The 72,089-nt window shown below is 35.7% G+C and overlaps 2 long non-coding RNA genes and 1 other non-coding gene across 3 annotated transcripts; 2 read left to right on the top strand and 1 right to left on the bottom strand.

The window, feature by feature from the left end:
• Positions 1 to 13,741: 13,741 nt before the first annotated feature.
• TRNAC-GCA (transfer RNA cysteine (anticodon GCA)) lies at positions 13,742 to 13,813 on the top strand. The gene has a single exon. It is a non-coding gene; the product is annotated as a tRNA-Cys (tRNA).
• Positions 13,814 to 39,560: 25,747 nt separating this feature from the next.
• On the bottom strand, positions 39,561 to 47,840 carry LOC132342588 (uncharacterized). Its single transcript, XR_009491011.1, has 3 exons — positions 47,540 to 47,840; positions 44,326 to 44,422; positions 39,561 to 39,735 (listed from the first exon to the last, which is right to left on the bottom strand). It is a non-coding gene; the product is annotated as an uncharacterized lncRNA (long non-coding RNA).
• LOC112441994 (uncharacterized) lies at positions 41,894 to 56,659 on the top strand. Its single transcript, XR_003029950.2, has 3 exons — positions 41,894 to 42,180; positions 49,568 to 49,697; positions 52,235 to 56,659. It is a non-coding gene; the product is annotated as an uncharacterized lncRNA (long non-coding RNA).
• Positions 56,660 to 72,089: the final 15,430 nt, after the last annotated feature.

Genomic DNA, 72,089 nt, shown 5'->3' with positions numbered 1-72,089 from the left:
ATTCAGAAAAAGAAGATCATGGCATCCGGTCCCATCACTTCATGGGAAATAGATGGGGAAACAGTGGAAACAGTGTCAGACTTTATTTTTCTGGGCTCCAAAATCACTGCAGATGGTGACTGCAGCCATGAAATTAAAAGACGCTTACTCCTTGGAAGGAAAGTTATGACCAACCTAGACAGCATATTCAAAAGCAGAGACATTACTTTGCCAACAAACGTCCGTCTAGTCAAGGCTATGGTTTTTCCTGTGGTCATGTATGGATGTGAGAGTTGGACTGTGAAGAAGGCTGAGTGCCGAAGAATTGATGCTTTTGAACTGTGGTGTTGGAGAAGACTCTTGAGAGTCCCTTGGACTGTAAGGAGATCCAACCAGTCCATTCTGAAGGAGATCAGCCTTGAAATTTCTTTGGAGGGAATGATGCTAAAGCTGAAACTGCAGTCTTTGGCCACGTCATGAGAAGAGTTGACTCACTGGAAAAGACTCTGACGCTGGGAGGGATTGGGGGCAGGAGGAGAAGGGGACGACAGAGGATGAGATGGCTGGATGACATCACTGACTCGATGGACGTGAGTCTCAGTGAACTCTGGGAGATGGTGATGGACAGGGAGGCCTGGCGTGCTGTGATTCATGGGGTCACAAAGAGTCGGACATGACTGAGCAACTGAGCTGATCTGATCTGATAAACACACACACATATATATAGTCTTTTCAGATTCTTTTCCAATATAGGTTATTTTCAGATATTGAATACTGTTCAATACTGTTCTCTGTGACATACAGTATCATGACATACAGTCCCTTTTTTATCTTATTTTATGTATAATAGTGCATATATGTTAATTTCAAACTCCTAATTTATTCCTTTCCTCCTTTCCCCTTTTGTAATCATAAATTAGTTTTCTATGTCTCCAAGTCTATTTCTATTTTATATAATAAGTAAGCTCAATGGTATTATTTTTTTAGATTCCACATGTAAGTGATATTATATCATATTTATTTTTCTCTGTCTCTGACTTATTTCCCCTAATATAATACATTGTAGGTACATCCACATTAAAAAAAATTTTTTTTGGCAGAAGGCATCTTCTACTGTTAGAAGGGCATAAAACTTGGTGACTTCAACATATCACTTCTGGATTAAGATAAATCAAATGGTTCAACTACATGTAAGAACTTATAATCTTAAAACACATAAACACATAATAATGTATATTCTATGAATATATAATGAACTGTGCATCTAAATAAACTGAACTACTTCTTTTCGAATGCATATGGAGAATTCAAAAAGGTAATGGAATAGAGGGAGAGTAATAATTATTTTATATCTATTAATTAAAATATACTTTTTATTAAGTATTTTATTTAAATACATATTAAAATTTTCATTAAATTTATTAAATTTTAAGACTATATGTGTGTATATATATATTTATAACTGAATCACTTTGATATACACTTAAACTAAAGCAACATTGTGAATCAACTCTACAATAAAAAAATGAAAATTAAAAATTTTTATTAAATTTTATTAATTTTTTATTTATTAAAATAAAATACTTAAGAACCAATTTATAACTTAATTTTATAGCAAATATTAATAAACCACCTTCTTCCTGTCAGACACTGCTGTGGATACATAGTCAAGTTTATTTTTCTCTTTTATATATTAACTCTCTGTTCTAACTCTTCATAGCCATTAAGATAATAGTTGCATAAAGTTTTAATTTGGTTGCTAGATTCAAGGTATGCATTTAAGTAAAAACACGTATATACAGAAAAACAACCACATTAAAGGCTATTTTAATGAATTATTTTCTTCCTTTATACAGTTCAAACATAAACAATAAGATTGCTGAAGGACTGCTTTTTACACTTTCATAATTACAAATAACTTCAGAAAAATTGAGAATCTGAAGTATTAATAAAAGGTAAATAAAAGTACTAAGGTGAGATTTTGGTTAAAACTGGCATAAATGGCAGAATAAACAAAAGAAACAGAAAGCAATGTTAATTGTGCATAAAGAGAAAAGTGAGAAGGTAATGAAAGTTGATTGTCGATTCCCCTGCTTCCTGTATGATGCCTCCTCTAATGCATTTGCGTGTCTTTCTCTGCTTTTATGAGTTTAATTTCATTTCTATGCAGTATTGCTGAAGCATAGGCTATATTAATATCAATGACTGTTAGTATGCCTCTTTTGAATTATATTTCTTTTAGCAAACCTTTTCTGAATAGGAACAAGATGAGTCTTTTGAATATTCAAAAAGAAATCTTAAGCAGTTACCAGGAAGCTGTACTTGTGAAGACTTTCAAAATAAAGAACAAAGCACATTTTAATTTAATCAAATGAGAGTCTCTTCAATAAGGATAATTTATAGGATAAGGAAGTAGTATGGTTAAAAACAATTAAAAGATATTTGAACACCAGATGCTATTCATAAGGATTTTATGTATTTGTGAGAGAAGAAGATATGTTGCCTGCTAATTTATATGCATTTCTAAATTATTAGAAAAGTACATAACCAATAAAACATTATAAATATCTAATTAGTTCCAATACAGTACTGAAATGGGTACGAATCAATATAACAAAATATCAATATTTTGTGCTATAAAATTAACAGTATTAAATGACTTATATTCTTAGAACACATGGAGTGTCTTTTCTTACCAGATCAGTGCCTTTTTATTTTTGTACTTGTATTTTGTACAAGATATTAACTTGAGAGCATATAGGAATGAAGTATACGTTACCTCTTTCTCACTAGAATTTCAACTTTCTAACAAACAAGAAACTATTTTCCAGAACAGAACCTAACCAACCTAGAGTAAGGGAAACATCCAACCAACCACAACTAGGCTTTTTTTCTTTTTAAAAGGCAAAAAAAAAAAAACACAAAAAACCCTGAGAAGCACTTATGAAGGTCACAGCCCAAGGTTACAGACCCATTTAAATACAGAGACCCACTCATAAAATTATAGAATGTGCCCCTCTCTTCCCCACAGTTCATTGATAAGACGTTTACCTCATTCCTCTTACCTGATAAAGCATGTCCAGCTTTCAAAAAAAGTTTCAATACATGCTAAAATTAAAAAGCACAGCATAAAGAGACAAAGCAAGTAACAGAACCATAATAGAATATGGCAAACATTTTGGGATTATCACGCCAGAAATTTGAAATAACTATGGTTAATATTCTAAGGACTCCAATGTAAAAAGTGGATAGCATGTAAGAAACGAAAGGCAGTGTAAGCAGCTGTAAAGAAGAATGAAAAAGAAATGGCAAAAATAAAAAACACTGTAAAAGAAATGAAGAATGGCTTGGAAGGAAAATCAGGAGTCTGGAAATAGTGTAAAAAGAAATGAGTGAGCCTGAAGTTATGTCAATAGAAACACTCCAAACTAAATGCAAAGCAAAGAAAATAAGAGAACAGAAAATCCAGGAAGGGTTGAACAGTTTTAAAAAATGTAACATATGCATAATAGGAATACCAGAAAGAGAAAAAATAGACAAAATATTTGAGGTAACATGGCTTACAATTTGCCAAATTCAGTAACAGAAATCAAACCTGAGATATAGGAAGCTTAGAGATCATGAGATAAATACAAAGATCTATCATATCCTACAAATGCATATGATATTCAAACTGCAGAAAAATTATACAAAGAGAAAATCTTCAAATAAGCCAAATAGATAATTTGAACTATATTGAATTTAAAATTACATAAACAGGAGGCCGTCCTAAGATGGCAGAGGAATAGGACAGGGAGACCACTTTCTCCCCCACAAATTCATCAAAAGAACATTTGAACACTGAGAAAATTCCACGAAACAACTTCTGAATGCTGGCAGAGGACATCAGGCACCCAGAAAACAGCCCATTGTCTTTGAAAGGAGGTAGGAAAAATATAAAAGATAAAAAGAGAGGCAAAAGAGGTAGGGACAGAGCTCTGTCCTGGGTAGGGAGTCTTAAAAAAGAGAGAAATTTCCAAACACCAGGAAACAGTCTCACTGCCAAGTCTGTGGCAAGCCTTAGAACCACAGAGGGCAATATAACTGGGAGGAAAAATAAATAAATAATTAAAACCCACGGATTACATGCCCGACGGTAACTCCCCCAGCGGAGAAGCAGCACAGACACCTGCACCTGAAACTAGCAAGCGGGGGCTGGGCAGGGAGGTGCGGGCTGCATTGCTTAGAGTAAGGACAGGCCTGAATGCCTCGAGGGCAATCTGAGGGAACTAACTTGGGATAGCAAACCAGACTGTGGGATAACTACCAGGCGAAAAGCCCTAACCTAAGACACTTCCAGGCCTGCTCACAGAACAAAGGACTGAGCAGAGCTAGCCGGCTGCAGACTGGCCCATCCCCCTCCAGTGACAGGCAGAAGAGGGCAGCCAAAGCCGGAAGAGGGCAATCATGGCCGTAAAGAGGCAGTATTTATCAAACTGCAAGCAGGCTTCATTGCTAACCAAGAATTCTTGGAATTCTGGACGGTCAACATCTGCCTGAGAAGGTGCACCCAGAAAACCGAGTGACAGTGGTGGGTGAGGCGATAAGTTGCAGCGACCATGCTAACCAAACACCTGGTCACCTGGGCTGCTTGGACCTGCTGCTGCTACTGTTGCTGCTAAGTCGCTTCAGTTGTGTCCGACTCTGTGCGACCCCATAGACGGCAGCCCACCAGGCTCTACCGCCCCTGGGATTCTCCAGACAAGAACACTGGAGTGGGTTGCCATTTCCTTCTCCAAGCATGAAAGTGAAAAGTGAAAGTGAAGTCGCTCAGTTTTGTCTGACTCTTAGTGACCCCATAGACTGCAGCCCACCAGGCTCCTCTGTCCATGGGATTTTCCAGGCAAGAGTACTGGAGTGGGTTGCCATTGCCTTCTCCAAAGGGGCCTATAGATCTTGAGAAATATAAGCCAGATCAAGGAACTATCCAAAAATGAACTGACCCCACACTGTCCACAACAACACCAGAGAAAGTTCTAGATATATTTTTACTATCATTCTTTAATTTTTTTAATTTTTAAGTCCTCTATTACTCCTTTAATTTTCATTTTTATAATCTACTATTACTTTGCAAAAAAAAAAAAAATAGAGAGACCCTATTTTTTAAAGCAAACTTCATATAGATATATATTTTATAATTCTTGTGACTTTTTTTTCCTTTTTCTTTAATACTGTATTTTTGAAAATTCAACCTCTATTCTAGATTTTTAATGTTTGCTTTTTGGTATTTATTATCAATTTTGTACCTTTAAGAACCCAATCTTCAGTACCCATTTTTACTTGGGAGTGAGATTACTGGCTTGACTACACTCTCCCTCTTTGGACTCTCTTTTTTCTCCACCAGGTCGCCTCTATCTCCTCCCTCCCCCTTCTCTTCTCTACCCAACTCTGTGAATCTCTTTGTGTGTTCCAGAAGGTGGAGAACACTTAGGGAACTGATTACTGACTGGATCTGTCTCTCTCTTTTTGATTCCCCTTTTATCCTCCTGGCCACCTCTGTCTCCTTCCTCCCTCTTCTCTTCTCTGTATAACTCTATGAACATCTCTGAGTGGTCCAGACTGTGGAGAGCACATAAGGAAGTGATTACTGGCTAGCTTGCTCTCTCCTCTTTTGATTTCACTTCATCTCATCCTGGTCACCTCTATCTCCCTCCTCCCTCTTCTCTTCTCCATGTAACTCTGTGAGCCTCTGTAGGTGTCCCTCACTGTGGAGAAACTTTTCACCATTTTATCAACAGTGCTGTATAGATGGAGAAGTCTTGAGGCTCCTGTAAAAATAAGACTGAAAACCAGAAGCAGGAGGCTTAAGAGCAAATCCTGAGAACACCAGAGAACTCTGGACTCCAGGGAACATTAATTGACAGGAGCTCATCAAATGCCTCGATACCTACAATGAAACCAAGTACCACCTAAGGGCCAACAAGTTCCAGAGCAAGACATACCATGCAAATTCTCCAGCAACACAGGAACATAGCCCTGAGCTTCAATATACATGCTGCCCAAAGTCACTCCAAACCCACTGACATCTCATAACTCACTATTGGACACTTCATTGCACTCCAGAGAGAAGAAATCCAGCTCCACCCCCCAGAACACCAAACAAGCTTCCTTAAACAGGAAACCTTGATAAGCCACCCATACAACCCCACCCACAGTGAGGTAACTCCACAATAAAGAGATCTCCACAAACTGCCAGAATACAGAAAGGCCACTCCAAACACAGCAATATAAACAAGATGAAGAGAGAGAGAAATACTCAGCAGGTAAAGGAACAGAATAAATGGTCACCACGCCAAACAAAAGAGGAAAAAATAGGGAATCTACCTGATAAAGAATTCCAAATAATGATAGTGAAAATGATCCAAAATCTTGAAAACAAAATGGAATCACAGATAAATAGCCTGGAGACAAGGATTGAGAAGATGCAAGAAAGATTCAACAAGGACCTAGAAGAAATAAAAAAGAGTCAATATACAATGAATAGTGCAATAAATGAGATCAAAAACACTCTGGAGGGAACAAATAGAATAACAGAGGCAGAAGATAGGATTAGTGAGTAGAAGATAAAATGGTAGAAATAAATCAGTGAGAGAGGAAAAAAGAAAAATGAATTAAAAGAAATGAGGACAATCTCAGAGACCACCAGGACAATATTAAATGCCCCAACATTCCAATCATAGGAGTCCCAGAAGAAGAAGACAAAAAGAAAGACCATGAGAAAATACTTGAGATAATAGTCGAAAACTTCCTTAAAATGGGGAAGGAAATAATCGCCCAAGTCTAAGAAATCCAGACAGTCCCAAATAAGATAAACCCAAGGCGAAACACCCCAAGACACATATTAATCAAACTAACAAAGATCAAACACAAAGAACAAATATTAAAAGCAGCAAGGGAAAAACACCAAATAACACACAAGGGGATTCCGATAAGGAAAACAGCTGATCTTTCAACAGAAACCCTTTAGGCCAGGAGGGAATGGCAAGACATACTTAAAGTGATGAAAGAAAATAACCTACAGCCCAGATTACTGTACCCAGCAAGGATCTCATTCAAATATGAAAGAGAAATCAAAAGCTTTTACAGACAAGCAAAAGCTGAGAGAATTTAACACCTCCAAACCAGCTCTCCAACAAATGCTAAAGGATCTTCTCTAAACAGGAAACACAAAAAGGGTGTATAAACTTGAATGGAAAACAATAAAGTAAAAGGCAACAGGATCATCAGTTCAGTTCAGTTCAGTTCAGTCTCTCAGTCGTGTCCAACTCTTTGCGACCCCATGAATTGCAGCACGCCAGGCCTCCCTGTCCATAACCAACTCCCGGAGTTCACTGAGACTCACGTCCATCGAGTCAGTGATGCCATCCAGCCATCTCATCCTCTGTCGTCCCCTTCTCCTCCTGCCCCCAATCCCTCGCAGCATCAGAGTCTTTTCCAATGAGTCAACTCTTCTCATGACGTGGCCAAAGTACTGGAGTTTCAGCTTTAGCATCATTCCCTCCAAAGAAATTTCAAGGCTGATCTCCTTCAGAATGCACTGGTTGGATCTCCTTACAGTCCAGGGGACTCTCAAGAGTCTTCTCCAACACCACAGTTCAAAAGCATCAATTCTTCAGCCCTCAGCCTTCTTCACAGTCCAACTCTCACATCCATACATGACCACTGGAAAAACCATAGCCTTGACTAGACGGACGTTTGTTGGCAAAGTAATGTCTCTGCTTTTGAATATGCTATCTAGGTTGGTCATAACTTTCCTTCCAAGGAGTAAGCGTCTTTTAATTTCATGGCTGCAGTCACCATCTGTAGTGATTTTGGAGCCCCCAAAAATAAAGTCTGACACTGTTTCCACTGTTTCCCCATCTATTTCCCATGAAGTGATGGGACCAGATGCCATGATCTTTGTTTTCTGCATGCTGAGCTTTAAGCCAACTTTTTCACTCTCCACTTACTTATCAATAATTACCTTAAATGTAAATGGGTTGAATGTCCCAACCAAAAGACAAAGACTAGCTGAATGGATACAAAAACAAGAGCCCTATATATGTTGTCTATAAGAGACCCACCTCAAAACAAGGGACACATATAGACTCAAAGTGAAGGGCTGGAAAAAGATATTCCACACAAACAGAAACCAAAAGAAAGCAGGAGTAGCAATACTCATATCAGATAAAATAGACTTTAGAACAAAGGCTGTGAAAAGACACAAAGAAGGACACTACATAATGATCAAAGGATTGATCCAAGAAGAAGATATAACAATTATAAATATATATGCACCCAACATAGGAGCACCACAATATGTAACACAAATGCTAACAAGTATGAAAGGGGAAATTAACAATAACACAATAATAGTGGGAGACTTTACTACCCCACTCACACCTATGGATAGATCAACTAAACAGAAAATTGACAAGGAAACACAAACTTTAAATGATACAATAGATGAGTTAGACCTAATTGATATCTATAGGACATTTCACCACAAAACAATGAATTTCACCTTTTTCTCAAGCACACATGGAACCTTCTCCAGGATAGATCACATCCTGGGCCATAAATCTAGCCTTGGTAAATTCAAAAAAATTGAAATCATTCCAAGCATCTTTTCTGATCACAATGCAGTAAGATTAGATCTCAATTACAGGAGAAAACTATTAAAAATTTCAACATATGAAGGCTGAACAACACGCTGCTGAATAACCAACAAATCACAGAAGAAATAAAAAAAGAAATCAAAATGTGCATAGAAACGAATGAAAATGAAAACACAACAACCCCAAACCTGTGGGACACTGTAAAAGCAGTGCTAAGGGGAAGGTTCATAGCAATAGAGGCATACCTCAAGAAACAAGAAAAAAAGTCAAATAAATAACCTAACTCTACACCTAAAGCAACTAGAAAAGGAAGAAATGAAGAACCCCAGGGTTAGTAGAAGGAAAGAAATCTTAAAAATTAGGGCAGAAATAAATGCAAAAGAAACAAAAGAGACCATATCAAAAATCAACAAAGCCAAAAGCTGGTTTTTGAGGGGATAAATAAAATCGACAAACCATTAGCCAGACTCATCAAGAAACAAAGGGATAAAAATCAAATCAATAAAATTAGAAATGAAAATGGAGAGATCACAACAGACAACACAGAAATACAAAGGATCATAAGAGACTACTATCAGCAATTATATGCCAATAAAATTGACAACTTGGAAGAAAAGGACAAATTCTTAGAAAAGTACAACTTTCCAAAACTGAACCAGGAAGAAATAGAAAATCTTAACAGACCCACCACAAGAACAGAAATAGAAACTGTAATCAGAAATCTTCCAGCAAACAAAAGCCCAGGTCCAGACAGCTTCACAGCTGAATTCTACCAAAAATTTAGAGAAGAGCTAACACCTATCCTACTCAAACTCTTCCAGAAAATTGCAGAGGAAGGTAAACTTCCAAGCTCATTCTATGAGGCCACCATTGCCTTAATACCAAAACCTAACAATGATGTCACACAAAAAAAGAAAATTATAGGCCAATATCACTGATGAATATAGATGCAAAAACCCTTAACAAAATTCTAGCAATCAGAATCCAACAATACATTAAAAAGATCATACACCATGACCAAGTGGGCTTTATCCCAGGGATGCAAGGATTCTTCAATATCCACAAATCAATCAATGTAATACACCACATTAACAAATTGAAAAATAAAAGCCATATGATTATCTCAATAGATGCAGAGAAAGCCTTTGACAAAATTCAACATCCATTTATGATAAAAGCTCTCCAGAAAGCAGGAATAAAAGGAACATACCTCAACATAAAAAAGCTATATACAACAAACCCACAGCAAACATTATCCTCAATGGTGAAAAATTGAAAGCGTTTCCTCTAAAGTCAGGAACAAGACAAGGGTGCCCACTCTCACCACTACTATTCAACATAGTTTTGGAAGTTTTGGCCACAGCAATCAGAGCAGAAAAAGAAATAAAAGGAATCCAAATTGGAAAAGAAGATGTAAAACTCTCACTGTTTGAAGATGACATGATCTTCTACATAGAAAACCCTAAAAACTCCACTAGAAAGTTGCTAGAGCTAATCAGTGAATATAGTAAAGTTTCAGGATATAAAATCAACACACAGAAATCCCTTGCACTCCTATACACTAATAATGAGAAAATAGAAAGAGAAATTAAGGAAACAATTCCATTCACCATTGCAATGAAAAGAATAAAATACTTAGGAATATATCTACCTAAAGACCTATATATAGGAAACTATAAAACAATGGTGAAAGAAATCAAAGAGGACACTAATAGATGGAGAGATATACCATGTTCATGGATTGGAAGAATCAATATAGTGAAAATGAGTATACTACCCAAAGCAACTTATAGATTCAATGTAATCCCTATCAAGCTACCAATGGTATTCTTCACAGAGCTAGAACAAATAATTTCACAATTTGTATGGAAATACAAAAAATCTCGAATAGCCAAAGCAATCTTGAGAAAGAAGAATGGAACTGGAGGAATCAACCTGCCTGACTTCAGGCTCTACTACAAAGCCACAGTCATCAAGACAGTATGGTACTGGCACAAAGACTGAAATATAGGTCAATGGAACAAAATAGAAAGCCCAGAGATAAATCCATGCACCTATGGACATCTTATCTTTGACAAGGAGGCAAGAATATACAATGGATTAAAGACAATCTCTTTAACAAGTGGTGCTGGGAAAACTGGTCAACCTCTTGTAAAAGAATGAAACTAGAACACTTTCTAACACCATACATAAAAATAAACTCAAAATGAATTAAAGATCTAAATGTAAGACCGAAGTATTCTAGACTGCAGAATCCCACGGGCAGAGGAGCCTGGTGGGTATAGTCCATGGGGTCACAAAGAGTTGGATATGACTGTGTGACTAACCCTTTCACCTTAATAGCTGAGATAAGAGTGTGGGAGGGAATTGCTAATAGCCACGGGGTTTTGGAGGCTGGTAAAATATTCTAAACTTAAATGGTGTGGTTACACAACACTGTGAATATAATAAAATCCTTGAACTGTATACTTTTTATTTGTGAATTTTTATTGTATGAGATTTACAGACATTTAAAGATGTTGAAAATAAGTTATAATATATCATATTACTTTGGAGATTTGTGACAAAAGAAAATTACTTCAGAGAAAGTATTTTTCTTTAGCATTTGTCTTTAAGTGAACTTTTTCAGCTAGGAAGGGGCTTGAAAATCATTTACTGTAATTCCTTCCTTCTATAATAAGGAAGCAAAGGTCCAGAGGAATTAAATAACTTTAGAGCAAACTATCGGAGAAGGCAATGGCACCCCACTCCAGTACTCTTGCCTGGAAAATCCAATGGGCGGAGGAGCCTGGTAGGCTACAGTCCATGGGGTCGCTAAGACTCGGACAAGACTGAGCGACTTCACTTTCATTTTTCACTTTCATGCATTGGAGAAGGAAATGGCAACCCACTCCAGTATTCTTGCCTGGAGAATCCCAGGGACTGGGGAGCCTGTTGGGCTGCCATCTATGTGGTCGCACAGAGTTGGACATGACTGACACGACTTAGTAGCAGCAGAAGCAGCAGAGCAAACTATTAAAGGCAGTTTAATAGCAAAGCCTTCTGACATCATTTTTGTGTAGATTAAATTTTTTAAGGACATTTGCAATCTATAAAGTGTTATGTGAGTGTATTATAAATAGTAATATAATGTTACAAATGATGTTATATATAATACATAATGTACCAAAATGACAATATTTTACTATTATTAATGTGAAGTCTAACTTTAATATTCAGCATTTTGGAATGATAAGAGAATCAATTATGACATGCAAATTGATATAATTCCAATTTATATTCCTCTTATCTCTTACTGTTGGTCTTTACCTGTACTCACAACTTTTTGCAAGTGTTTGCAGAGCTTCTTGATAGCAACTTTGGTGACATTGTATTGTTTGATTATTTTAAACTATATTTTTAGAAGGAAATACATCCTTTCTGGTTTAAGATAATACAAAAATCAAAATCAACAGGGTATATATCAGTCTAAGATTGGTTTTGAAAGTTCTCATATGGATCAGGCAGAAAGAGTAGTGAATTGAGTCTCCTCTCCTTAATGGGTTTTCTCTTATAATATTTAATGTATTCAAAAAGAATTAATCCTTGTTGTGAAGAACATTAAAGGAATGGATCAATTTTTCCCTCCAAGGAGTTTTCAAAGACCCATATGACCTTTGCTTTTTTGATTGTTCAAAATCCTAATATATCTTGGTGTACCTCTTGAGGTTTCATTTTCTTTTTTCCTCTTCAATATTTTTGTTAGGCATTGGTTTTTGCCTGGGGCAAGAACCTACTACAGGAGGAATAGTAGTGTTTTAAAAGCATAGGAATCTAATATGCATTTCTTAATCTAACATTTAAAGGACTATCCTTTTTTCTTAAAGGTAAATTTAGGCAGGAAATTTGGAGGACTAAAATTTGCAAAAATTAAACTTTTATAAATGTTTTAGACATATTTCTCTACACTCAAATCTCTGTTTGGCCATAATAATCACTTTCATTGTTCCCTGAAGAAATTTTTCCTCAATTTAGCTCTATGTAACTAAGGAAATATATGAACTTTCTTAAAGATATTGACATCCTCTAGTCCATATCACTTTTCTAGCACACATGAAGAGTTGTCTTTCTTCATTAAATCATCTGCCTAGATGACTTTTATACATTAAGGAAAAAACTTGTCTGGTTGTTAGAAACTTGGCCAAACCTATCTACCCTACTTTTAGAAAGATCACTAAAGAATATTTTCAGATTTTATTTCCAAACATAATTGGAAGAGGTGGTCTTAGTTGGATGGATGTTTCCAATATTATGCGTTGTTTGCTTGCTTTTTGCTTTTTTACATACCTGGTGCCAGAGTAGAGAGTTTCGAGATAATCAAGTGCAATTTGAAACATTATCAATTATATAGGGTTAATAGATAATTATTTACCACGTTATTGAGTGATTCCTATTTTCATTAGAAGAGGTAAAGTTATTATGATAATATAGCTCTTTTTCCAAAAATCATTTTTGACATAGAATATTGTCACACTTTGTACTTTAAAAAAACAAATCATTTCAAATCTGGTTGTGTGGAAACAGAAAAGTTTTGTTATTTTCACTTAAGATCCAATTATTTAGTCCCTTGGTCTTCAGAATTATTACTGTACATAGGCCATAGCACTGTAGGACTGCCTGACTCAAAAGTCAGATCAGATTTTTAAAAAGTTTTAAATTTCCCTCTTTCTTGAAAAAATACATATAATATTCCATTATTATCCTTTTGAAGTCTTTAAGATCTGTGACCATGTCCACTCTCATTCTTGATATTTGTTTTTTGTGCCTTGTATTTTCTTCAACAGTTTGGCCAGAGACTGATCAATTATACCGATTGTATCAATTTGGTTACTTCTAAAAACAAATGTCAAGATGGGAATTGTTGTGTAAAAAAGGTACTGTGGAAATGGCCATGAAGGATAAAAGATGAGGAGAGAGCAGAAATCAGTTATGAAAATCTCCAGACAACAATAAGTTCTGATACGTGTGAAAAGAAAAAGGAAAGGAAGGACCAGGTGGGAAGATCTTCTGACAAAGCACAGGTAGAGAAAGTTTTGACCATAACGGTGGTTTTCTGAATTAGAGCGGTCCTGTGTTAAGTAACGGCTTCCCTGGTGGCTCAGACGGTAAAGCGTCTGTCTGCAATGCAGGAGACCCAGGTTCGATCCCTGGGTTGGGAAGATCCCCTAGAGAAGGAAATGGCAGCCCACTCCAGTATTCTTGCCTGGAAAATCCCATGGATGGCGGAGCCTGGTAGGCTACTGTCCATGGGGTCACAAAGAGTTGGACACGACTCTTAACGGGCCAGGACTGGTACCTGGGCTTGCCTTGTCTTTAACTGAGAGTGATTCCTGAGTCAGTGCTGATAGAGATAAGGCCACCAGTCAGTTACACTCTGCACATTTGTTTCACTCGAAGGGGATTTGAGCAGAACACTTCCATGGATGCCACAGTCTACATCTTACACAAAAGAGATACACTTGTCCAGGCAGATTCTGGAAGCAGCTTTCCCATGGATCCTGTGAGTCTCCTTCCTAAGGATAAACTGACCAGAGTGAACTTGGTAGGATGCATTGTGGCCCCTGCAATAGTTGGTTTTGGAGCATAACTGGTATACTGGTATTTCATTTTCTTCTTCCCATTATATTGTATCTCTCCTCATCCTCATCTATCACAGTGGCAGATCTTTGTGACTTCCATGATGGCATGACCTGATCCCCACTCGTAAGTGACCTAAGCCCTTGGTCATCATACTGCCTTCTCAGACCACATGTCCATTCACCATTATAAACAGGAGAGGGAAAACCAAGAGAAACCCACACAGATAACTCATGTTTTGTATTTCTCCTAGTTCTCACTGGTTTGTGCAAAACCAGTGCAGCCAACCTGTTGATAAGGGCCAATTACTCCTTCCAAAAAGATGACTCTTTCCTTACCTGCTTTTCCCTGAAAATGAGAAATCCAAATGTTTCTGCAGCAGGGATTATTTTCAGTGTGATAAAATCTTGTAGGTTCTTTGGAAAGAGTGTGCCCCTTTGCTGACTAAAATTTCCATGCCCCTAAATTTTGGGTCAAGAAGTGAAAAATATCTAAAACTAAGCTAAAAATCTAAATCTTAAAATTATAGAATATAGAAAGTTTAATATTGGTTTGGATCTATACTTCTATATGAAAAAATCATCTTTCTTGTTAATGTATTACAAACTGTCATTTCTTAAAAGAGTGCCTTATTTAAAATTATTTAAAGAATACACACATATTCTCATGGAAAGGAATTGGAATGATAATTACCTCTAACAGGCACTATCAGGAAGAAACTAAGAATAATTTTAAGAGAAAGATAAGGATTGAATTCATAACTTCTTTGATATACCAACAAATATTTTAGTTTACATCCCATTATCAAAGCAGTAAAACACTGACATTATTTTCAAGGAGGAGGCATTTCCTGTCTAGAGCACACTGTGTGATGTCTGATATCGTTCCTGTGAACTATCAGATTCACTCTTGTAACACTTATGAATTTTATTTTTTTGACCTTGTAAGCCAGTCTAAACTTTGTCTAGGAGTCTATAGAATAAATGTAAAGTGTGGATTTATGCAGATATATACATTAGTTGGTAAATTAAATGTTAAAATGATGCTTTGAGGGCAGAATAAAGACAAAATTAGGAAAAATATTATAAAAATTAATCAAATTTATAAATTTGAACATATTTACTTTAGTTCTGCTATTTTTTTCAGGGTTAACCTGTGAATTATTACCACATGAATAAATATAGATAACTGATTAATATCAGTAAATATTAACTCTTCAGAATACTTGATTTTATTTAATGTGTGCTCAGATTTTAAATGAGGGAAGTCTATCTTTCAGTAACCACATTAACTTCTGTTTTGTGAAATAAAACAATAAGGTAATATTTCAGAATATTCACTTTCTTGAAGTAAGTCAGTACATCAGGCAGATATTAAAGCTAATATTCTACATTGCAATTTGGCAGAGGAGCACTGTTCAGAAAATTATGTGTGCTTTCTCATCACCAGTTTCACAGAAAGAAAAAGATTAATATTAAAATAATTGAAGAAATAAATATCAAAGAAAGAAATAAAATCTTTGCTATTTTTTGTATTCCTAAACATATTTTGATGTTATAAGTATAAACAATTTTCTAATGATACAAATAAAAGTAATTAAAACTTCAAATTTTTGGTGCCAAAAAGAAGAGTTGCATTTATTCCCTTTAAATGTTTATCTGAGTTTTTCCATCTGAAAACTCATAGATATTTGGGTATTTTATTACAGCACAATTCCAAATAGGAGATAAAGGACAAATGATATTTGACTATATTGGAGATATATTTTAGATAAGCTGAAATGAAATTCCTCATGTGGCATTTCCCCTACTTCCCTCTGAAACACTTAAATTCCAGTTTGTTAAAAAAAGCATTATGACTGTTACTTGAAATATCATTGTATTATAATCAAAGCTAAGGCCCACAATATCACCAATAGTAGTATAGGAAACATTATTATATCTTAATATATGAACATCAGTATTTTTCTCATCGGAAATGTACTAGAGCAGCATGCATGCTTCATTCGGAATAAAGGTGAAGTATCAAGATGAAGAGAATGATTCATTCTATGAATTAAGTGGTTGAGACTTCTATCTGAGCTCAAAATAATCTTAAATTCTTGGCAGATAATCTGGTGGGAAAATAATTTTGCTTAAAAATATATAATTTGCTCAATTCATGATTTTTCTATGTATAAGAGTAGTAGATGTTTCTAATATGCTAATAGTATATATGTATCTGCTAATAGTTTATTTCCTTCATAACCAAATTGAGCAACAGAACATTCTACATTGTAAGAAATAGAATTATTGTTCTTCTGGTTAGTAGTATAAAGATACTAAAGTTGAAATAATTTTAGAAATTATTAGACTATTAAAATTATTAATTTTAGAAATAAATTTAACTTCCAGTACTGGAAACTTTGGAAAAGTTACTTTGTGTAAAAAAAAAAAAAAAAAAAAACTTAATCCTAAATTAGTTTTATTTTGTCAACTATGGTCTATAGCTAATTTTTCCAACTTTGAGAAAAACTAGCTACTGTTTGAATTAAAGATGCTGATGAATAATCTCAATTGCAGTGTCAGTTAATAAGTCATTTCTCACTAAAGTTGACCATGTAAGGCTTAAATGCTTGTCTTTTGCATGATACATTATCATAAGGTTATATTCAACCTTTTAAAAGATTGATGACTCTACTCTGAAAGACACTAGTGGAGTTAGGTTTAGTTTTATGGCCAAACACTATGATAGGATGCAATCAAACACGGACATGTAGAGAAATGACTTAGAAATGGTATAATAGAAAGACATTTCAAATTTGTGACCTGAAACAGTCACTGAAATGCTTCTCAGATCATATTTCATGTAAAGGAGTTATATGTAAAATCAGTTGGCTCTACAAAAATTGTAAATGTATTAAGGATATAATATTCTGATCTATGTTGTTCAGTTAAGTTTAGTAAAGATTACCTTCCCATTCTCATGACAAAATAAATCAAATAAATTGTTTGTAGGAGTGCCTGCTTGCTTAGTGTCCTGGTACAAGTTTATTTGAATCTTTGTTAGTTTTAGAGAGCTTCTTTAGTTGAAAACGTATCTTTCATAATCATGAACTAATCAGCACCCTTCTTATTTCTTTAATTTTAACTTTTGAAAAAGGCTGTCTAGAAAAAAATAAATATCACTTTTAATAATCATGATAGAAATTCTATCATGCAGAGGCATTAAAAAGTGAAAAGGCTGAGATAGCATTTTACTATTAAAATAGCTCACCCTTTCTGCAACTTTAATATATTCCTTTTTCCTTGCCATGATTGAAGTTGGCAGTATTAAGACCAATTGTGCATTAGGCCAGTTGAATTAGTGACAGAAGGCAATTAGATTTGACCAGATCAACTGAGAATTCTCATAGATTTTTGTCAGTTTATAATAATGAATAAACCTATGTGAGCATTCAAAGAAAAATGTTGACATAAGAACAATATTTACATTTTAATGATGCTGGAAATTTCCAGTGAAATTACTCAAGCCTGGTTCCATCTTTTATGTTTTTTTTCACACAGGAGACTGAAAAATTTCACAAACTAAAAAATGCCTGTTTATGTATCACAAAAACGGGAACTAGTGATTTCAGACTCTGCCTTGGCATTGACATGCTACTGGCTGACTTTATCCTAGTGTTTTCTTTCAGGCAAAGTGATTTCTCTGTGTACCCTCCCAAATTCCACAGTTTTTTATATGAAGGGAACAATAGGGTATTTTTAATATAAATATTTTGAATGAGCAGACTGTAAAAAATCCTCATGCCTTTTTTTCTCTCAAACTATTTATGGCTGATCCATCAGCTAATTCTGTTTTACTTTTCAAATATATCTTAGACAAAATTTTAGTGCCACTTTTACCGTTAGCAAAAAGTCAAAGTCCCCATCAGCTCTTGCCAGGACAGCCACCTCAGTGCTCACCAACTGGTCTGGTTTTCTGTTTCCAACCTCACCCTTTAAATGGAAACAGAATTATGTCCTCCTACAAGGGCACTTTTAAAAAGGATTTTATTTATTTATTTATTTTTTTGGTGGTGCTAGGTCTTCGTTGCTGCTTGGGCTTTTCTGTAGTTGTGGCTAACAGGGACTACTCTGTAGCTGTGGTGTGAGGGCTTCTCATTGTGGTGGCTTCTCTGCTTGTGAGTTTCAAGCTCTAGGGTGCATAGGCTTCAGTAGTTTGGGCTCTCCGACTCTAGCTGTGGTGCACAGCTTAGCTGCTCTATGGCATGGCATGTGGGATCTTCCCAGTCGGAGATGAAACCTGTGTCTACTGCGTTGGCAGGCAGATTCTTCAGCACTGAGCCACCAGGGAAGCCCAAGGGCACTTTTAGAATAGGATTCAGTCCTTAATCTGCCCTACAAATTCTGTAACCTGTATCCTGGTTCATCTTAGACCCTCCTTCTTACCAATTTTCCTCTCCACTCTCTTGATTTCTGGACATACCTGCTCCCTCTGTGTTTCACAAACACATCAAGTATATGCCTACATCCAGACCTTCACATCTCCTGTCCCGTTTGCCTGCTTCCTTCTTCATACTGATTTCAACTCAAATATTTTTCTTTAAAGTCTTTCCTGAACCTATTGTCTAAGATACCAATCCTTGTTACTTTTGATTCCTTTAACTTGTTTAGTTTTTTTCAAAGCTGTTTATGACATCCCTCTATATGTGTATTTATTTATCTACTCATAGTCTATCTTATCCCTGACATTGGGAATATTTTTCTTCTCTTCTCTTTCCCCAGCAACCAAACATTATCTGGCACACAGTGCAATCACATGAAAAGTTGATGGACTGAGTAAGTGTGAATGATCAAGATGAGCAAGATTTCAAGGCCTCTTGATAACGGAAATATATCAACTAATGTTATGAATCATTTCAGGATGAGATGTTTTAAAATATAAGTCAGTAATAATCAAGCACATTATAGGAATTTCAATATTGGTAAAACCTTGTTATTCATGCAAAATTTGAACACAGTATTGTATTGCTAGTGTAAACTCAGAATTAAAAAGGTGTTTTCACAAGACTATGGATTACAACATTTTGTAAACATGGTGAACTCAACATTATTCTGTTACACTTGAAGCATTAGCATTTTACTGGTTTAATTCTTAAAATCCATTTGTTCAGAATTATTTGTTGTTTCTTGTAGGTATTCAATGAGAGAGTAAATTTACTCACCAGTGTCTTATAACTGACAGAATTCTGTGTGCATTATTTTTAAATGTATAAATAAATATTTTAATAAAAAATTATCTTAAAAATGTGACTAAAAGTGCAAATTAAGTAGAAGTGCAAAATAATATTATCATACATAACTGTTAGTTGATTTTGTATAATAATCCACTCATTTAAATATGAAAAATAAAATGCTTATCAACTATGAATTAAATATTTTGGACAAAAGTACCCTCACAATTCTTTATATTTTTATAAAAAATTCAACATATCCTGAAAAACTTAAAGAAGAAAACTCGATTTATAGCTATACACCTTTTCCAATATACATAAAACATTTTTTACATTGAAAAAGAATTAGTATCCCATTGTTTTAAGTGATACACTTAAGATAATCCTTGAATATTTATGCATATAGGTACAATTTCCAAACAATTTTGTAAAAACCTAAATACTTATGTTACTTTAGTACTTCAAACATAGATCTTTTTCTTTTAATTGGGGATGAGAGTGATTTGTAATCTCCAATTAGCATGCACAGCTAAACGAATATTGAAACTGTAGCTTTATACAGCTTTATACTCTGTAACTTGACTGTGTGGATCACAATAAACTGTGGAAAATTCTGAAAGAGATGGGAATACCAGACCACCTGACCTGCCTCTTGAGAAACCTATATGCAGGTCAGGAAGCAGCAACAGTTAGAACTGGACATGGAACAACAGACTGGTTCCAAATAGGAAAAGGAGTACATCAAGGCTGTGTATTGTCACCTGCTTATTTAACTTATATACAGAGTACATCATGAGAAACGCTGAGCTGGAAGAAGCACAAGCTGGAATCAAGATTGCTGGGAGAAATATCAATAACCTCAGATATGCAGATGACACCACCCTTATGGCAGAAAGTGAAGAGGAACTAAAAAGCCTCTTGATGAAAGTGAAAGAGGAGAATGAAAAGGTTGGCTTAAAGCTCAACGTTCAGAAAACTAAGATCATGGCATCTGGTCTCATCACTTCATGGGAAATAGATGGGGAAAGAGTGGAAATAGTGTCAAACTTTATTTTTTGGGGCTCCAAAATCACTGCAGATGGTGATTAGAAAGTGAGAGTGAAATCACTCAGTCGTGTCTGACTCTTTGCGACCCCATGGACTGTAGCCTACCAGGCTCCTCCCTCCATGGGATTCTCCAGGCAAGAGTACTGGAGTGGGTTGCCAAGCAGATGGTGATTGCAGCCATGAAATTAAAGGACACTTACTCCTTGGAAGGAAAGTTATGACCAACCTAGATAGCATATTCAAAAGCAGAGACATTATGTTGCCAACAAAGGTCCAACTAGTTAAGGCTATGATTTTTCCAGTGGTCATGTATGGATGTAAGAGTTGGACTGTGAAGAAAGCTGAGCACCAAAGAATTGATGCTTTTGAACTGTGGTGTTGGAGAAGACTCTTGAGAGTCCCTTGGACTGCAAGGAGATCCAACCAGTCCATCCTAAAGGAGATCAGTCTTGGGTGTTCATTGGAAGGACTGGTGCTGAAGCTGAAACTCCAATACTTTGGCCACCTCATGCGAAGAGTTGACTCATTGGAAAAAACCCTGATGCTGGGAGGGATTGGGGGCAGGAGGAAAAGGGGACAACAGAGGATGAGATGGCTGGATGGGATCACTGACTCAATGGATGTGAGTTTGTGTAAACTCTGAGAGTTGGTGATGGACAGGGAGGCCTGGCATGCTGTGATTCATGGGGTCACAAAGAGTCGGACACGACTTGGTGACTGAACTGAACTGAACTGACTGATACTCTGTAACTGGCTGGTTCAAAAATGATCCCAAAGATATATCTATTCTGAGCATCAGATTTAAAAGATCAACAGTTCTGACATATTACAAACATTGTGAACACCTTATACACTAAAAGTCAAGAAATAGATAATTGATTGCCACCGACTACATTTATGGAATGCTTGCTAAACCCTAAACATTATTGAAAGTGAAAGTTAAGTCACTCAGTCGTTTCTGACTCTGTGACCCCATGACTGTAGCCTACCAGGTTCTTCCATCCATGGAATTTTCCAAGCAAGAGTATTGGAGTTGGTTGCCATTTCCTTCTCCAAAACATTATTGGGGGTTATCAAAGGAAGAAGTTAGCTACTCTCAAGGCAATTTAATATTTTCTTTATATATTTTCTACTTTCTCTTCAGAATGTAGATATAAATTTAAAAATCTTATCTAGATTATATTTTTAAATTTTAATTAAATTTTATTTTTATATATAAAGTGTCTCAGACCTAGTGTTCACATACATTTCTTCTAAAGTTTGAAGTGGGCAGTACTGGGACTCCATGGCAATTATTTTTAATCAGAACCTGAGATCAATTATTCAAATAACTGTGCTAATGAGAGTGACAGATTGGGAGACTCCCTAGCCTTTCGCTTTTCCACTACCATGTTTGAAGAAGCCATTTCCTACAGGCCCCAGGATGGAGAGATTTATTTGAGATTACTTAACTATTTGCCAGCTATGGGATCAGGGCCTTTTGATAAATTTGATTCATTGTCAGTTACTAATTACTAAATTATAGTACAATGCTAATTTTATGGGTTATACAGATTTGGACTTTTCAGGTTAGACAATAAAGCAACATACATAAGGGGACTTTGTCTTTTGACTGCAAAAAATCTCACATCACATTCAACTTTAATAGATTCACATGAATAACAGAGATTAACATATATATTACAACTACTTGCATGCAGTAATTGTGGGACTTGTCAAGAATTAAAATTGCATTATTTTCCAGGGGGTTTTATTTTTATTAGAAAATTTGTGGGGAAAAACTAATACTCCTTTTTTCTTATAAGAGGGAAATGCTTCCTATTTTCAGCTGAACTAGTGTATTCAATGGATACCATTTAAAGTGTTGTTTAAAAATGAGGCAGAAGGATAAATTAGGAACTTGGAATGAACATAATCATACTACTATACATATGATATATAAACAACAAGGATCTACTGTATAGCACAGAGAATTCTACTCGGTATGTTACTTGTGTGAGAAAAGAATGTAAAAAATGACTGAATATGTGTAAATGTATAACTGAATCACTTTACTGTACATCTGAAACTAAAAAACACTGTTAAACTATGTGAGTGTATGCTAGTTGTATTCTATTCAGTTCAGGGTCAATTGCCTAACTGCATTTAGAGTTAACATATAAAAGCACAATATGGCCTGGTCCTGAAAGGAATGTATGTTCCAAATGTTGAAATGCGTGAAGCATCAATAGAGACATAGGGTCAATATTCACATTATTGGATTATTTACTCAGAGTAAATGGAAAGGCTTATAAGAATATGATACATATTCAAAACATTATATCTATAAATATGCCCAAATTTTTATAGACTTTACTCCTTAGAATATTTATATATTATCCTTATTTCATTTAGAATTTTGAGAAAAATGTTTTTCATTTATAATCAAATGATTATTGTATCTATATGACAGAAGATCAGGGTGAGGCACTAGAGTCAATGATTCAATCAAACATGCATGCCCTTTGACACAGGAAGCTTGTGAATTAATAGGGAAAAGAAAAGACAAATAACCTTTAACAATGCATGATCTCAAAGATTACGAATTGTCTGCTATGAAATAAACTAAGGTTGTTATAGGACATTACAATTGCAGACCTAATTTTACTCAATTCAGGAAAGCCATTTTCCAGGGAGTAATATTTAATTTAGAAGTTTGGCAGGATGGGGGACCAGAGAGGTTAGCATGGATGAGCATATATGAAAGTTTTGAGTGTGGCAAAGGAGGGGAGGCCGAGACAGAGAAAGGTCTTGTAAAATAGGAAGATCAGTAAGACTGCAGTTAAGCATTGAGATAACAGGAAGATTGACATCAATGAAGTTGAAGAAGTTAAAAAGGCCAAATAATGCAAAATTTTAGTTCAGTTCGGTCTCTCAGTCTTCTCCGACTCTTTGCAACCCCTTGGACTGCAGCACGCAAGGCCTCCTTGTCCATCACCAACTCCGGGAGTTTACTCAAACTCATGTCCATTGAGTCAGTGATGCCATCCAACCATCCCATCTTCTGTTGTCCCCTTCTCCTCCTGCCTTAAATCTTTCCCAGCATCAGGGTCTTTTCAAATGAGTCAGCTCTCCGCATCAGGTGGCCAAAGTATTAGAGTTTCAGTTTCAGCATTAGTTCTTCCAATGAATATTCAGGACTAATTTCCTTTAGGATGGACTGGTTGGATCTCCTTGAAGTCCAAGGGACTCTCAAGAGTCTTCTCCAACACCACAGTTCAAAAGCATCAACTCTTTAGCACTCAGCTTTCTTTATAGTCCAACTCTCACATCCATACATGACTACTGGAAAAACCATTGCTTTGACTAGACAAACCTTTGTTGGCAAAATAATGTCTCTGCTTTTTAATATGCTGTCTAGGCAGTCGCATCTGCAGTGATTTTGGAGCCTCCCAAAATAAAGTCTGTCACTGTTTCCCCATCTATATGTCATGAAGTGATGGGACCAGATGCCATGATCTTAGTTTTCTGAATGTTGAGCTTTAAGCCAACTTTTTCACTCTCCTCTTTCACTTTCATCAAGAGCCTCTTTAGCTCTTCTTCATTTTCTGCCATAAGGATGAAAAATTTGGCAGCTGCAAATACTCCATTGTTGGAGTATCCAGTAAAGTTAATTTAAGTAGGGATGGAATTTCACTTGTATTAGAAACAAGTAAATACAGATGAAGTGACAACTCAGGAAGTTTAAGGCTATGGCAAAATCCCAAGAGATATGATGAGAATGGGATTAGAGTATTGGTACTGAACTAGGAGAGAAGCAGAAGTAGATAAAGGAGTGTATGTGTGTTTATGTGTGTGTGCATATAACTTAATTAGTTTACCAATATTCTTTACCAATGCAGGACATAACTCTGTAGGGTAAAAAGAAGTAAAAGAAAGACAAACCAAGTGTGGTTTTAAAGTGGATTTGAGAATGATACTAAGATGCTTACTTGCTTTAGGTGAGTCATAGACATGGTTATGAGCTCTCAAGCTCTCAATTTATTAAGTAAAAACTTACTAGTTATAAAATTTACTAATAGGTGAATAGGTAGATAGATAAAAGTAAGAACAAACTGCCTCTTCAGGTGTATGACAGAAGATCTAATAGAACTGAATAGGCATTTCAGCTAGAATATCCAGATGGTTAGAATAAATAAATTGCAGAACAGAAAAGTAACAAAAATTATATCTTCATACCTAGAGTTTTGTGTGTGTGAGAGAAAGAGACACAGTCATTGGTAAATTCCTTTCATCAGTTATCATAGAAATAGTCACACAAATACTAAAAAGGTTTAATAAATTATCTAACTAATATTTTATTAGTTACTCTTAAAATAACTCAGAAGGCCAAAAGAACTCTGAATGTCAGAAGAAAAGGGTGAATCTTGTTTTGATTGTGAAATAATGTTACGTGCTTTCCAAGTACAAAATAACATGAATTATGTTAAACACATCACCTGTAGACATTAAAAGATTTCCTTTTGCAAGATTAACTTAACTCATCAATAAATTATAAATTGAGCTAACCACATTATTTTTAGGAAACAAATAAGGAGATAAACATTTTAGATTCAAATTAAACCTGTTACATGTTACATTCATTAGTTTCATAGTTCAATAGATGACAGAAGCTTCTATTGGAACCAAATCGAATGTGCCTGTTAGTAACAATGAGTAATAATGAAGTACAAGGCTATGTAACAGAAACAAATGAAACAAATGAAGTGTAAAGTAAAATAATAGAAGAACATGACAGTTAAATTTTTTTTTTTTTTTACTGTGCAATGTTTTTGGAATAGAGTACATCATAAACAAAGTTTTCACTTTCATATATGCTAATTTCATGGACAGAAACATAATGGATAGATCAGTTAATCTGCTTTACTGAACTTTTTTTTAAATGGAACATCAGACTGTATTACCTTCATATAGAAAGCATTTGACTCATATCATATGATATAATTAGGACAGCTGCAAATTATTTTAAACTGAGTATTTATTGCAACTCTTTTATATCTCATCTCTCCATGTAATAGAGAGGTTATTTATTCAATATCTCACTAAAAATATAAAATTATTCCTCAAAATATGCCTGAATTTTCAATTTCTAAACTGTTGCTGATACACTTAAGGCAACTTTATAATATTAATAATAATATATTAATAATAGGTGTAATAAAAATTTGAGGAAATCAATAGAGTTCAAAAATATCAGCAAAGTTTTCAGAGATACTAAATGCAATAGCAGAATCTGGTATTCAAAGAAATAGGAGTAATAAACAGGCAAGATTTTAATATTTGTGTGAAAAATATGACTATAACTAGTAGAAATGGCATCTATCTTTTAAACAGAAATAAATGCTATGAAAAAGAAATTGTATCTGTTCTTTTAAACCTAAAATATAATCTTCTTCCCCTTTAAAAAAACATATGAAAAATAGGAAAATAGACCCTAATTAAAGTTAAATAAGGGGTATTTCCTAGCACAAAGAGTTAAAGGACAGATGCTGCTGCTGCTGCCGCTGAGTCGCTTCAGTCGTGTCCGACTCTGTGCGACCCCGTAGACGGCAGCCCACGAGGCTCCCCCATCCCTGGGATTCTCTAGGCAAAGAAGCAAGAATAACAAGTTAAGAGGAATAGTAGGAATATCTAGCAGTTTCAATATTTATTGCTCAAATAGGAGTTCTAGATGGAGATGTAGTGAAACCAGAGATGACATTTCATCTGCCAGCTCACAGGTATTTAAGCACCTACGTTTTTCTAGTCAATGAATTACACACTAGTGACAAAATGATGACCAGGGAGACCCTTCCATAGAAGGAGCAGACAGTGAATCGTCATTGAAAAAATAAATTAGATAATTCCAGGCATATTCAGATACTAAATTAGAAGATAAAAACCATAATGTGATAGACAATGATGGTGTTTAGATGAATATTTGCTGAGTTATTTAAGATGGTCAATATTATGAATGACACTTGACTTCAAAAAATAAATATGGGAAGAGGGTTGCCCTGTGGAATCTCTAACAGAGCGTATTAGATCAGCAAGTATAAGAAGCTCCGGAAAATGAATGAGGGTGGCTTACCTAAGAGAATGAGAAATAGTAGGCCGGGAGAGGCAGAGTGTTGCAGAATGGGATGAAATCAGAAATGATAAGCAGGGCCTTATCAAGTGGGAACCTTTGTCCAGTCCTACAGAGGTAGAATTTTATTGGGGTTGTAACGAGAAGTCTTAGGAAGATTTTGGTTTTATGCTTTTAAAAGATTGCATTCTGTTTCATAAGAACTATTTCCACTGGTGAGTTGAGATGCTGTAAAAACTCTAAGGAAGCAAACTGAAGAGGAAATCAGCAGGATGGCTGCTGAATGAGTCTGGGTAAAAATCAATGATGGCTGGCATACCCAAGGCTGGAGACAACTGTGCCTGTGAGCCATTTGCAGATGACTTCCTGAAGTCTGGGTATTTTCACCTTTGTCCCTAACACCTTTCAGCTCGATGGTAGGTCTGTGAAGATACACCACTCTTTGGATAGTCTAATTTAATTGATTATCAGGTGACACTAATGGTTTTGATTATATAGACTCTATTTTTGTTTGCATTTGCATATTACCAATTTTTATAGGCTATTCCTGTAGACATTTGGGCTGAATTTTACACAGTAAAAAATATTGCAGTGAAAAATTTAAAGTTAGATAGTTTTCTCATTCAATTTTTGTTCAGAAACACAAGTTAGAAAATATAAAAGGGAGCAGTGTATGGCATGGCACATTAATCAGCATTAAATATTTTAAAATGGAAAATTTTACTACTATTATCCAACCAATTTAAAGAGATTTCTGTTTGTATCATGAAGAGATTTCTTTGGGTAAGTCTACATCATGAACAGCTTTAGATTAATAAAATTTTATAATTTGGGCTAATGTCATATTTGTCATTAAAGTGAATAGGAGAATTCACTGAGTTTTATATAAAAGATGAATAAATTACATTATTTAAAAATATCATTACTAAAGAAACTGAGAAAATATGCATTTTTTTGGAGCCCATGCATGACCAGTAGCTAATTTTTCAAGTTTATTTTGTCAGAGTTGTGCTTTCTGGATTTCAAAAGCAATTAAATTGAATTAAATGCTTGCTGAATTGCATTCAATTGGGGCAAAAGTTTTTACTGAAGACCAAAGAACAAGGAGACATTCAACGAATCTGTTGGTATGGACAGTGCTCTTAAGAGTGTGTCTTAAAATTTTAGTATAAAATGCCCTTTATTTCTAAATTACCCAAGTTTAGGACTAAATTTAGGGGATATGCCATTCCTTTTCTTTTTTCAGATAACTGACAACTATGCTTTGTTTTGGGATTTATTGGTTAAAGTGCAGGCTGATCTAGTCTAAGAAAGTGGACTAAAATACAGTAAATCCAAGTATCACAAAAATGCATTTCATCATCTTTCAGTGTTCAGAAGGGAGCCAACAGCCTTTCTTAATATGTGGTTATAGTTTGGGGGAATAATGAAATCAGTACCTTTTTCTGTCTTGCATATTTTTGCATATCCATTTCATTTTTTAAAAATTTAAATTGATTCCCACCATCTGTCCATATATTTTAAAGGCAATATTGTAGGGTGGACAAAACAGTACTAAGATAAATTAAAAATTTAGCATTCTTCAGCTAAATAATCTATTGTGCTATAAATTACAGTGAAGAACATTCACCTACATAAATAAGTGAAAATTTCCCAAATCATTACTGTTAGTTGGTTTCTAATCAAATTTGTATCCAAAAATTTCTACACAATGTATTTGTAAATGACTATATTTATATTACCCATAGATAGGTATCTCCATGAAAATGTTATAATAAATCTCCCTTATAGACAACCAAACACAGACTTATTATAATTAATCAGTAAAATTCCAATTTGCTTAACTTCTTAAAGCAGAGTTAAATGATTTGAAAAAGTTGTATATGTATTCCAGTTGTTTATACATGTATAAACACACATGTATATTATCCTTTACTTTTATAGAAGTAATATGTTCTTTTAAAATATTTAAAGATACAGAAATGATTGAATGGCTAGTTATTTTTCATTTTTTTTTCCTCCTTCCCTCAGTCTAGATTCTAAACTTCTCTCAGAGATCTTTGTAAATAACAGTTTTGTGTATGCTATTTGTATTTTATATTTCTTATCTTTAAAGAAATGTTTTTGTTTGTAATTTATAAGCTACATGGCTCTTGTGTTCTTTTGTAATTTCTTACAATTGAAATTACACTCTCATACTTTTAAGAAGGCCTTTAAAACTTAAAGGTGCCTTCCTTGGATACCTTTTATTTTAGTACAGATAATTTCATTTAATTAGTTGTTTAAATTATTTTAAAAATAGCAATTGTATATGGTAAAGAAAAACAAGAAAGCTATGGTAAGACCTACACAATATATTATATAACAACCTTCTCTTTCACCGTTACTGTTTTGTGTATTTCTAGTATAAGATGACATTATATTACATTTTAACTTGATATTAAATAAAAAATATGGCAATGGCACAGTACTCCAGTACTCTTGCCTGGAAAATCCCATGGACGGAGGAGCCTGGTAGGCTGCAGTCCATGGGGTCGCTAAGAGTCGGACACAACTGAGTGACTTCACTTTCACCTTTCACTTTCATGCATTGGAGAAGGAAATGGCAACCCACTCCAGTGTTTTTGCCTGGAGAATCCCAGGGACGGGGGAGCCTGGTGGGCTGCCATCTATGGGGTCACACAGAGTTGGACACGACTGAAGCGACTTAGCAGCAGCAGCAGCATACTGTGGAATGCTTCTCATTCTTTTAAAGAGTGCTTACATATGTCATTAACAGGAAATAACATAGTTCTTAAACGATCCACTATTCATGGATGGATATATTGTTTCAAATTTTCTGTGATTCAGTGGTGTTTTAATGACCCATTTATATAGAGCTAACCTTATTTGCTGAGTGCCAATGCTTTTGAACTGTGGTGTTGGAGAAGACTCTTGAGAGTCCCTTGGACTGCAAGGAGATCCAACCAGTCCATCCTAAAGGAGATAAATCCTGGGTATTCATTGGAAGGACTGATGCTGAAGCTGAAACTCCAATACTTTGGCCACCTGATATGAAGAGTTGACTCATTGGAAAAGACCCTGATACTGAGAAGGGTTGGGGGCAGGAGGAGAAGGGGACAACAGAGGATGAGATGGCTGGATGGCATCACCAACTCAATGGACATGAGTTTGGGTAAACTCTGGGAGTTGATGATGGACAGGGAGGCCTGGCGTGCTGCGATTCATGGGGCTGCCAAGAGTCGGGCACGACTGAGCAACTGAACTGAACTGAACCATATTTAGATGTATCTTACGTGGTTTAGCTTAAGTGCCTTTTAAACTTTTGAGTGTTTTGCAATATCACAGAATTTTTGGACAGATAACATTTAAGACTGGAAAATCCAAACCTTCCTTAATAGATAAAGGAACTCTGGTTTTCTGATATCACAGTAATTTCACTACCACCATTAAAAGCATTTTTTTTTTCCTTTTTTTTTATTTTTTATTTTTAAATTTTATTTTATTTTTAAACTTTACATAATTGTATTAGTTTTGCCAAATATCAAAATGAATCCGCCACAGGCATACATGTGTTCCCCATCCTGAACCCTCCTCCCTCCTCCCTCCCCACACCATCCCTCTGGGTCGTCCCAGTGCACCAGCCCCAAGCATCCAGTATCGTGCATCGAACCTGGACTGGCAAAAATTCTTAGTATCACTTCTACGTCTTTCTGCTTCATATGCAGAACAATGAACATTTACTGGTGGGATATAAACTTAGGGCCGCTGAAGATTCAACATCATGCCAAGTTTCAGCTTGCTTCCTACTTGGAACAGATTTACCTCTGCAGATTTTTTCCCTAAGCTTCCCAGTTCTGAAATTACTAACTCATCTATAGTGTACCCTGATCAATTTTTATGCTCTTACATAGATTTTCTTTATAGCATGTATCACCTTATTTTTTGTTTAACTATTTATTTTCCTTTACTTAGAATATAAACATCATGAAGATGTTTGTCTTTTTTTTTTTGCAAGTCAGAAACAAAGGAAACTTTCATTCTCTGCTCAGAAAATGAAGATGTTTGAACCTGGGATCTAGAGCAGATGCTGTCCCTGAGAGGCAGTGACTAAGGTTGTTTTATAGGGATCTTTTCAGTGGGGAAGGGACGGTGCTCTGGGAGACAGGTGGGGCACAACTGTGCTGCTCACACCCAGATGCTGTGTCTGCACCTCCTCCTTCACTGCGTGCAGCCCAGTGCTGCCATCTTGAATTGGATGCTCAATTGGATGCTAAATGCTGTGCTCAATTCTTCTGCACATTGTCCTCAAGCTGAGGTGCTGCCGCAGTGATTTCACACTAGGAACTCTGGTCTGAAGAGCCAGGTTCAAGGCTTGTACTTACGCCATCCCATGAGCAAGTGATACTAAACTCTTTTACCTACAATTGGTCTCTAGTCACATGGCTTCCTTACAGCTCCAAGGATAAATCTGGTAAATTCTAGTGTCTGTCTTTCTATGCCTATGTATAGCTTGTATAGCTCTAGCACTTAAAATGATGCCTAAGTCATAGCAGACACTCAAATATTTGTTGATCTGTTTTGGCCTTTTCTGCTCAAGTAAGAAACATTTGCCTTCCATCTCTCACAAATATCATCATACCCTGTTTTATCATGTGAAAGTCATTCAGTCGTGTCCTACTTTTTGTGACCCTATGGACAAAACAGCTCATGGAATTCTCCAGGCCAGAATACTGGAGTGGGTAGCTGTTCCCTTCACCAGGGGATCTTCCCAACCCAGGGATCAAACCCAGTTCTCCCACATTGCAGGTGGATTCTTTACCAGCTGAGCCATCAAGGAAGCCCAAGAATACTGGAGTGGGTAGCTGATCCCTTCTCTAGCAGATCTTCCCATTCTGGGAATTGAACTGGGGTCTCCTGCATTGCAGGCAGATTTTTACCAGCTAAGCTACCAGATCATGTACCCGTTATTAATTTCTTAAATTTTTTTTCAGAGTTCTGTGGCTACCTGTTCTAAAAATAAAAGGTTTTGTTTAGATATATTTGCTTCTTTCTTTTGTCTTTTTTTTTTTTTTTTGCCTGGCAGTTAGAGGTTGTATCACTTCAAAATCCTTTTGAGACATGGGGCTTTTTCTTTCACTATATCTATGAGTACTCCTTCCCATTCTTTATTTCCTTTTATTTCTATTTATTTACTTCCCAGTACAGCAAAATTGGTGGAGCCTGATGGGCTGCCGTCTATGGGGCCACACAAAGTCGGACACGACTGAAGCGACTTAGCAGCAGCAGCAGCAGAGCAAAATTTGGGCTTCCCAGGTGGCACAGTGGTAAAGAATCTGCCTGAATATACAGAAGACATAGGTTTGATCTCTGGGTTGGGAAGATTCCTTGGAGAAGGAAATAGCAACACACTCCAGTATTTTTGCCTGGAAAATCCCTTGGACAGAGGAGCCTGGCGTGCTATGGTCCATGGAGTCACAAAGAGTTGGACATGCACAGAATAGAGCAAAATTTAGCCTTCTGAATTTATACTGCATCCTCTTATCTTTTCTCTTTTTATATCTTAGTCTTTCAGCTTTATGTTCTGGAAAGTTTCCTCGGTGTTACATTCATCTTACGTTTTCTATCATTACGTTTTCATCACCAAGAATTTTTTTGTGTCTTTTGAGTATTCATTTTTAGGTAACTCTATTTTCTTAAGTTTTAGATGCAAATATTTTCTCTAATCAATCTGAAAGTACTGAGTAGAATTTTCTTCACTTACTCCCTGAATGATCATCATTTTCTCCAAAGCTAATTTTTATTTTCTTTGTACTTTTATTTCCTGTCTTCAATTTGGCCATACTTGGTTATTGGTTTATATTTGTGAATGAATGAGAAGATTGGTTAATCTCTTTTTGGGTAGATTTATTTTTGTCAGCTTCTCTGAATGGGATGGCTGACTGAGCATTCAGTACCTATGTGAGCAGTGTTAGCAGGCAGGAATCACCACACAAACTCCTGTAACAGAACACATGCATTATGCTCAGAAAGGTTTTCTCTCTTACCCTAACATTCCCACTAGGACTCTGCTAAATTCTGGCAACTCTTTAAAATGCAAAATCTATTTTTTCTGCTATTCTCTATGGTGATGATGGTCATGGTAGTAAGCTGGCCCAGTTGTTCCAAATGCAATTACTGTGAGTATTTTCCTATATCTCATTGCCATTACAAAAAAACCCTCCAAGTCTGGAACTTTCTGGAAGCTTCATGGGGAAGAAAGTTTTCCAAATCAATTCAGTCCTTCTCAGTATTATGAATGTCATATTCTCCTCTCCTACTCTCTCCTGCTTCTTTTTCAAGCCATTCTCAGCTCCTTTAGATGCTTATACCTCAAGGTTATTTTGGCTATTTGAACATGCTGCTCCAATTCCAATTAAATTTGGCCGGAAGACGTGAAGATGTGTGTGTCTAAGCATCATCTTTAATAAAAAACATGGAAGCTCTTTCAAATATTTCATCTTAGTATATACTCCACCCAACAAATAACACTTCAAATCAATAATGTATATTTTCAAAGTATCAATGATGTAAATATTACTCAAAGAATATGACAAGTGAGATTTTTCTTTCAACCTTAGAGATACTCTACAAATTGCTTCCATTTAATTTCTTTTGAATATAAAAATTTTATGAGATTTTATGTTTAACTCGGAGAAGGCAATGGCACCCCACTCCAGTACTCTTGCCTGGAAAATCCCATGGACCGAGGAGCCTGGAAGGCTGCAGTCCATGGGGTCGCTGAGAGTCGTGCACGACTGAGCGACTTCACTTTCACTTTTCACTTTCATGTAGTAGAGAAGGAAATGGCAACCCACTCCAGTGTTCTTGCCTGGAGAATCCCAGGGATGGGGGAGCCTGGTGGGCTGTCATCTATGGGGTTTTACAGAGTCAGACACGACTGATGTGACTTAGCAGTGGTAGCAGCAATATTCTTTTCAATTTCTCAATATTTTTAACAGGAGCTCAGTATTTCTAACTCCAGTGAAGATATAGCCCCATTAATTGCCAATTTTTATAAGCAATCCTTATTTCATACCATAAAATCTGTTTTATACTAGGTAAAATGATTTATTTAACACGTGTAAGTTAGTATCCTCGTTCATTGATTATGGAACCATATTAATTATACAATGGTTCTCATGGGGCCATGAGGGTAGTCATTGGTTATTATAAGGCAAGTCCTTGAACAAATGTAAGTAGAAAACTGAATCTTATATTGTTCACTTTAATTTTTTAACTGCAGGTATTTTTGGTTGCTGATATCTATAAAAGGGCTAATTATATGCCTTTTATCTATTGATAAAAATTTGGTAGTAATTTACTTTCTAAAGTCCATTGTTTCTTATAATTTGGGAGATTTTCTGTGAGACTGGCTACTAGGAATTCCTGGGATTTTGTGTTTGACGTTATTTCCACATTTGGTCTGTAGAAAAATGAACACAAGCTTTTCAAATAGCCATATCTTTCTCAAATGTGTTTTTATGACTGAACTCTAAAGCTCTAACTAAACTCTAAAGCTCTCCAGTACTTTGGCTTACCATCAAGAATAGTGCTGTGAGCAGCAATTCCATAATATAGTGTTGCTTTTGTTATTTTATGACAATCTGCAGGCACTCCAGAGAACTGGATTGGCAATTCATATAATTCTACCACATAATGCAAATTTTGTTGAACTACAAGGTAGTATTTGTCTTAGTAGTAAGATGAAGGTGAACACTGAGTACTGTAGAAAAACCTGTGATTTATGATCCATGGGAATGCTTGTGCCCCACTGGCTGGTTAAGAGTGGGGCTTTAACAGCTATAAAGCATAAATCTACTGTCTATGAGGCTGCTCAGTTTTATTACTATTTTTCTAACTTCAGAATTTTCCTTTTGGGGATAGAACCACCTTGTCTCGTCATTTATTCCTCATGCTTTTTGTACAGCATGAGTCTGCATATGGCGGTATTAGAATTTCCTAGTTGTACATGGTATAACTTAGATCCTTTCTCTCAGGCTGTCCTCATTCTCTTCTTCATAGTTTAAGGAGGGTGGTTAGTAGAAGGAAGTACATTAGTGCAAGATTCAAGACCACAAAAAGAGTCTTAGGTTTAAGATGCTAGTGAAATAATGCAAACAAAATCTGATTGGTAAGAAGAGAAAACAAAAAAGAAAAGAATATAAAAGGAGTGCTAGTATAATCCTTCTTAAAAGAAAGGGAAAGGGCAAAATGTAAGAGGAACAGAGGTCTTTGAAACACTGCATATAAAATATAAGAGTTGAATCTGTTTCTGCATACACTTAATGTCTTTATCTATCTGATCATTTCTACTCCCGGTTTCTTTTTTCTTCCACTTAGGGTGTATTTCTGGCAATTTCTTTGTGCAAGTAATAAACCCCCTTAATGAATTCATTTCATCAAGAGGAAAATACATCTCTCATATTTTAAACCTTTTGTTTAAGAGAATGATGTGTATGTACTTGTGTTTGTGTGGCTGTCATTAGCATCAAATTGGCATTTGGAGTTTTTTGGAGTCTCCTATAGGGACATGTCTTAAATACTACTCTATGTATCCCCACAGTAAATGTTAGATTTAACCAGGAATAACCTCCTTAGATGGGTGAATCACTGGGTGAAGTAAAGGAATATTTATGCCAAAGTAAAAGAATATTCTATTTTATCAATTCTAGCAGTTTTCTTTGTATGAATATTGTGATGGCAGCAGATTTTGGTTGGAAAAGTTTCCTTATGTGAGTTTGATGGCCTGTATTCTACCCCAGCTTCACAGCTTCTTAGTTCTGTGACCTTGAGTATGTATGTCCCTTTATTATCTTAATTCACTTTCTCTAATCAGGAAGAAAGGACAAAAATATCTCCTAGTTGCCACCTACTGCTACTCTGAGTACCAATGCATAGTATAGTCTAAAAACATGTACAGACATCTTAGTACCACAGAAATATAAAGAATCAGCCTTGGAGTGTAGGAGAACATATTGTACATATGCATATTAGTATATCATTTTTTGATTTTATATGATACATAGGAGGTTTTCCTTTGGTTATAGTTCTCTATAGTAGAATTCTTACTAAATCCTATAAATTCATAATAATGTTTCAGGGCAAGCTTACTTTATAGCAAATACATAATTGTTAACAAATGATTCCAACTCACCATACAAATAAGCACATTTTCATAAGAAAATATAGAATATGTGTAACTAGTATAGCCCATGGAGTAAACAGCCTGAGTAATCATTTGCCATGTTGTGATATAACTTTTCGTTTCTTAGCAATAATAAGAGTTATCTACTTACACTGGTATTTTTATTACTAAAGAACTGATCATAACATGCAATGTATTTTTCATAGGACTAATGTCTATTTGGAAGACTTAATTATATAACTTCATTATTTTACACTATTGGCAAAGTTTGAATGTAATTGAGTGACAGGAAAATTAAATTTGAATTATATTTATTGATCTTAGATTACATATTTCATTTTTTAACTTAGAAAAGCAATCAAAATGAATCATTCAAACAAACCTAATCATAACCAGCCATATATGGTATGTACGCAATAACATTTTATTATTACCTTAAATATACATTACTACTATGTTTTAATATTGGTGGATTGAAAGTATAAAAGTTTTTTATTATTTTGATTTTTTAATTGAAGTATAGTTGGTTTATGATGTTGTGTAATTTCTGCTATATAGCAAAGTGATTCAGTTATACATATATCAATATATACATTTTTTTTAAATAAAAAAGTTTTTTAAAGGAGAAATTTTATTTTATGTCTTGCTTTAAATGTTTAAGGGCTTCCCCGGTGACTCAGCTGGTAAAGAATCTGCTTGCAATGCGGGAGACCTGGCTTTGATCCCTGGGTTGGGAAGATCCCATTGAGAAGGGACTAGCTAAAAGTTTAATAAACAAAGACTTAAAAAGTGACAGCAAATTACTGGTTAGTAATTCTGCTTTGGGAAATATTCTCTGTTGCTTAAAGTATAAAACTCTGACAATTGTATGATCATTATACTTTGGCCACCTCATGCGAAGAGTTGACTCATTGGAAAAGACTCTGATGCTGGGAGGGATTGGGGGCAAGAGGAGAAGGGGACGACAGAGGATGAGATGGCTGGATGGCATTGATGACTCGATGGATGGGCAGGGAGGCCTGGCATGCTGTGGTTCATGGGGTCGCAGAGTCGGACATGACTGAGCGACTGATCTGATTTGATCTGATCTGAATGCTGTTGATAGAGTATTTTCTGGAAATAATTATGAAGCCTGAAAATGCATATGTCATATGCATTATTTATGTCACATAGGTGATTCATATATATGCAGCAATGTAAGTGAGGCACCAATATAATTGAGATCAGTATAATTTTTCCATTTTGTTGAATTTATTTCTACTTTATTAGCAATATGGTATTATTTTTCAACATAGATCAGTATTTCATTGATTAATTAATTAAATAAAAACAGTTGCTGCCTTTCTTAAGCCAATCACATGCCTAGACATGCTAAGCAAGATTAGCCATAACTCTGTGTACTAAACATGTGTCCTGGAGGCCTGGGATCACATACAGCTATCACTGAGGAATGAAAAGGTCACCTGTTTCATTATATTTCTTAGTGCTTGGCTAACATTCAAAGTTCACACATCAGACAGTGAGTTGAAGTATTTCTCTACAAGAACAAAAAATTTTAGAAATAGAGCTCAGTGAGAAAAGCTCAAAAGCAAAACAATATTTTAGCTTTTTTTCTCCCATAGGCTATAACTAAACTAATCATCTAAGCTAATTAACTAAAGCCCTTTAAGGATGGCCAGGTTATAAATATAAAATTATTTTCTGTGATTATTACATTGAAAGGCATTTCCAGGTCAACAATCTAAATGCCTTGAAAAACTGTGGAAGAAGTATTGTTTTCTGAGAGATGAAACTATATTCTGATGTAAACAAGTTTTAACATGTTGAAGGTAGAATATCTGTATCTGAGTGGGCAGGATTTGCTAATGGAATGTTTTCTTGCTAATATTATCTCCAGGGCCTGAATATTTCTGGGTGATATGTAAGTTGATCTCTCCAAAATAATGTGGCTGAATAATATGTCAGAAAGAAGGACGGGGTTGTACAAGATGAACTGGTTATGGCTTTTATAATTCAGTACATGAAGAAAAAGCACGTTATTTATCAAGACAGATGTGAATGCACACTGCAGTGAATTCACTGGAAGTTTTAAATAATTTACAATGACATATTGTGCTACAGTTTAGAGTCTAAATTTGTATTGGATCTTGGAGAGTTGTCTGCTGGTGATTCTGGCAACTCTAAAACTTGCGTGGGAAGGACACTTGCTGTATGCAATTCCTGTGCCTCCATGGTCAAAGGATATTGGAATTTTTCTCTGCCATGCCAAGCATTCTCCAAGAAATGAACTGAGGTTACCTGCTGATAGCTTCCACATTTGAATGTTCAATCCATACATCATTGTCCTACAAATCTTTGTGACATACTTTAGTGTAAATTTGCCATCCATTATTCCTATTTCTCAAACACCGTCAATCCAAACCAAAACGAGAGCACATTTATTAGCAAAGCTGCACACTTCTGATGCAGCTGCTAATAGTATTTGTAATGAAGTTAAGCATAGTTTTAGAAATGTAATTGTAAGTGCACTTGCTCCAATTTTTCTTAATTTGTTCTCATATTTCAAACACAAAATGTTCTTTTTTTCACCCTGAGTAATAACATTTATTTTACCAGAAGTTTTATTTAGCAATAATCACTCAAAATTAAATTGTATTATTATCCTTTGCCTCATGATGTACTTTTGTAATCCTGGTACTGAAATATAAATTATGAATATTTTCAGTGAGTGCAAAATCAATGGATGAGATGATAATACTTTCCTACTTTGTGATTTTTTTTTAAACCAACATTCCATTTAACTGTTTATGGAATTCCTTGGCTAAGAGCCACTAAACTTGGGCACAAAACAAAGACACAGTATGCCCACTGTACAAGCAAATTACAACCTGCTGTGCCATGACCATTCTAATATGATTTTCTCAAGTGCATAACTTTGTTGCTATTTCCCATTGCCCTTTATTAAGAGTAGAAAAGAACATGAATGGGACCCCATTCACTATTAGGATAGGAGAGAAGGAAGGCACCAGAGCTTTGGGGACTAGTAGGGAAAACAATAAGAGTTTGATATGAAATAACAGTAGAAATAGTTTTAGGGACTGTCAGGTAAAATGTGAGGGAAAAGGATATGTCAACCTGTCACTGCTAAGGAATGAAAATTATTAGCATTTTCAACTACTCACATACACTTGCTTATCTAGTTGTCCACTAATCCTTAGCAGTAGCTCTCTTTGTATTATATTGTTTTGTGTTGCTATACTTTGTTTATTTTACTTTCTAAATACTTTGGAAATTGTCTTGTATTATATTGATTGGTAATAGTGAATTTTTTTCTTTTCTCTTTTTACTGGAGCATAATTGCTTTACAATGTTGTGGTAGTTTCTGCTGTACAAAAAAAAAAATGAATTAGCTGTATGTATTTGAGAAGTTTTCGAGAGTTTGAACTTCTTTCCATAGAGTCTTATGCTGCGTGGGCTCAGTTGTTCAGTCCTATCTGACTCTGGCCAACTGTAGCCCACTAGGCTCCTCTGTTTCATGGGATTTTCCAGGCAGGAATACTGGAGTGGGTTGCCATTTCTTACTTCAGGAGGGGTCTTCCAAACTCAAGGATCAAACCCACATCTCCTACCTTAGCGGATGGATTTTTTTACCACCGAACCCTTGGGAATACCTCTATATTTCTTACTATCATGCTAATTCTAATTAATTTAAATTATAATTTAGCCATATGAAAAAATTGAAATATAAAAGAATTTATTGAATTGATGCTTTTGAACTGTGGTGTTGGAGAAGACTCTTGAGAGTCCCTTGGAATGCAAGGAGATCCAACCAGTCCATCCTAAAGAAGATCAGTCCTGGGTGTTCATTGAAAGGACAGATGTTGAAGCTGAAACTCCAGTACTTTGGCCACCTGATGCGGAGAGCTGACTCGTTGGAAAAACCCTGGTGCTGGGAGAGATTGAAGGCGGGATGAGAAAGGTACAACAAAAGTTGAGACGGTCGGATGGCATCACCGAGTGAATGGGCATGAGTTTGAGCAAGCTGCGGGGAGTTGGTGATGGACAGGGAAGCCTGGCATGCTGCAGTTGATGGGGTTGCAAAGAGTCCAACCTGACTGAGCGACTTAACTGAAGAAAAAATAGTTTTATATTATTATTGTTTCTTAGGTTTCATTTACCATTTTTAAAATAGGTAACTTGTTTCAACCTACAGTCCAATTCAATAGATATTTTGAAATTTATATGTCCAAATATGACTTATAGATAATAGTCTAATTATATTCCATAATTTTCATGATAAACACTTTAATTTTGAAAGAAATTTATAAGTTTTATACTTAACACTATGTTCACAGATATGTGTTTTTGGCCCAGAATGAAAATAATCCACTTGCAATGCAGGAGACCCAAGTTCAATCCATGGGTCTGGAATGTCCCCTGGAGAAGAGAATGGCTACCCAGTCCAGTATTCTTGCCTGGAGAATTCCATGGACAGAGGAGCCTGGTGGATCCATGGGGCCATGAAAAGTTGATACTACTAACACTTCCACGTGTTTTTCTTTATCTTCCATTCTTTCCCTTTGATATATATCATATATTTTTCTTAGTGCTTAACAATGAAATCATTATGACTGTTTTTGCAAGTCTTATATTGAACTGTTAAGAAGAATTATAGAGTGCCCTGTAATGCATAAGGGCTTACCAGGTAGCTCAGTGGTTAAAAAAAAAATCCATCTGCCAGTGCAGGAGAGGTGGGTTCAATTCCTGGGTCAGGAAGATCCCCTGGAGAAGGAAATGGCAACCCACTCCAGTATTCTGGGCCTGGGCAGTGCAATAGACAGAGGAGCCTGGCAGGCTACGGTCCAGGGGGTCACAAAAAAGTCAGACACGACTTTACGTCTAAAACCAAAACCAGTCAAGCCTTCCGTATCCCCTGATCCTGTTTATGACACCAACTGTCTTCCTGAATCTCACTATGCGCTCTGTTGCCTGAACCCAGGGTAGACAAGAAGCAAACTAAGAGGCTGGAAGGAGATGTTAGGATCCACAGGAACTGCAGACACCTTTATTCTCTCCTGGGTGGTATGGCAGCCATAACACAGCCTCTCTCCTGGCTGATGCAGCAGCTGTAGAAACAGCCACAACATAACCATACAGAGCTATAATGGAGCCATAACATAACCTCATATAACATAGCCATGGTGTCACTCCAGTGAAGCCCCAGTACAGCAGCAGCCAGGACTTTCATGGTGAAGCTCATACAAGTGTACCCACTCACAGTAACCTGTGACCAAGCAGGTACCTCGTGACGTGCATGAGCAGTGGTATAAATGATCTCAGCTGTTACATAGTCATTGTTTACAAAACGTGGGGTGAGAGAGCCTGAACACACCTTGGCTAATTTGCTCTCTCTCCACACCTCCACAATTGCTTGATCCCATCCCCTAAAATCTCTAAATCTTTCTATCTCTCTCCATATATATGTATGTACATGTGTATGCATGTATGTATAAACACACATTTTGTTGATATAACAACATGTTTTACTCATATTATCCTTGAAGCAGACTTATCTGGCAGTTCAATAATTCAATATTATATTAGGCACTAGAGTCTATTCTGTTTTTTTTCCTGTTCCTTCTTTTCCTCCTTTGTATTTTGATATGAACCAGAAAACAAAAAAACAAAAACAAAAACACAGTCTTACTGAGTTTGTTGTCAACACAATAATCTGAGTTGGTTTTTTGAAGACACTAAATATATAAACTAAAAAATCAGTTATATGTTACAACTTACTGATCTGTATTTAGGAGTAAAATAGTAGAGTAGTACTATTTATTGCAATCACTTGTTTTCACATTTCTGTTCGATGCAGTACACAGCTGATACAAGAGGGAGTGCTGTGAATGCTTATCACCGAGCTGTACCCTTACTGCCTAGCCCCTAACCCTGGTAGTTCCTAAGGTTTCCTTGGACCTTGTTGATTCTACTGCTACAGTTTAAAAATAACTCATTAAGTAATAGTTTTATCTGTTCCTCTTTTCCTTCTATGTTGTAGCTGCTGCTGCTTGTTTTTCTTAGTATGCCAGATATGATGTCATATGCTCTGTTTTGAGTGTCTTAATAACAGCTGCCCCAGTAAATATTTTATAAAATATTCAAGTCTAGCTAGAGTTTCAAATAATATGCTCTATCTGCAAGTCATGTGACCAGTCCTTAAAAGACTAGTATACTGAGCGAATTTAAAGTGAAAACAATCACAAACAGAACAAAAAAAAAAAAAAACAAAAAAACTAGCAAAGAAATGTGGGAAAAGACTTTGGGACAAAAAAAAAAGCTGGGACAAGTTGTGAAGAGGGCTGGAATTATTCAGAATTTTACTTGAACATGTTAGGTAAGTTGGGATATAAATTAACTCAGTTCTTCAAATTGGTACACATTATATTTGTTTTCTACCATGTCTGCCTTATGTCTTTTATGTTTAACTCAGATAAGAGTTTCTTAATCTATTTAGTAATTTATTCATTCATCTGGACCCATTTCCTAAGCTGTTATGGAATGGATGTACAGTTGTTTGCACTGCTGCTATGGGTTTTGTGATAATGTCTTCCTCGGGGTACTGTGCAAGGTGTTTGGATCACTCAAAAATTCTGAAGTGGACTGTAGTTATGATTCATTTTTATTTGATATAAATATCAATTGTTGATTGAAATAATCTAATATTCTGTCATTAATGATGCAGACACCAAGAGTTAGAGGCAACAGTAGATGGTTTTAAAATTGCAAAATGTTTATCATGCTCCAGAGATTGAATTCTCATAATAGGTGATAACAGGATGGCAGGATATATTGGCATATTTTTATCCATAGGAAGATATATGTTTTCTTAATGCAAATATTGATTCTCAATTTGGCCTTAGTCACAATGAATATCTGAGTCGATGAATCTTGATATTGACCTTAATAGTAATCAATTCCTACTTCATATTCCTGAAGTCATAAATTACAGTTATATGCCGTTCTGGTCTTACTGCTTTCTAATTTCCCACGACATTCTCAGATCAATACCTCACTATTTACTAAGTGAAGAAAACAATTTATTCTGATAACACATTTGTAGTACATAACATTTTAAAATTACAAAGCTGATATTTTAGCTTTTCTAACTCCTAATAGGCATTGCAAGATAATATGTGATCAAGGGAACTTATGTACCTGACATCCTTGAATCTTCAATAACTTGATTTATAATTGATGACTGATGCACATTTTTATTTCTAAGTGTGAAGGTTACATAAATAAATACGTAGTTACATTGTTTTATTCAGAGACATGCCACTTAAAGCAATATTATAAATGCAAAATACTTGAAATTGAATTAAGCATTTTAAGCTGAGCCATAAAATCAGTTGTTGGAATGCAGAATTAGAAGATAATTGCCAGATTTCAGCATCAGTATGTACCATTTTCTAAAACTTTAGAAGTGTTATGACAGTAGTTAAACTATAAAAAGCTGCACCTAGATGAAATTGACTCATCAAAAGAAATATACAGCAAAGAGACTACAGAATGGGCCTGGAAAATTAACAAGGCCTGGTGCTCTCTGCCTAAATCATTGTTACACACTAATTAGTGCTGTGCTCTGATTTGAGGCTTTAAATTTGTTCCTTTGAAGATTTTCTTAAAATTGTATTCAAAGGAAAGGCTCCTCTTTAATAAAACTGTATAATTCTTCATTCACTTGGGAAACATAGCTTCCTAGCATAATGCTGCTTGAAAACCTGGAGCTGACTTCTAATAGAGGTGCTAATTATTAACATTCCAGTATCAGCCAAAGGCTGCATTCTCTAAGACTGAAATAAAATAATAGTGCACAAATATTTCAACTCCATTCCCAATAAGTACTTGAAAAATTCAATAATGTTCATTAAATGCATAAATGTGAATATTAAAAATAAAGATATTTCCCCTGTGATTTATGATGTACTATCTGAAAAGCAAAGCTGAAGAAAGGCATCATTATTTGGCATAAAAAGGAATTCTTTGGCTGTTAATTATAATGTAAATTTATCATTACACCAGGAAAAAAGAACAGCTTGATATTTAAAAACCATCAGGCATGGTTGGTCATTCAAAATATAGATGCATTAATCTTTAATAATTCATGGAGTACAATATGGACAAGGATAATATAAAATGATGAGATACCTTAAAATGACTTAAAAGAAAGTTCTAGTAATGGTCTATTATAAATGGAAACTTGATGGAAGAAAAGAGGATATTTAACTTTTTCTTCTAGAAGATAGAGTAGTTAATAAGAAAATTTATATAGAATTTATCTCCATATGTCTGCAAATTACCTTATTTACTACTATTTTTTTCTCTACCATTTTTACAATGACACAATGTAAAATCCCTTCCCTATGTGAAGAAAGCTATCACTGTCATGTTAGAAAAGGAAGTAGCTTGCCCTGGGAGTTAAAATAATGAACTTTTTAAAAACACATCAACTCTGTGTGTCCTTGGGAAATTGGCTTACCCTCTCAGGCACTTTATTTCCTCATTTGTGCAGCCAGAGTCAGAGACGCTTATTTCCAAATGTTCACCATGCAAGTGAGATCGAAGAGGTTTTCATCCTAAACGATAAAACAGGGTTAGTTGATAATCTTGTATTGTGTCAGTTTAAGCTGGAAATACATGATACTTTCCAGAATTTTCTTCCTTGAATGGTCTCAGGTAAAGACTGGTCACAAGAGGTATTTGTTTGAAGTTGGGGGAAGAAGGTGAAATAAAAGCCATTGTACTTTGAAAGTTGTCATCGGTTGAAGCAGTAGGGATAAATGCAGAATTCTAGCTTGTTCTCAATTTGCTACTTGCCCAGCTCTTGTCATCAAATTCTGACTCTACTGAGCAACTAGATGCTGAGCTATTGCAATGGAGAGCCAACAACTTCCCATGGTCATCTACCCTGCCCTCTTTGTGATTCTACCCTAGCAGCCTCCTGCCAGCTCTGACTATTTCATCTACATCAGGGCTATTTGGTGACTTTTTCCTTCTCCTTTCTAGTCCTTTTAATTCTTCAATTCCTCCAACAATTGTGTAGCAACTAACTTTGGAGTAGTAACTTCTTGATTTTCTAATATCTATTAATGATCATGCTTTCTTGTTGAAATCCTAACAGACATAATTGGTGAAGCTGTACATCAGAGCTAGCATATTTTAAAAGCTTCATGGATAATACATACGTAATAGTTAAAAATAAAGAAAATGCCCATATATCTTCAATTTCATTGATCCCATAAAATTATTAGATACAATCCAGAATTCCCAAATATATTTAATCTTGAAAGTAGTGTTAAATTCATGTATTCTTGATTTCGCATTATTATAAATTTCTGGACTTTGCCTTATCTTTAAAATTTTACTTAAATTTAAGTAGCAGATATATAAAAAGAAACTTTGAAATTGATATTCATGTAAGCTAACTAAAGAAGAAAAATTTTGAATAAAAGTAAATTTAAAGAAAACTTACTAGTATCTCAATGTCTGTATTTGAAAGAGTATCAGAACTCATCTGACATGAATTCACTGAGGAATCCAAATTTCTCTTGGTTTCTAAGCACAAACTGAGTATTTTTAATATAATTTTCCAAAAGTATTGTTTCATGATTTTTGGGGGGAGGGAGAAGGTTAGGAGATATCATTCAAATTTTCCCAAATCTTACTTCCTGCTTCTTACCAGCCAAATGTATATGTACTGTTCATTTATAAGGAAATGTGATACATAATTTCCTGAGAATACTGCTGACTATCAAAGTCTGGGGACTCGTGGAGCTAATAGAAACAGTAGAATGATGTGATATCAGTTTGTGAGATTGCCTTAACCATATATTTACTTAAACTTTTCAAATTCAAAGCTGGTATCCGCTTATGTAATATGGCTTTTAGAGAAATTCAAGCTCATGAATGAGAATTTCTTAGAGACAGTGTTCATAATGATACATTCTGAAATATCTGGAAATTGAGTTCACAGTTAAGGTCCCTGATAAACTGAGGGACTCAAAAAAATATAATCAGAAGGTCCCAGCACAGGCAATGAAGGAAGTTAAAATAGGGAGACTGCCCATCTTTTTCCATCTTTTTAGAAAGGCGTGCAAAAATCTTCTAGGAAATTAAATTCTCAGCTTAATCTTATCTTCTATAATGCTTAAATTTCATTTTACTTTTTGTGAATTAAACAGTGTATTGTTCTAGAAGTACTAAAGGAGAGATAAGCCAGAACTCTCTCTCCCCAAATAATATTCCAAATCCATGTCTTACATATATTGTGGCCAATAATCTTATTCTTTACCAATAGGAAATAAAGTGAGAAAAAGCAAACTGAAGTGGGGTAGGGGAAGCATAATATAAGTATTATTTTTCCTAAGTATCTATGGCAAATGCCAATTTTCCATGACTTAAAGCCAAGACAAAACAAATTATAAAATGTTTTCATAAAGCCAATTCCAAGCTAGCAATTAGTTCCACAGCCAAGAGACAAAAAAAGATATGAATTATCCAACTTAGATGAGTTATCCAACAAACAGCTAACAGAGTCATAGCGGGGAGAATTCAAGATGAACAGAGTAAGAGGAACCAGGAGAAAATAAAGAGCCACAGGCGAACAGCTGTGTGGGGGTTATTGTCTACTCTCTGTAACAAACAGGGAGAATGATCCCTGTATTTGTTAGAATTAGATTTGACTACATGTTCAAAACATGAAGATCAGCAGTATAAGTACGATATAAAATTTCATGCTCAGGAGAAAGCCACATTTCAGCAGCCATGAACTATTCTAATAATTTACTTTGTGGCTTTCCAAAATTGTCAGTGTGGTAGACTGAATTCTATCATGATCCCTCGAATCTTGTCCATTAGAGTACACATCCTATATAATTTTTTGTGTAGGCAGAAACCGTGACATTATTCTAACCATTAGAATATGGGAAAGGTAAGGGAATTTTGCAATTCAAGTTCTTATCATTTGACTTTGAGTTAACAAAAGGAAACGTCCTTTTTGGGTCTGACAATTAGGTGAGCCCTTTGAAAGAGATCCCAGACTTTCCCTAAGTTATAGACTTAAAGAGCAGAGACATTCTCCTGTTATCCTCAAAGGAGCAAACTGTCATATTGTAGAGAAGGGCTCACACAGTAGGGAATGGCAGCAGCCTTTAGGAATTGAGAGCCTCAGTCCTGCACCTGCCAGGAATGGAATTCTGCCACCAACCACAAAAGCTTCAAAGGGGATCTCAAGCATCAGAGGAGCCCACAGTCCCAGCTGACACCTTGATTACAGTTTTCTGAGACCCTGAGCAGAGGGCTAACTTCAACCATGCCCAAATTCCTGACTCAGAAACCGTGAGATCCTAGATGGCTTCTATGATCTATCCAACACAGCTTCTTGAACTATTGTCCTCATATCTCTTTTGTAAAAAGAAACATGAAAGAAGGATTAAATAAGAAGGAGAAGAAGAATAAAAGTGCCTCCCTTTAAGAACATTTCTAAATTTCATACTCAACAGTTCTGATTATATATCTCTACCTAGAACATGGTCACATGACCACCTTCATCTGGGTAGGAGGGTTCCATTACAAAGAAAGAGTGTGCAACTGGGTATCAGGAAAAAGTGAGATTATCTAGCACAAATTTCATATAATTTAAAGACGTTAAAGGAAGCGGGTAGTGGGATGGGTGTGCTGATCCAGAATGTTACCAGAGAGCAATTAATTCACTGCTAGCAGAATTGGTCCATATTCAATCTGGTCAGAAAATAATAAAGACTTGGAGCAATCAAGTATCTTATAAATTATCATATGTAAAGTTCTACTTTGGAGAAGAAAATGGCAGCCCACTTCATTATTCTTGCCTGGAGAATTCCATGGACAGAAGAACCTAGTGGGCTAGAGTCCATGGGGTCACAAAGAGTCAGACGCAACTTAGCAACTAAACAGAGTTCTACTTATCATAGTAGTAACAGAAGACCTGAACTTATTTTTTAACATAAAATCATATAAATCAAGGTAATAAAACTACAGTCCTCTACAAAAGAGCACCAATTTCAGTCAAGCATGTTAGAAAAAAAAAAGACTGAAGTACTGTTCCTTACAGTCTATTGGAGAAAAATATTTTACATTGAGGTTTGGCTAAAATAATTATATGCATTGGGTTGTTGATAACATTTCAAGATACATGATTCAGAGGCTCCTTAGTCTTAATGTTATTTGATTTGTGTTCAATAATTTCATCACTTTTGAATTTCTGGTAAGTCTTACTACTATAGCTTCTTTTATCTCCACTTAACCTCTCAGGCTTTCAATATAGCCAGTCCTTAAACTCAGTTAATTAAATAATGACCTTATTTAACATTGGTAATATATGTTGCACACACACACACATATACACATACACACATACATATATATAGTCTAATTTCATGATAATACAAGTTGGGATATTAATATACTAAATATCACTCATTTTAACAATCAAAATCCTAGCAAGTAAGAAGAGGATAACTAAGTCATGAAATTGCCATATTCTTATGGTTAATGTATAACTTTTTAATGGAACATGATATGTTTTACGTCTTGTTCTCTTAATTGTGATTATAGAAACACTATTTACTGTTTTTGGACTTGGTTCTTGGTCTTGGCCAATTTTTTTTCACAATCTCCAAGAAAGCCACATTATAACTCTATTTCACATAAATTAGCTATCTCATCTGTGAAGATATATTATGCATAGATTTTTTAATTCAATTGAAATTCAGCAAACAAGCTATTATAAAGCTATCAGCTTAGATCAGTCTGACTTAGTATACTGGCTCAATGGATACAGGGGTCTGTTATTTTTCTGATGCTCTTAAGTTCCTCTGAAGTTTCTTTGCTCTAAATGAACTCTATTCTCCTTGTTAAAACTGAAGGACAAAGGGTCACAAAGACTGAACTCAATTGGAAAAAAATTAAACTGACTTTAGTTTCAGCTAATATAATGTGGCAAGGATCTGGCATTTAATTCCCATTTGTTTACAAATGCTAGACAATATGGAGCTTCTGAAACCTCAGAAGGGACTTCTCTTAGAGAAGAAAAATGTATTAAAAAAAAGTCTCTTTTATCCTTTTCCATTTCAATACTCAAACTGTGATATTTAACTCATGTTATTTAATTCAAATTCTCTGTGTTAGAATAGAAATTTGAAAGCAAATATTTATTTGGCAAAATAGGTAACCAATAGAAGTAGGGAACTCTCTAGATGGATAATACAGTATTGATTTATAATTATTAGTTCAGTTTGGAAATTACATTACTCATATTTATTTTAGTAAGAGTCTATCATTACTTGAAACAAATGTGCACTTGTATATGGAGAAAATAGAAGTAGGAGAGAGATGGGATGATACCCCCAAACTTAAACCAGATAACCCTCTTAGCTCTTCATTAGCCAGGCAGATATGGTTAGCCAACAAATAAGGAGGAATAAAACTACTGTCATTCATGAAGATTCTGTGGTTACCTCTTCTTTGTACCCTTATAATTTCCTTAAAATGAACGTTATGAATATGGAAGAAAAAGTTTCACCCACTTTCTTAGATAGAACTTCAAGCTTCAAAATTTCTGGGTTGGAAAATAGCTTGAAGTCCTGTGATTATGAGGGAAATTTTCCTAGGACCCTGAAATGTTCCCAGAATTACTTAATGTTTGTCTATGAAAAGATCTGAATTTTTTCATAACTTATTTATAGATCATGGGATGTAATCTTACTTGTGAAGTGCCTGTCCCTCCCACCTCAACTCTAAAGGATCAGAGAATCAAGAATTTGAATGTCAAGTCAAAGAGATTGATGTATCTTTCTAACAACAGATATAAAGCAGGTAAATTATTTTAAAAATCTCTGTCTTCCATAGAGAATAGACTTACGGACATGGGGAGAGGGAAGGAGAGGGTGAGATGTATGGAAAAAGAAACATGGAAACTTACATTACCATATGTAAAATATAGTTAGCCAACAGGAATTTGCTGTATGGCTCAGGAAACTCAAACAGGGACTCTGTATCAACCTAGAGGGATGGGATGGGGAGGGAGAGGGGAGGGAGGTTCAAAAGGGAAGGGATATATGTATACCTATGGCTGATTTCATGCATTGGAGAAGGAAATGGCAACCCACTCCAGTGTTCTTGGCTGGAGAATCCCAGGGACAGAGGAGCCTGGTGGGCTGCTGTCTATGGGGTCACACAGAGTCGGACACGACTGAAGTGACTTAGCAGCAGCAGCATGACTAATTCATGTTGAGGTTTTACAGAAAACAACAAAATTCTGTAAAGCAATTATCCCTCAATTAAAAAATAAAGAAATTAAAAAAAAAAAACCTTTGTCTTCCAGTACCTATCATTTCATTGCTGCCTTAGTAGATCACCATGGAACAGCCTTCCTAAAGAATCCTTACACAAACTCCACATGTCCACTTCATTTCATAATTTGCAAGCTGATACCATATTCCAAAGTTTGAACAATTTTAGTTCACCTTCATATACTTTATCATTAAAGTAGGGCATTTTATCTGGAGATATTTCTAGACCTGTCCCTGTATTGTACATGAGACTAGAATACTCACAAAACTGTGAGCTCTTGGTGTGATATTACTAGCCCAGATTGCAGCTTCATTTAGGGAAACTTTCCTTTAGAACCCTTCATGTATTTTCAAGCCAGAGGTAAACTTCAGGTGGAAATAAATCATCCCTACCTTTCAAAGTGTTCCGATAAAATGAGTTGTCAAAGGAGAACAGTTGCAGTGTGTCTCAGTGAAATTCCTAAATCATATTCAAATGCATCCTATCTTCCATATACCAATACATGCCAATAGATGATAGGAATGATATAACTTTCATCAAATCATGAATGATTCGGTTACACCGGACAGTAAATATCTACTGACTTTGCACGTGTACAAATGAGACTTCATGCTGTGTTTCTTGCCATAAAAACAAAAATAAGCTACAGCTACAAAATGTCTTGCTGGAGCCATTGCACAGCAGGTTCTACTATTCTGTTGTTAATTCATCTCCTCCCAACATGCTCAGACTAACAATTTTTGAAGCAGGACAAAATCTTAGGTTGTTAAAACAAATTGAAATCATGAAATAAAGTCTCAGTAATTTAACATTTTATTGTATTTTATAATTTCATTATAAAATTTTTCATTCAAAAAATTTTTATAGAGATGCTGTATATATACATCATTTAAGTTTTGCCAGTATCATTATACTATATTTGATTTGTCATATATTTATCCACGTATTCATGTCTGTATCTCTCAATTGGCCAAATTTATATTTTTTCCTGGTGCATTTGAAAATAAATTGTAGATACTTTCCCCTTAGGATGTCAGCTTATGTATTATTAACTAGACTTTAATTTTGGTTTAACTTTTGTTATGATGTAAAATATATATAAAATGGAATCCACTCATTTTTAATGCACATTCTCTGAATCTTGCCATTCCTCTAGGTAACGTAACTCTCTAGCAATATAGAATATTATCATCACCACCCCCCAGAAGTTGCCTCTTGTCCTTTCCTGATCAATCACTTCACATCCTCAGATAAAAACTGCTATGGTTGTATTCCCCTGTATATTCAGTTAAACTCTTCTAGAAGTTAATAGAGTAATCATGCAGTATGTACATTCTTAATAGACATTTTTCATTTATTATAAAACTTTCAAAGTTTATTCATATTGTTGAGTGTACAGGCAGTTTATTCTCTTTTCATTGCTGAATAAAAATGTATCATTTGTGAATATAATATAGTTTATTAGTTTTCTTATTAGTGGATGTGGCAGCTGTTTCCAGTTCTTTATTACTATGAAAGAGCTAATATGAAAATTCTCATATGAAATTTTATGACACTTACTTTCATTCCTTTTGGATAAATGTCTAGGATTAGAGTTGATGAGTAGCAGCATGGTTGTGGTGGTTTATTTGCTTGGTAGTGTCTGACTCTTGTGACCTCATAGACAGTAGCCTGCCAAGCTCCTCTGTCCATGGCAAGAATACTCGAGTGGGTTGCCATTTCATGGTATAGGATTTTGAAATTCCACCAAGAATGTATGGAACTCCTGGTTATTCTTCATATTTGTCACTGTTTGGTGTTGTGTGTCTATTTTGTTTTAGTCGCTTTGAGTGGATGTGTAGCGGTAGCTTTGTGGTTTTTATTTGCATTTTATTGATAGCTCATGATACTGAACTGTTGACACCTTTTCTTTTTGTTATTGGTTGTTTTCATATCTTATTTTGCAAAGTGTATATTCAAATATTTTGCCCATTTTTATTACTGGACTGTTTGTTATTTTTATTAATGAGTTTTATGCTCCCCAGATAGTTCAATGGTAAAGAATCTGTCTGCCTTTGCAGGAGATGCAGGAGACAGAGGTTCAATCCCTGTCATGAAGATCCCCTGCAGAAGGAAATGACAGCCCACTCCAGTGTTCTTGCCTGGGAACTCCCATGGACAGAGGAGCCTGGCAGTTTACAGTCCATGGGGTCACAAAGGATTTGGACATGAATTAGCAACTAAACAATAACATGATACTTAGATACCAGTATTTTGTCAAAAAATGTTTTTGTAAATACTTCCACTTGGACTATTTATTTTCTTAATGTTTTATTCTATAGGTTATAAATTTTAATTAGATATAATATCATTTTAATATCATTTATTAATATTTGTGTGAGTTATCAAGGAAATATTTACCAGACCATCCAAGTCAAAGAAACATATTCATGTTTCCTCAATAGTTTTAAGTTTTATATACATGTTTATGTTCTATCTCAATTTAAAACTTTTATAGAATGCAAGGTAGGTATCAGGGTGACTATTATAATGCTCATATACATATCCAGAAATTCTAGTAATATTTGTTGAAAGTCTTTTTTTGCTTTACCACTTTTCTCTGAAACATAAGTTGAAAATTAAATAATATACATATTGGTTTATTTCTGGGCTATTTTGTTTTATTAATGTGTAATGTATTCTTATGCCAAAGCTGCATTCTCTTGATTACTGTATATTTAAAACAAGGTTTGAAAACTGGTAGTCTAAATACTCCAATTTTGTTTTTCAAAATGGCTTTCAGTATTCTAGGTTCTTTGCTTTTCCACACATTTTAGAATCAAATTGTCAGTTACTACAGAAAACTTGCTGAGATTTGATTTGACTTTGTGTGGAATCTGTATATCAATTTGAGAGGAACCGACATCTTAGCAATATGGAGTCTCTCAGTCCATGACAGTGACTTTTCTTATTATTTATTCAAATCTTCATTAAGTGTAGAGGTCTTGGCATGTATTTTGTTAAGTTTATTTCTAAATTCTTTATATTTCTTAACACTCAACAAATTAAAAAAAAAAACGGTTGATACTATAAAAAAGATCATTACTTTCTATTTCATAATTATGAATTTTGATTTTTTACTGAATTCACTGATTAGTTCTGTTAATTATACTGTAGATTTCTGATGATATTATATGTAAACAACATGCCTTCTGCAAATAGGTATTCTTATACTCTCTTATCTTTATGTCTTGATTTCTAACTTTCTGTAGTGGCCAAGAACCCTGTAGATGTGGTGAGAATGGATATTTTTTTCTTGTTCCCTACTACAAAGAAGGAATTCAAATCTGCAGTGTTAAATGTGAAGTTAGCCTTAGGTTTTTCATGAATGTCTTCTTCAGGTAGAGGGAATTTCCTTTTATTACTAAATTGCTACAAGTTTTAATTTTGAAGGAATGTCAAATTTTATCAAATGTTTTTTATCATTTATTAAAACTTAATTTGTACTTTTTCATTTTTACAAAATGGGCTACATCAGTTGATTTTGTAAATTTCAATCAATCTTACATTCCTGTGACAAAATTTATTGGCTGCAACACATTACCCTTTTACATATTGCTATATCTGATTTTCTAAAATACTATTAGTCAAGTTTGCATGTAGGTTTATAGACATATATTAGCCTCCAGTTATTAGTTCCTTCTAATATATATTTTTATTTTGAAATTACCCTCCTTCTCCTCTATATTGTGAATTTGTGAAAGATCGTGTTATTTCTTCCTTAAATGCTTAAAAGAATTGACCAATGGTATCACCTGGTCCTAGAGTTTTCTTGTTGGAAAGTTTATGAGAATGGATTCAATTTATATACAAGACACATAGCTGTTCAAATTTTGCCCTTTGTTTCCTGTACATTTCAGTAAGTTATGTTTTACAAGAAAATTGTCTATTTGGTTTAAATTGTTGTAGTTGTTGACAGAAAACTGTTCATAATCTCTTATTTTGTATGTACCAGTATTACTTGTATGTACCTGTGCTACTTGTTAGACCTAATGGAGGCAGAAGATATTAAGAAGAAGTGGCAAGAATACATGAAGAACTATACATAAAAGATCTTAAAGAACCAGATAACATGATGGTGTAATCACTCACCTAGAGTTAGATACCTGGCGTGTGAAGTCAAGTGGTCCTTAGGAAGCATCACTATGAACAAAGCTAGTGGAGGTGATGGAATTCCAGCTGAGCTAGTTCAAATCCTAAAAGATGATGCAGTTAAAGTGCTGCACTCAACATGCCAGCAAATTTGGGAACCTCAGCAGTGGCCACAGGACTGGAAAATGTCAGTTTTCATTCCAATCCCAAAGAAAGGCAATGCCAAAGAATGATAAAACTACTGCAGAATTACACTCATCTCACATGCTAGCAAAATAATGCTCAAAATTCTCCAAGTGAGGCTTTAACAGTACATGAACTGAGAACTTCCAGATGTTCAAGCTGGACTTAGAAAAAGCAGAGGAACCAGAGATCAAATTGAAAACATCTGTTGGATCATGGAAAGTGCAAGAGAATTAAAAAAAAAAAAAAAAAAAACACAACTGCTTCTGCTTCAGTGATTATGCCAAAGCCTTTGACTGTGTGGATAACAACAAAGTATGGAAAATTCTTCAAGAGATGGGAATACCAGATCACCTTACCTGCTTCTTGAGAAATATGTATGCAGGTCAAGAATCAACAGTTAGAACACGACATAGAACAAGGGACTGGTTCCAAATTGGGAAAGGAGTACTTCAAGGCTGTATATTGTCACCCTGCTTATTTAACTTATATGCAGAGTACATCATGAGAAATGCCAGGCTGGATGAAGCACAAGCTGGAATCAAGATTGCCAGGAGAAATATCAATAACCTCATATATACTGATGATACCACCCTTACAACAGAAAGCAGAGAGAAGCTAAGGAGCCTCTTGATGAAAGTGAAAGAGGAGACTGAAAAAGCTGGTTTAAAACTCAACATTCAAAAAACTAAGATCATGGCATCCGTTCCATCAATTCATGAGAAATAGATGGGTAAACAATGGAAACAGTGACAGACTTTATTTTCTTGGGCTCCCAAATCACTGCAGATGGTGACTGCAGCCATGAAATTTAAAAGATGCTTGCTCCTTGGAAGAAAAACTATGACCAATCTAGAGAGCATTTTAAAAACAGAGACATTACTTTACCAACAAAGGTCAATCTAGTCAAAGCTATGGTTTTTCCAGTAGTCAGGTATGGATGTGAGAGTTGGACCGTAAAGAAAGCTGAGCACTGAAGAATTGATGCTTTAGAACTTTGGTGTTGGAAAAGACTCTTGAGAGTCCCTTGGACTTCAAGGAGATCAAAATACTCAATCCTAAAGGAAATCACTGCTGAATATTCATTGGAAGGATGATGCTTAAGCTCCAATACTTTGGCCATCTGATGTGAAGAACTGACTCATTGGAAAAGACTCTGATGCTGGAAAAGATTGAAGGCAGAAGAAGAAGGGGACAACAGAGGATGATTGCATGGCATCACTGATTCAGTGGGCATGAGATTCTGCAAGCTCCAGGTGTTGGTGATAGATAGGGAAGTCTGACATGCTGCAGTCAATGGGGTCACAAAGAGTCAGACATGACTGAGAGACAGAATTTTACCGAACTGTACTAGTACTGATAACCACCCTTTAATTATTAATAGTGGTAATTTGTGTTCTTACTGTCCCTTTTCTAGATCAATCAACTTAGAAGTTCATAAAATGTGTTAGTCTTTACAACTTTTAACAAAAGAAATTTTCTCTGTAGAGATATTCTAGTGGTTATCTGTTTTCTATTTTATTGATTTCTGCACTTCATTTATTGATTGTCTTGGGATTTATTTTTTTGTTGTTGGTGGTGTAGATTTGTATAAAAATCAAATAGGTGATTAGTGGTGCTGTTCAAATCTCCATATCTTACCAATTTTTTGCTTATTCGTTCCATAAATCAATCATTATTTTTATGGGATATGTCATGCCTTCTTAGTTCTTTGTATGTAGAGTAATTGGGTTACATCCTGAACACTGTGAAAGTTACATTCGTCCAAATATTGTTGACATTTTGGTTTGTACGTTTTAGTAGGCATTTAACTTTGTCATATTCAAATGAAAACTCTCTCTTAGGAAAACTAAGGAATCCTAGGTTAGCTCTTTTCTCTCTGTCTGAAGTCTGTCTCCAGCATGCACAGTTCATAGGTAAGTCAGAGATTCAGAAGTGTTTATACATAGAATTTGGGGCTTCTTCCCTTTGGTTCACTCTCCTATCAGATTCATATTTTATTTTATAACCACTGTCATCAGCCCAAATTCTGTCTTTGCTTTTTGTGACTGCAAGTACTGCACTTAAAAAAAAATTATAGTTGATTTACAATATTTCAACTATTGTGTTGAAATTTCAATATTTTGTATTATATTTCAACATTTTGCTATTCAATTAAATAACAAAGTGATTCAGTTATATGTACATATATGTTTGAAAGTGAAAGTCACTCATTTGTGTCTGACTCTTTGTGATTCCATGGACTAAGGAGTCTATGGAATTCTCCAATCCAGAATACTGAAGTGGGTAGCCTTTCCCTTCTCCAGGGGATCTTCCCAACCCAGAGATCGAACCCAGGTTTCCCGCATTGCAGGCGGATTCTTTACCAGCTGAGCCACAAGGAAAGCAGAGTGAAAGTTGCTCAGTCATGTTTGACTCTTTGCAACCCCATGGACTGTAGCCTGCCAGGTTCCTCTGTCTATGAAATTCTCCAGGCCAGAATACTGGAGTGGGTAGTCGTTCCCTTCTCAGGGAGATCTTCCCAAACCAGCAATCAAACACAGGTCTCCCACATTGCAGGCGGATTCTTTACCATCTGAGCCATCAGGGAAGCCCTATATATGTGTATTCTTTTTCACATTTTTTTCCATTATAGGTTATTACAAGATATTTAATATAGTTCCCTGTGCTATACAGCAGTTCCTTGTTTATCCATTTTATATATAGTACTGTACTGCACTTTAGATCATGGTTTAAATCAACATGAGAGATCTTCTTTAAAGCTTATAACTCAGTAAACAACAGTTAAGCTAGTCCAAGTCATTTCCTTTTTTCTTTTCTTTTTTGATACTTGACTCCTCTCCTTAATCAGTTTTATTTCTTCACACTCCAGGATAAATCTAGTAAAAGCTTAAACATAACATTAATAGATCCCCTGCCATTTTTACTATTTCAAAAAGACTCATTTTACTGATATTCTCATTGTTTATGTAAGTTTAGTTGTATTTTGGGTGAGACAGAAGGTACATGGTAAACTTATTCTTTGACAATCAACCAAGTTTCAAAAGAGAAATACATTTTATTATCTGACTATTTTATATATAATTCAGTTGGTAGTTGCCATTTATGTATCTTGTACTAATTTTTTGGACTGTGTTGTATGGATTTATTCAGAACAGGAATTGGCCAACAGCTCTCAGATTAAATTTGGCTCACTGCCTGTTTTTGTAAATAAAGGTTAATTTAATGCATTTATTCATTTACTTATTGAACATACTCATTTATGTATTGTCTAAGAGTGCCTTCTCATTATATTAGCAGAGTTGAGTAGCTGAGACAGAGACCATAGAAGTGCAAAATGTAAAATACTTACTATTTATAAATAGCCAAGAAGTGTACTCTTTCTACAAACTTTATAAAAAGTTTCACTAAACAAAATCTATAATATGATATAAACATCTCAGGATGATTTTTTGCTTGGAGTCCAGAGCATGTACAAACTATGCAGCTTGAATACAGGTAATAGATAAGGCTTCTCTCTAGTTAGAAAGCAATCCTGTTAGACCTTATTGAGCTTTACTAGTCCCTCCTTAAGCCACTGAATTGTAAATCATAAAATTGTTTTATTTAATCATCATTATTATTCGATTTGGGTTTCCTGGGTGGTGCTAGTGATAAAGAATCTGTCAGCTAGTGGGCAGGAGACCTAAAAAGATGCTGGTTTGATCCCTGGGTCAGGAAGATCCCCTTGAAGGAGGGCATGGCAAACCACTCCAGTATTCTTGCCTGGAGAGCCCCTTGGACAGAAGAACCTGATGGGCTACAGTCCTTAAGATTGCACAGAATCGCACATGACTAAAGCAACATACACACACATTATTTGATTTTACTATAATGATGTCCAGTTTTTAGAAAATAGAATTATTAATACCTGCAACTATCATAATATTATGTGTACATTAGCATAGTCAAAACATAATTTGGAAGAAAATATAATGCATTTACTTTATGGTATGGAACTAGCCTACATTAGCATAGGAAAGGCTCTTTTTTCATTAGTCTTCTGTGCCTGTAGTTTCATCACATCTCCTATTTGATGATATTTCAATATTATATGTTTAAATGCACATTACCAACGAATATAAGGAATCTAATAATGTCTTATTTCTCATAGTGAATGATTAAAAAATGTACAGTATTCCTCAGAACAAGTTTCTCTTATGATATTCATTTGCTATTGTCCAGGTAAACGTTCTCTAATAGGTGCCCTGGACTAGTTTTTGTCCGGTGGACTTTGTCATTGACTAGAGTTGGGGACTTAGAGATTACAAAGCAAAATAAAACAAGGAAGGAAATTTACCTTAATTGTTCATCATCATTGTACTGAATTTTTTTAGGTCAATCAAGTAATAGAAAAGGTCTTCCCTGTAGCTCAAATGGTAATGAGTTTGCCTGCAATGCAGGAGACTGGGGTTCGCTCCCTGGGTTGGGAAGATCCCCTGGAGAAGGAAATGGCACTCCACTCCAATATTCTTGCCTGGAGAATCCCATGGATAGAGGAGACTGGCAGGCTACAGTCCGTGAGGTTGCAAAGAGTCGGAGGTGACTGAGCAACTAACACTGACACTAATTAAGTAAAAGAAACAAAGAATATTTCCTGTAAGTAGTTTTAAAGATGTAGTATTCACTTGAGAGTAAAGTTTGAAAGCAGGCTTTTTAAGAAATGTGCTGATTTTTGTGAGCATTTCATATATGAAACTCAATGTAGGTAATTTTTCTTCTAGACTTTATTGAACTTGTCAGTCTTCATTTGGGCAGGACTCAAGGGAATGGAGTGAAAAATACTATCTATTCCCCTAATATTTGTATTACTCATATTTTATCCTACTTTTAACCTCTCATCTTAAGATTCATGTGAATATGAGCATTTGTAAAGTTACATTGCCCTGTATCTATTTCTTCCAACCAATTTCCTTTCTGAAAAATATTGAATTTCTTTTTATAGGGTCAGCCTAAAAAAAAAAATTACAGGATACAATAAATCCATTTAATCTTCCTATGTCCACATTTGGCCTTAATCTCCTTGTTCATTTTTGGACACAGATATCCAGAATAAAATTTTATTTTCCTCAGAGCAGAGAAACACATTCTGTGGCTTTCATGTTTAACAACTCAACAACCTTCTGCTCAAGATTAAATACTTCATTGTGTCTATGGGCAGTTGCATATTTATTACTCTCGAGGCAGTGGTATTTGAAATAAATGGAATTGAATGACTTTGAAATATTTTCTGAAATTCATATATCATGAGTTGCTCTTTCCAAAAGGAAAAGAAAATATTTTGAATCCCGTCTATAAGAAGAACAGTCCATGTGAGACACACCAAGGCTATAATAGTAAAGAACATTTTAATACTGGTCATTGTGGCTTAGTTCCTTTTTTGCTGTTGGGCTGAATTCTTGGCATCAAAGCAATGGTTCTCTATGTTTTTATTTATTTATTTATTTTTCTTTTCTTAAGACTGAGAGCATTTATTTCTCTGGATTTTTAAGTTCACATATTACAATTTTACAATATCCTTCATGTCTACTAGTTAATTGTCTTTGTCATATGATTAGTTGCCAAACTAAATTTGGATATTAAACATATAGATTGCATTTATAGGTAATCTTTTTTAAATTTTTATTTATTTATTTTAATTGGAGGATAATTGCTTTACAGTATTCTAATGGCTTTTGCCATACATCATTGTGAATTGACCACAGCTATACATGTGTCCCCTCAATCCTGAAACCAACACCCTCCCATGCCCCTCTCCACCCCATATATATAATATCCATATGGAATATGAGTATATATTTTTGAATCATTTTTACTATTCATTTCAAAGCTCACTCCCACCATAATGACCTTCACACTTTTGGCGTAAGTCCCTGGATGTGACTGCACCTACATCTTTTGTTTTACTCTTCCTTATCCCTAGAATTTTCCACCACATATATATGCAAGATTTTTCCCTCTCTCTGATGGTCTGTGCTCAAAATGCCTTCATAGAAAGGTCTCCCATGACTCATATCCTGTTTCTCTGTTGCCTTCTTTCATTATATTTCCATAGTTTCATCACTTCCTACATATTATCTTCATTTGCTTATTCATTGTCCACCTTCTCTTACTAGAGTTCTAGCTTCATATAAGAAGGGACTATCAGGCTCACAACAATACATAGAACAAGGCAAATGGATTGGTTGAATGCCAGTTAAATCTTTTTGGTGTATGCATATTGAACTCAAACAGCCTGAAATTATTTGATTATCTACTTTATAATTAAATTATAAATTTAAAAAGTAATTAAATGACTATAATTAGAAAAATACTTAAATTCTTTAACGTAAAATAGTCCTCTCTCAAAATTTACCCTCTAAGGAATTCTTACAAAATGAGGCATTGCCATACTTATGCTTTTGTAATTCCTTAATAAGAAAGCGAGCTGTAGTCTCAACAATACTTATCAACAGTGTGTTATTATTCAGTATAGTGCTGAATATGCAAAAAATCTTTACAATGTGAGAAGTGTATGAATATATTTAAATGAATAAATATATAAAAGTCCATATTTTATTTTTTAAAATGTGTTAAATTACAATTATCTGTGAATTTTGTGGCTGTAAAGATTCTAATTTCTCATCAATGAAGATATTTCAATTTCTATTTTGTCTTGCTAGTCAGTCAAAAGTTTAAAGTAAAGGTGTCTAAGATCATGCTTGACTATGCCTAAGTTACTACCTCATCAAATATTTTTTACTTATGTAGAAATATTTTCCGTTTCTCTCAAAGTTGTTTTGTCTCCACATCACCAATAGTGTTAGAATTAAATCTTTTTAACAATAACAACATGAACAGAACTATTTCATTTTAAGAGGTGACCATGATTAATAGGGCAAATAATGTTTTGCTACAACAAAAAAGCTTACTTACTGAGTCATAGAAGTTGAGAGAAGAAATGAATCCAGAAGTATCTCTCCAATTTCATTTATTTCTTCCTTTTAATTTTCACCATACATCTGTATTATATAGTGGATGGTTGCCTTTATCATATACTTAATGTCAGGCATTTCAACAACCCTGTTTTCCTATTGACAAGGGTGTTTGTTTCTTAAACAAACCACATAATTCCTTTGCTTTCTTCTCATGAGAAAATTTATGTCTTCAAATCTTAATGCTTTCTCCTAAATTTTATTTAAGAGAAATAAAATTTTTATGTTTATGTTGAAATTGATTTCAAATTTACATTGTAGTCATTATGTTCTAAGGCAGTATATGCTTGTGTGCATGTTAAGTTGCTTACGTGTGTATGACTCTTTGTGACCCTATGGACTGTAGACTTCCAGGCTCCTCTGTCCATGGGATTCTCTAGGCCAGAATACTGGAGTAGGTTGCCATGCCCTCCTCCAGAGGATCCTCCCAACCCAGGGACTGAACCCACGTCTCTTATGTCTCCTGCACTGGCAGGCAGGTTCTTTACCACTAGTGCCAGCTGAGAAGCCCAAGGTAGTATACAACTTAATATTATTCATGACCAGCTTTTAAGTATTTTTCACCTAAAAATCACTGAGTACCTACACTTCTACAGAATTTTTGTGTGTTAGATAAAATATTCTTATTTTTGTGTGATTTGTAGGTTTCTTTTTCTTTTTTATCTTTTCTTGTATTTCCGTATAATTTCTCTAAAATCCTCTAGATCAGCTTTGAAATTTAGTATGTTGGCAAAACTCTTAGTTTTCCAAAAGGTTTTAGGTCATATCAAGTGGGCCTTAAGAAGCATTGCTATGAACAAAGTTAATGGAAGTGATGGAATTCTAGCTGAGCTATTCCAAATCCTGAAAGATGATCCTGATAAAGTGCTGCACTTACTATGCCAATAAATTTGGAAAACTCAGGAGTGGCCACAAGACTGGAAAAGGTTAGTTTTCATTCCAATCCCAAAGAAGAGGAGTGCCAAAGAGTGTCCAAACTACCGCACAGTTGTACTCATTTCACATGCTAACAGGTAAAGCTCATAATCCTTCAAGCTAGGCTTCAGCAGTACCTGAACTGAGAACTTCCAGATGTACAAGTTGGATTTAGAAAGGGCAGAAGAACCAGAGATCAAATTGCCAACATTCATTGGCTCATGGAGAATTCCAGAAAAATTCCAGGGAATTCCAGAAAAAACATCTATTTCTTCTTCATTGACTATACAAAAGCCTTTGGCAGTGTGGATCACAACAAATTGTGGAATATTTTTAAAGATTTAGGATTACTAGACCACCTTACCTGTCTTCTGAGAAACCTGTATGAAGGTCAAGAAGCAATAGTTAAAACCGGACATTGAAAAATAGACTGTTTCCAAATTGGGAAGGGAGTAAAACAAGGTTGTATGTTATCACCCTGCTTATTTAATTTATATGCAGAATACATCATGCGAAATGCCATGCTGGTAGAATCACAATCTGGAATCAAGACTGCTGGGAGAAATATCAACAACCTCAGAAGTGCAGATAATACCACTCTATGACAGAAAATGAAGAAGAACTAAAGAGCCTCTTGATGAACGTGAAAAAGGAAAGTGGAAAAGCTGGCTTAAAACTCAACATTCAAAAGACTAAGATCATGGCATCTGATCCCATCACTTCATGGCAAATAGATGGGGAAAAAAGTGGAAACAGTGTCAGATTTCATTTTCTTGGATTCCGAAATCGCTACAAACAGTGACTGTAGCCATGAAAGTAAAAGACACTTGCTGCTTCAAGGGGAAGCTATGGCAAACCTAGACAGCATATTAAAAAGGAGAGACATTCCTTTGCTGACAAAGGTCCGTATAGTCAAAACTATAGTTTTTCCTGTAGTCATGTATGGATGTTGGACCATAAAGAAGGTTGAGTGCCAAAGAATTGGTGCTTTTGAATTGTGGTGCTGGAGAAGATTCTTGAGAGTCCCTTGCACTTCAGGGAGATCAAACCAGTCAATCCTAAAGGAAATCACTCCTGAATATTCATTGGAAGGACTGATGTTAAAGATGAAACTCCAATGCTTAGGCCACTGATGCAAAGAGCCGACTCATTGGAAAAGACCCTGATGCTGGGAAAGAGTGAAGACAAAAGGAGAAGGAACAGTAGAGGATGAGATGATTAGGAATCATTACTGATTCAATGGACATAAATCAGAACAAATTCTGAGAGAGAGTAAAGGACAGGGAAGCCTGGTGTGCTGCAGTCCGTGGGGTTGCAAACAGTCAGACAAGCCCTGGTGACTGAACAATAACATCATTCCCTCCCTGGCTGACTTCAGGTGCATCTCTCACTATTCTCTTGCCTGCACACAATGTTGCCTGTGGCAGTAGCCACCCTCTGATACTTCAGTTCTAAAGGGCAGCATTAGGGCACTCATGGATCCCTAAGATTAAAAAGGTACACCGATATTCCTGCTTAATGGTTGTTAAGATGTGGAAGGTACAGGGTCTGTCATAATGTCAAATCCTCTTTATCATCCTTAGTACATAGATGCTTTATCAAGTCTAGAATGTGAAGATTATTTCATATGGTCAAACATTCTTCCCATATCTATTGTTTATGGCATAAACCTTTCTTCGGCATTCAAAGCCAGATTTTGTTATCCCTCTACTTGTTGTTTCTGCACAAAACTTCAAAAATTCCTATTTAGAGATCTCTATGTTAAGATGCTTGGCATACATGCTCTGTCAACTACTGATGCAGGCAGTTTGTGCTGGATCTTTCCCTTTGGCCATCAAGAGATGAACAAAGCCGAGTATGCCTGTGAGTTTGCCCCTGTAGAAAATTTCCCCAATTTCCTCTCCCAGCTTTGTCCAGAAGGATGACCTCTAGGTTACATATGTACTATTTCCCATGCCTTCTGGTTTCCTGTTGAACTCCCTAAGAGGGAGTTGCAACAGAAGGGTAGAGGGAATAGGTATGAGAGATCAGGATATTTCCACCTAGCTCTCTCCCTGTGGGGTTGTCTCAGGCTAGCTGTGATCTAAGACACTGCTCTCCCAAGGACACAAACTGTCTCCACAAACTCCCTTCCAGATCCCAGGAAGTGCACCCATCCTCCTTGCTTTTCACTTAGCGTGCTAATTGCTTACTTGCAAAGCTGCAACTAAACTACATGTTACTTTATTACTTCTTGGTAATACTGGCATACTTTCTCCTCTGTACATATTTAGTTCTTAAAATAAATCCACTCGTATTTTTTATTCTTCAAGAGTGACATCTTGTATTCAAAGCTATGGTTTTTCCAATGTCATATACAGATATGAGAGCCAGACAATGGAGAAGGCTGAGCACTGAAGAATTGATGCTTTTCAATTGTGGTGCTGGAGAAGACTCAAGAGTCCCTTGGACTACAAGGAGATTAAACCAGTCAATCCTAAATGAAATCAACCCTGAATATTCACTGGAAGGAGTGATGTTGAAGCTGCAGCTCCAACCCTTTGGCCACCTGATGTGCAGAGCCTACTCTTTGGAAAAGACCCTGATACTGGAAAGACTGAGGGTTGGTGAGCATTATTTCATTGAGTCAGTGAGCATCACTGACTCAATGGAATGAGTTTGAGTAAACTTTGGGAGATAGTGAAGGTTAGGGAAGTCTGGCATGCTGCACTTCATGGGATCACAAAGATTCAGACGTGACTGAGCAACTGGACAATAACAAAGAGTGATATCCTTTTTCCGTTTGAAGAAAGTCCTCATGCTGCCTGAAAGGTGAAGGGTTAATATGATAGGAAATCACTGGGAAAAATGTTTGTTCATACGAAAATGCTATACATCCCCTTAGGCTCTTACAGATAATAATTATAATCATTCAATCATGTTTTTAGTAGTGAAAAAAAAATAGAAACTTTTTCCAAATTTCTTTTGGTTTATTCAAGATTTCCTTTTTTAGAGAATGTCTACTATATTCTAGGAGCAGCCACATCATATTGTCAGGGTAAGGCATCTGGTCTGTGATTATTCTCTAGAAAAAGTCCTCTCTGGGATGATGTCCATGGCATCAACAAGCTCTTGCATTTCTTGCATGTGGCACTGGATTATCTGGGATCCCACTGTGGCATCCAGTTACTGATTTATATATACAGTATCCTCATTTTACATATTATTTCAGGCATCAGTTTTTCTCTCAACCCTTTTGTTCCTTTCATGAAGGAATACAAATTAAGCACATTCCTTATTTCCTCCTACACTTCCTGGGACCTTGGGACACTGAAATCTTGGGTTCTCTTAGACTACCTCTTCTCTTTCATCTTTCAAGAAGCTAAGCAAGTATACTCTTTATTTGGTTTTCTTCCGAGACTCTGTGAATTTTTGTCCGCCCCCTCACCCCCTACCCCAGAACTTGTCACATAGAAGTGAGTCTCTTCATTTTCTTAAACTGGCAATGTTGTTTAAATTTCACTGATACTTGAAATGTTGTTTTTCTATGCACACTAGTAAAGACATACCCTTGTACCATCACCTTAAAAATTATCCCCATTTTTGAAGGTGACTGAGTTCCCATCCTAGTCCTGAATTTTAAAAGCAGTACTAATCCCTTGCTCATTGAACTCCTGGGATGGAGGAAGCCAATGACAGAGTTTCCTCTCTGAGATCAACCCCACTTCTAAAACTAATCTCCTTCATATCCTTCTTTACCTCAGGCAGACTTCATATAAAATATGGGTTTTTGGTCACATTTTCTCCCTCTTGTCTTTCTGTGCCACTCTGGTGGTAAAGCTCCAATAACCTCAGAGCATTTTTTCCTCTCTGCTTGTCATAGAAAGTTCTAATGCTCTTTTCAAAATGCACATTTGATCATATCATTGCTCCTGCTTAAAATACTCCTATGACTTCCCTCTATTCCAAGGATTATGTAATACATATAAATTATATGAATATATGTCATACATATATAAATCTTTTGCATAGTCTGGCTCCCAGGGCGTCCTTTCCCTTATTTGCTACACTCAGCCACACTGACCTAATGATTTCTTGGAAATGTTATGCTATTAGTAGCTCAGTCATGTCTGACTCTTTGTGACCCCGTGAACTGTAGCCCGCCAGGCTCCTCTGTCCACGGAATTCTCTAGGCCAGAATACCAGAAGGGGTAGCCATTACCTTCACCAGGGAGTCTTCCTGACCACTTGAATATGCTTACAAGTCCTTTTTCCTCTGTATCTCCCTTTTCATACTAGGTCTCCTTTTTAATTTCAAGCTCAGTTTAAGAATTTCTCCTGGGGAAACTTTTACTGATCTTCCAATTTAAGACAACTCCTTTATTGTACCCTCGCATAATTCCAGTTGAGCTATTTCAAATCCTGAAAGATGATGCTGTGAAAGTGCTGCACTCAATATGCCAGCAAATTTGGAAAACGCTTTCTTTGCATATTACTTTTCATTTCTCCTTTTTGTCCAGCTCCATCTATTTCTTGAAGCCGTGGTTTAAATGTTGTTTTCTCCTAGAGATATTCTTGGACCAAAAATTTAGAAATAGGTCCACTGATTTTTTCACTGAATTATATACACTTTGCTCATAGCAATTATTTAATATATTTAGTCCTCAGTAAACTGTGATAGCCATAAATGTACCCTTTATGGATACCATTTTGAATACCTTGCACAAAATATGGCTCCCCATTTGTGGTTGCTCCTCATGAGCTATTTATGAAGTTGTAGGGCTCCTGAATTAATATACTTCAAGGGGTTTCTTGGGTTTCACATGCAATGCAGGAGATCCTGTTCAATTGCTGGATTGGGAAGATCTCCTGGAGAAGGGATAGGCTCCTCACTCCAGTATTCTTGGGCTTCCCTGGTTGGTGGTTCAGCTTGTAAAGAATCCGCCTGCAATACAGGAGACCTGTGTTCAATCCCTGGGTGGGGAATGTCCCCTGCAGAAGGGAACAGGTACCCCTTCCAGTATTCTGGCCTGGAGAATTCCATGGACTATATAGTCAATGCGGTTGCAAAGAGTCAGACACGACTGGGCAACTTTCCCTTTCAGGAGGCGTCTTACCACTAGCTGTGTTTGAGCTATGTCATCAAAGAAATGACATTATTTACAAGGTTGATCTAGTGCTATTTCTTATATTAATGCTAATCAAGGAGACAATTATCTTCCTCAAAAAGGTAAAAAGTATTGCCAGGGGCATCTGTGAAACCATGAACTTTAACCCAATGTTCTCCTAACTTCTAGTCATATATAATTTGTTTTATACAGTCTAATTTCTGTGCTAGGCTTAGTTGCTCAGTCGTGTCCGACTCTTTGCAACACCATGGACTATAGCCCACCAGGCCCCTCTGCCCATGGGGATTCTCCAGGCAGGCGTACTGGAGTGGATTACCATGCCCTCTTCCAGGGCATCTTCCCAACCCAGGGGTCGGACCCAGGTATCCCTCATTCAGGCGGATTCTTTACCATCTGAGCTATTTCTATTACATATTTATTGTTCAACTTCTTTGGAGCACTCATTGTTTTGTAGGATAATAGAGCATGTAAGACCTGTTTACAGATTTCAAAATCCTATGGTTATGTACATGAGACTGCAAACTTACGTTATGCTATTTTGGCCAAAAATTAAAAATGTAGAAACAAAGAACAAATGGTTGATCCTGAAACATAGGAGCTTAAAGAACAATGTGATCACTAGAGGTCAGAAGAGACAAAACAAATATAATGTCTTGAAGGAAGCAGGACTTGAGCTTTTTCCTGAAAACTGAATATGTTCTGTAAAGGACAAGGAGGATAGTATTCCTGGACGATGTCTACAGAATTATTAAAGCATTGCAAATCCCCTAGTTTTAAAAAGTAACATCACCTCTGCCATCCACAGTCATAGATATGCAAAGTCATACCCAGTGAAGTCACATCACCTCTTGAGCTTTCCTGCCACACTACTACCATTAACATTTCAGGTATTGCATTTTAAAAATAAATTAGAATATATTATAAACATAAACTTCATTGTGATTGATTTAATCCTATTTGTGTCTCCTATAGCCAGAATAGAGTACATTATTTATTGATCTCTTACCCACATTCTTCTCCTTTACTATTACTAAATGAATTTTGACTTATGAAGAATGACCCAAGGAGTCAAATGTCATCTCCTATCCAATAGAGTGCTAATTCCTGTTACTAAAATGATCTTCTTCTTATCCTAGAAATGTAATGCGTATGTTGGTTATTATAGGATTTCAATAAAATATTGATGCACTAATATGGTATTCACTTAAAGGATATGAGGTCGAGAGTTCAGGAAGAAGGGTAGTCTAGTTAGAGCTTCATCATAGGATACTCAAAATGCAGGGGGACTGAATGGAAGAAAGAAGAATGCTCCGCTGGCATAGGTTTCATGGATTTTGCTCTAATAAGGTTTGTTCCATTGAACAGTTTTGGAAGGGACTCTGTGAAGTAGGATTTGGAAGTAAAATTTGTTGCATACATTAAACGGGGCCATATTGAGATATTTGAATGTGATTATCATTTTATGCTATTAGATTATTATTTCTTTAGTATTTTATACTTACAGCAGTAAAGCACAGAAAATATATAATCTGCTTTAGATAGCAATTGCTAATTAGTGGACATTGCCTATGTTAGGTGAAAAAAAGTCTTTATTATTAGAGCCAGGAAAAATCCCTTCACCCAAATATCTATGCGTAGTATTAGCTGAATGCTGTTAATTTTCAGAAAAACTGCAAAATAATTTATTGAAGTGACTGAACTATTTGTAATGTGAAACACACATTTTTAAATATCTTTTTTTTTTTTTAATGAAAAAGGTATTCAGTATGTTCTGGTACCCTGCTCCAATTTTTCTCCCTAATATTCTGGTGTAACTATCTGAATAATTTAATTTCTAATTTGTTCTTGATACTTTTTTTTCAAGTTTGGAAGATTCTTTTGTGAAAATTCAAGTAAAGTTCTTGTGCTTTGCTATCAAGGCTAAATGTCTGACTCAGGGATCTCCATCCTTGTCTTATACACCGGTCAAAGTACGGTCTTTAAAGACATCTTTTTCAGTTGTCTTCTGTAGACAACTTTGCTTCCTCCCAATAGAGTCCACACAATGCTGGCTTCCTGTTTGACTATTCAATGGTGAGGCTGTATCTCAGCCTCTGTCTCTAACCTGAACATTCTGAATCATAGTGATTGATGGAATTTTATCTGCCAGCTGCATTCTTACATCCACAACTTGCCTTCTGCTTTTTATGAATGTGTGAGCAATATTTTTAATCCTTTGTGCTGGAAGCAAGTCTTTATTTAGCTTAAGAGCTGAAAATAATTACCCAGTTCTTACCCAGCTCCACAGCATGTCCTTTCTAATAAATTAAATAACCCTTCATCAATAATGATGGCTCTGGATCTGCTGTTTAATCCCTTCATGACTAGTTTTATGCAGACTCTTTTTCAGCTACATTATTTGACTTAATCTTCATCTGATATGTTAAGAAAAGAAAAAAAATACACACGTGTACATGCACATATAGGATGTGATGTGTGTGTGTGTGTTTTAATCTGTTGCATTGGTCCCTATAAAACATTCCTCTGGGCTAAGGTGTCTGGGGCTATTGCCTCAGATGGAGAATTCTGTAGCAAGATACGAAGAATAGTGTCAAATTACATACTTATAAGTATCTAAATAGGCTTGAATAGCAGGGTTTTGATTTGCAAGGGCAAATCTTTTTGAGAGAGAAAAGGTTTTGGAATTTAGAAAGCCCGTTTTTGCATATCAAAAGCAAAGCCTTAAAGGAATCAAGGCTTAGGGCTTCTGCTGCTATAAATTTTTTTTTTTTTTTTTTAAGAAAAGCAAATCTCCCCATTTCCTTACTAAGCAAAACTAGAAAGATAGGGGAAAGCAATTAGTCATTGGCTGACATGAATTCAGAAATTGATTCAAACCTATCAGACACTCCCTCCCTAGGCAGTGGGAAACAGTAAAACTGCAGATAGGGTTTGGTTTGAATAAAGAGTTGCTAATGCGCTGTATCTCACTTGCCATTCATAGCCTGAGAAATGGGGAGCCTTGGAGAAAAATCCCACAGGCCAACATCCTGTGGAGGTAGTGTTGCAGGAACAGGGACACCTTCCCAAGCCCAAGAGTGCACTCTTGTCTAACACTTGGAAATAAATTGTCTGAGAAGACACACGTGCTGACAAAGCCAGAGACTTTATTAGGAAAGGGTGCCCAGGTAGAGGGCAGGAGGGTAAGGGAAACCCGGAGAACTGTTCTGCCATGTGGATTGCAGTCTCAGGTCTTTTGGTAATGGGATTAATTTCTGGATTGTCTCTGGCCAATCATTTTGACTCAGGGTCCTTCCTAGTGGTGCAGGCATTGTTCAGCCAGAATGGATTCCAGGGAGGAGGATTCTGGGAGGTGGTAGGACATGTGGTGACTCCTTTTGACCTTTCCTGAACTCTTCTGATTGGTGGTGGCTTATTAGCTCCGTTTTCCTTAATAGGACCTCTTGTCATAAAATAACTCAGGCAAATGGTTACTATGGTACCTGGCCATGGTGGGCAGTTTCAGTCATTATGTTTCCCCTAACAGTAGGGTTGTTGACTCTGTCCCGAAAAATTTAAGTAAAGTCCTGAAAAAAAAACTCCCAGTCCCTATGGCTCAAATTATGGAGAATACTCAAATGAGAAGATAGCATTTATCATTCAGACTGGGAAACATCTAAGAAAAAAAAAAAAAACAAACATGCATGATTATTAAGCCAAAATAAACCATACAGTTCAGGAAAAACAGAACATATAGTCATCTTACAGAGGAGCCTAAGTATTCCTGGAGAGAACCAGAGGATGCAGGATGAAATCACAGATGGCACAAAATAGAATATATGTGATGTTGGGTCTATGGATATCTTACTAGATGCCAGAAGGAACAGATACTCTTAATGGAAGCTTATGGAGGGAGCATAGACATCTTAAAATATAACACCATTGGACAGAAAATAACTACATAGATCCAAAGATTCCTATATCTTCTCAACAAAAAATTAATAGTCAATCTAAGAAAGAAATAGAAAATTTTATTTGAGCTAATCTGAGGATTATAACCCAGGAGACAGTCTTTCAGAGAGTTCTGAAAATTGTTCTGAGGGGGAGGCCAGTGTATATGTGATTTTGCTGAAGGAGATATGTGCAAACAGGCACACAGGGCAGTGTAAGGTTGCTGCTGGTCACAGGGAACAGACATCTTATAAAACCATATTTTGGATCAATTGTTTCAAGTCACTTAGATCATCATTAATTTTATCAGAGGATCAGTCACATATTTGGTAAAGCAAGAACCAAACCCCTTAGAGAATTGGGAAATTAATATTACCTTCTAAGGAATTATATGGCTAGCATCAGAAGAAGAAACATTGATCTTTAGAGTTGAGCAGGTATTTCTGCCTCTGGGGAGGATGGTTAACAATAATGCAATGCACAGGGAAATGCATACATATGGCAGAGAAAATGGCAACCCACTCCCTCACTCCAGTGGGAAAGCCTATGGACAGAGGAGCCTCTCAGGCTATAGTCAATGGGATTGCACAAGAGTTGGACACGACTTAGCAGCTAAATAAAAACAAAGCTTGCCT

The sequence above is a fragment of the Bos taurus genome, chromosome 17, assembly GCF_002263795.3.
Source record: "Bos taurus isolate L1 Dominette 01449 registration number 42190680 breed Hereford chromosome 17, ARS-UCD2.0, whole genome shotgun sequence".
Lineage (NCBI taxonomy): Eukaryota > Metazoa > Chordata > Mammalia > Artiodactyla > Bovidae > Bos > Bos taurus.
The sequence above is the reverse complement of the archived record's forward strand: the minus strand, read 5'-3'. Positions and strand labels throughout refer to the sequence as shown.